A 69,530-nucleotide genomic window follows, 5' to 3' on the forward strand; every position below is an offset into this window, starting at 1 on the left:
CTCCCCGTGGGGGCTTTGCCCGGTGGCTGCCGGGACCCAGGTCCACACACGGCGACGTCAGAGGGGGAGGGAGAAAGGTCACGGGACACGCTCTGCTAGGCGGGGCGGGGAGACCTCCTCCCGCAGCCCCAGCTGACCACCGTCCTGAGCCATCGTCACCCCGTCTAGGGAAACGCCCACCGTGGACCCACAGTCAGAGCAAAGGTCAGTCACAAAACAGCACAGCCACCTGCCCACGGCGGGGCAACGGTGGGGCAGAGGACGCTGGGGACAGGGTCGCCAAGCCCACGTCGGCGTGACACGGGCCAAACGATGGCTCAGCCATACTCCGGCATCGCAAGTGTCCCGGACAGCTCCGCCCTGCCAGATCATGTTGCTTCCGACGTCCGGTCTCAACCCCCGGCCTCCTGCGCACAGACACCCTCCCGCCCCGGGCAAGGCGCCGTCCCTCTTTCCTCATTCCTGCTGTCCTCTTTCGCCGGTGGCTGCTCATCGTCTCGGGGTTGGCCTCCGCTCTTCTCTTCTCCACTCTGCCTCCCCCCAGGGCTCAGGGCCCTCCCCTGGGTCCCTCCACGGTTGCTGGCAGCTGACCGCGACATGCCACAGGCCCTTGCAGGCTCGGGGTGCTTGCAGGGAGCCTCCACACGTTGCCCTCAAACCTGATGTGAGCCGCCTCTGCTGCCCCGGCGGCCGAGGCCTCCTCCCGCCCCAGCGAGTCACCTCCCCGGCGTCCTGAGCACGTCTCTCCACTCCATGTCCAGGCACCAACTGCACAGTGACAGATGGCCGCTGACCCCGCCCCAGGCGAGACCCGCCTCTAGACCCCCGTTCCCTGCCCAGAACCCGCCCGTCAGAGCAGGACTGCCGGGAGACCTGAGCGGTGTGGGAAGCCGCCTTCCCGTCTGCAGCTGGACAGCCCCGGCCGGGGACCCCCTCAGGGACAGACAAGGACGTCCGCCGTCCACGCGTCTCCCCGGCTCCGGCTTGTGGGCTCGCCCTCTTTTTCTGTGCCCGTATCCTCCTCTCCTGGCTCACTGACATTGACTGGACGTTTTGTAAAACTCCTTTATTTCATCTATTTTGAGAATCATCGTCTTACAATTTTAGCACGCACTCCTAACTTGACGCATGAATGTCTCCCTGCTCCGGACTAACATGGAACTGGAACAGTAACACCGGGTCTCCTTCAAATCCCACCTGACCAGGCGTTTAGAGCCGCCTTTTGTTAGACCATCAGATGGGTGTGCTTTGGTGAGAGTCTGTCGTTGGTAAACTTTGGGTTTTGTGTATCTGAAATGTCTGTATTTTACTATCATCCTCATACAATAGTCTATCCGTGTACATATCGCTTAATGCGGGTTCTTCCTCCGCAGTTGGAAGACAGTATTCACCTGTCTTCTGGCTGCACAATTGACAAGGATTTTAGTTCAGCACGCGGAAGGTGTGCCTTCCATTCCAGAGGGTTTGCAAGCCCAAGGCGCTTATCGAGTTCCCCTGACGTGGTAGGACGTGAACCCCAAAGGCGGCCTTCCCGGCACTGGCCGGACGCTGGGGTCTCTGCTCGGATTCTCCGCCTTCCAACCGCTGCTTTTTCCTGGGCTTCCTGGAGTCCCGCCCTGCGCGTGTACACATCAGGGATCAGCCAGGGATTTCAGGCGAGTTTGCGCTGGATTTAGGGGTCCCCGTTCTCTGGCACCCTCTTGTTGGGATTTCTTGCTCAATTTTCAGACATGCTGGCAGCCCTGGCCTCTGGCCTCTGGCCTCTTAGCTGCTCTCTGCTTGGTCTCGGTCCCACATGTGTGGTCTGTAGAAGAGCCGGGTGAGCGTGCCTCCCTCTTCCTCCAGGGTCTGTGGCCTCTCTAGTGGTGGGGGATTTTTTCCTGCTTTATCTCACCTTCTAATGCCTTCAAATAATCGTTTCTATTTTGTGCACATTTATAATCTGCAGAAAGGTGGGTAAACAAGCATTTTTCTGGAAACCAGAGTGCGTGGTCACGTTTATCTAAGCTAACATGGTCCATGGTGCTTCCTGGGAGCAGGGGCAGCGCCCGTGGCGGCCCCACCTCCGGACTGGCGCGCTCCCCCGCTGCCCCTCCCCGCCCGCGCTCGGGAAGAACAGGCGGCTCTTCCAGGAACGGGGATGGGGCCAGAGGCACTTTATGTACAGAAAACATAGTGCATGGGGACGCAGACCCGCTAAACGCACTCGGTTTACTGAGGTCCTGCAGGTCTCTCGAGAGCAGGGGCACCACGTCCGCCCTGCGTGTGCAGAACTGTGGGGGTCGACGAGCGAGCCTGCCGGCACCCCCAAACCCCCTCCTCCCGCGCAAACGCGTCTGCTCTACAGAGAGTGGCTGCCTGTGGCCTTGCAGTGGGGGATTTTCGTTTCTCTGCGTCTGGCACCCACAGAGTCTTGGGGTCCAGCCTCCCCAGGTCCCACGTCCCCAGGCTGTGCATTGGAGCTGTGTGGGCGGCGGCCGACCTCCCCAGGTCCCAGGTCCCCAGGCTGTGCATTTGAGCTGTGTGGACGGCGGCCGACCTCCCCAGGTCCCACGTCCCCAGGCTGTGCATTGGAGCTGTGTGGACGGCGGCCGACCTCCCCACGTCTCATGTTCCCAGGTTGTGCATTTGAGCTGTGTGGACGGCGGCCGGCCTCCCCAGGTCCCCATGTCCCCAGGTTGTGCATTTGAGCTGTGTGGATGGTGGCCGACATCCCCAGGTCCCACGTCCCCAGGTTGTGCATTTGAGCTGTGTGGACGGCGGCCGACATCCCCAGGTCCCAGGTCCCCAGGCTGTGCATTTGAGCTGTGTGGACGGCGGCCGGCCTCCCCAGGTCCCTGGTCCCCAGGTTGTGCATTGGAGCTGTGTGGACGGCGGCCGGCCTCCCCAGGTCCCTGGTCCCCAGGTTGTGCATTGGAGCTGTGTGGACAGCGGCCGGCCTCCCCAGGTCCCCATGTCCCCAGGTTGTGCATTGGAGCTGTGTGGACGGCGGCCGGCCTCCCCAGGTCCCCATGTCCCCAGGTTGTGCATTGGAGCTGTGTGGACGGCGGCCGGCCTCCCCAGGTCTCATGTCCCCAGGTTGTGCATTGGAGCTGTGTGGACGGCGGCCGGCCTCCCCAGGTCCCCATGTCCCCAGGTTGTGCATTGGAGCTGTGTGGACGGCGGCCGGCCTCCCCAGGTCCCCATGTCCCCAGGTTGTGCATTGGAGCTGTGTGGATGGTGGACGACATCCCCAGGTCCCCATGTCCCCAGGTTGTGCATTTGAGCTGTGTGGACGGCGGCCGGCCTCCCCAGGTCCCCATGTCCCCAGGTTGTGCATTGGAGCTGTGTGGATGGTGGACGACATCCCCAGGTCCCCATGTCCCCAGGTTGTGCATTTGAGCTGTGTGGACGGCGGCCGGCCTCCCCAGGTCCCACGTCCCCAGATTGTGCATTTGAGCTGTGTGGACAGCGGCCGGCCTCCCCAGGTCCCCATGTCCCCAGGTTGTGCATTGGAGCTGTGTGGACGGCGGCCGGCCTCCCCAGGTCCCCATGTCCCCAGGTTGTGCATTGGAGCTGTGTGGATGGTGGACGACATCCCCAGGTCCCCATGTCCCCAGGTTGTGCATTTGAGCTGTGTGGACGGCGGCCGGCCTCCCCAGCCATGGCGCCACCACGGGGGACAATGCAGAGATGTGACGCCCTAAAGCTCCTCCCAGAGGGTCTTGTGTCCGCTGTCATCACTGCCGTTGTCATTGGAACGTCCCTTCATGTCCTACAGGACCACAGACACAGGAAACGATGGCGGTTGTTCTGTGTGCAGCTGCTCATTGGCTACATGCATTTGTGTGTGTGTGTGTGTGTGTGTGTGTGTGTGTGTGTGTGTGTGTGTGTGTGTGTGTCACTGTGTTGCCCGGGCTAGAGTGCTGTGGTGTCAGCCTAGCTCACAGCAACCTCAGACTCCAGGGTCATCCTCCTGCCTCAGCCTTCAGAGTAGCTGAGACTACAGGCATGCACCACCATGCCCGGCTATTTTTTTCTATTTTTAGTTGTCCAGGTAATGTTTTTCTATTTTTATTAGAGACAGGGTCTTGCTCTTGTTCAGGCTCGTCTCAGACTCCTGACCTTGAGCGATCCTCCCACCTGGGCCTCCCAGAGTGCTGAGACTACAGGCGTGAGCCGCCGCGCCCGGCCTGCGTGGATTTTTACGTGATTATTTTTCACCTTCAAGTTCTACCCCAGGAAAAAAGAGTTTCTTGGATTCGGCCCAACTCTCCACTAGCGAGACGGTTAACATCTCTGGCCCCCGCGGCCACAGGTGTGTCCCCGAGGGGACGCACAGAGAGCAGCTTGCTGGCACCTCCGGAAACAAGTGTGCACCGAGGAGCTCAGTCTGGTTCTAGGATCAGAGGGCAAAGGTGTCACGACACCAGGGTTGCCTTCCTGCCCCCGGTCGTTCAGGGAAAGCCCCGACGCCCCATCCAGGAGCCCCCGCTGCTCCCAGCAAGGTGGCCCCTCCCTCCAGACGCCCCGTGTGCACACAGACCTGAGAGCAAAGGGGAAGAGGGAAGTCCAAACTCTGGAAGGCTTAGAAAGCCCCTCCTTCTGACGGCAGAGTTAAAAATGTGCACTAAACACCAGGAGAGAAGGCGAGAGAAGGGCCACAGCAGTGCTGGGAGGGAAGCGCACCAGCTGTCCCAAGGAAGGCGGGAGGCCCCGGAGGGCAGGCAGCGTGGGAAGGCCCGGCCCCCTCCTGCTCCGAGTGACCACTGCCACGGCCACGGTTCCACTGGGTGCCCGGACCTGCCTCTGCCCCGACAGCCACCCACGGGACCCAGGCCGGCTGCAGGGTGAGGGTTAGGGTCAGCCGCAGAGGCCCGGTCCTGTTCCAGTGCCTGGCCTCGGTCCCCCTGGGTCTGCACTGGGGCCTCCCCTGGGCGGCCGGCACCCGGAGCACAGCCCGCTGGCGTTTGTATATTCGAGACGTCCCCGAGCACGGCACCCACATGCACGGAGAACAACGATCGCTCCGTCACCACCGTGACCACAGATTCAGGGCCTTGACCAGTCCCTCTCCAGCAAGTTTAGCCAAACCTGCCCACCACTCCCGGCCTAAAACACCGGGATTCTGTGTCCGAGTCTACGTTAACAGAAGGCTAAGGAACACCGCAGGACTCTTGGCACGAAAAAGTTGTCCAACTTCTGCCATCCAGTGTGGGCTGGGCCCCCGGCAGGGGAGCATCTTTCCTTGGCTTTTTTAGGCAGCCTTAGAACACTAGAAAATGTAGCTGAAATAATTCCCCCCTTTAAAACCCGTTCTCGCGGAGAGCCCGCGGTGTTGATCTGACTGCCTCGGTAATTAGTCAAACGGGGCGCGTGCTCCCCTCCCGCAGTCCTCACCTCCGCCCGTGTGCATGCTAATTTGCCAAGGAGCTCCGACTGCATTTGCATGTTTTTCCATCTAATTTACCCCGAGCACAATTTAGAGCAGGTGCAGCTCCAGCAGGAGACTTGAGCAATCAACCGGCCCGGTGGGCTCGTGGGAACACGCTCAGAGGGCCCTGCCCGCCTGGGGCGGCACGGCTCGCGCGGACCTGAGGAACAGGGCCGCCCGCTGCCTGGGCTGTCCGCGTCCTCGCCGGCCGTGGGCAGGGGCCACCCAGGAACCCCGAGGAGCTCCAAGGGCACCAGACCCTCCGTGAGCTCTGGCCAGGGTGCCTGGCCGCCCACAGGGCCGGCACCGTGTGCCACACACCGCTCTAGGCTCGCAGCGGCCCTCCTCGCTGCACAGGCTCTCCTGGCACGGTTCGGGGGAGCACACAGCCGCGTCTGGCCGCAGGGAGCCCTGAGGGGCAGCTGGGCCGGGCGTCGAGCTGAACCTGCCTCGAGGACCAAGCAGACCCCGCGTCTGCCCCTCTGCCGGCAGCAGCCCCCTGGGGACGCCCGTCCAGCTTCCTGTCTCGCCTTCCGGCTCCCGGCCCCTCTGGCCGCCTCCCCTCTGTCTTAAGCTCGGAATTCCCGACGGTGGCAATGGCCACCAGCTCCACCTGCCCGGCTCTGCCCAGGGCCTCATGGCACAGCTGCTCCTGCCGAGGACCCGGAGCAGGGCACCAGACACCTCCCAGGATCAGGGGTGGAGACAGCCAGTGCCCCATCCTCCCCAGCTGCCTCACCACCGTCTGCACCAGTCAGCTCTCACCCCGCAGGCTCAGCCTGGCACCCCAGCCCCGAAACACGCACTCTGCACAGAGACACACACATACCACATGGAGACACACACTATAAACACATGCACACAGCACACAGACACACATGAGTACACTCACATACCACAAACACATGCACACAGCACACAGAGAAACACACACATGCACAGAGCACACAGAGAGATACACATATATGTACATAAACACAAAAGGCCCACGGAAACACACACATGTACACACAAATGGAGACATATACACATGTACATATACACATTCTATAAGCACACGCACACAGCACACAGACAGCATACATATACTACACACCCACACACACAGATACACAGGCACATACATACACATATGCACACGCACACACACAAGGCCAGCTCCCCGTGCTCTGGGCCTGACCTCCTCTGAACTGAGACCTTCATCACCAAGGACTCTCGGCTCTTACCAATCCTCGCTCCCCGCCCCAAGGCCCCGGGCAGCCCGGCCTCTGGCCCTCGCCGACTCGCTGCGTTCCACCTGAGGGCAGCCCGACTCTGGGGGGCCACCCAGCACGACATGCTCAGCAGCCGCACTTCCCGAAGGCCCCACTGAGGCCTGCTGGTGACGAAATGCAGAACCCTCTCTATGCAGTGCCCCCATCCCTCCCCCACCCACCCACCCACCGCACGCGCCAATGCAGGATCAATCCTGGTCGGGTTTCAGAGAGAGGACCATTTGGCCCTCTTCCCTCCTCTGGGCCCTCCTTTCTGTGTCCTGGATTAGGTCACCAGTGAGCACTAAGCCTTGGAGTAGGCTGACCCCGCATTGATGGTGATGATAGTGATGGTGATGGTGGTGATGATGTGGTGGTGATGGTGGTGGTGGTGGTGGTGGTGGTGATGGTGGTGGTGGTGATGGTGGTGATGGTGATGGTGGTGATGGTGGTGGTGGTGATGGTGGTGGTAGTGGTGATGGTGGTGGTGGTGGTGATGGTGGTGATGGTGGTGATGGTGGTGGTGATGGTGGTGGTGGTGGTGGTGGTGACGGTGGTGGTGGTGACGATGGTGGTGGTGATGGTGGTGATGGTGGTGGTGGTGATGATGATGGTGATGATGGTGGTGGTGGTTGTGATGGTGGTGGTGATGGTGGTGGTGATGGTGGTGGTGATGGTGGTGATGGTGATGATGGTGGTGGTGATGGTGGTGGTGGTGGTGGTGGTGATGGTGGTGGTGGTGACGATGGTGGTGGTGATGGTGGTGATGGTGGTGATGGTGGTGGTGGTGATGATGATGGTGATGATGGTGGTGGTGGTTGTGATGGTGATGGTGGTGGTGATGGTGGTGGTGGTGGTGGTGATGGTGGTAGTGATGGTGGTTGTGATGGTGATGGTGGTGATGATGGTGGTGATGGTGGTGGTGGTTGTGATGGTGATGGTGGTGGTGGTGATGGTGGTGGTGGTGATGATGGTGGTGGTGGTGGTGGTGATGGTGGTGATGGTGGTGATGGTGGTGATGATGGTTGTGATGGTGATGGTGGTGGTGATGGTGGTGGTGATGATGGTGGTGGTGGTGGTGGTGATGGTGGTGGTGGTGGTGGTGGTGATGGTGGTGGTGATGGTGGTGGTGGTGATGGTGATGGTGGTGGTGGTGATGGTGGTGATGGTGGTGGTGATGGTGGTGGTGGTGGTGGTGATGGTGGTGATGATGGTGGTGGTGGTGGTGATGATGGTGGTGGTGATGGTGGTGGTGATGTTGATGGTGATGGTGGTGATGATGGTGGTGGTGGTGATGATGGTGGTGGTGGTGGTGATGATGGTGGTGGTGGTGATGGTGGTGGTGATGGTGGTGGTGGTGGTGATGGTGGTGATGGTGATGATGGTGATGATGGTGATAACGATTAAAAACTTATTCAGAAGTGGAGTCGTTTCCTTGGACGAGCACGGACGCGCTGCTCGTTGCGCCCTCTCTTCGCGCTCTCGATCCCCTGCTCCGCGGCGCGCCGGCAGGATGGCCCACAAGCAGATCTACTACTCGGACAAGTACTTCGACGAGCACTACGAGTACCGGCATGTCATGTTACCCAGAGAACTTTCCAAACAAGTACCCAAAACCCATCTGCTGTCTGAAGAAGAGTGGAGGAGACTCGGTGTCCAACAAAGTCTAGGCTGGGTTCATTACATGATTCATGAGCCAGAACCGCATATTCTTCTCTTTAGACGACCTCTTCCAAAAGATCAACAAAAATGAAGTATACCTGGGATCGTCAATTAAATCTTTTCCAAATTTAATGTATATGTGTATATAAGGTAGTATTCAGTGAATACTTGAAAAATGTACAAATCATTCATCCATACCTGTGCATGAGCTGTATTCTTCACAGCAACAGAACTCAGTTAAATGCAACTGCAAGTAGGTTAGTTACTATAGGGTTTTTAAGATAAAATTTCTTCTAGTCAGTTTTTCTCTTAATATAAGTAAGTGCCTGTTTGACATTACCTGTTACTTTTGTTAAATAAAGTTTGTATGTTGCATTTAAAAAAAAAAAAAAAGAACTTACTCAGAGCCAACTAGCATGTACGGTAAGTATTTTTCATCTTCTAATCGTCAGAACAGTTACATGAGATGGGCATCATTGGCCCCACTTTACCTAGCCCCAGCAACCTGCCCAGGGCCCCACAACTAGCAAGGCCAGGACCCAGGCCTGTCTGCCCCCAAAACACATGCGCATGCCCCACCTCTGCCCACCCCTGCCTGTGCCTAGCTGGGATGGAAAGAAGCCAGGATGCTGCCTACAGGGTCCAAAAGAGCATGCTCCCCGCGTTTCCATCAAACGCATTGCAAGGCACTCACTTTAATTCACACAAAAAAATCAACACATCTCAGAGTTTTCTCATGAAGGCCCTTAGGAACCTCTCGGCTCAGCATTGTAGAGTCTGACCCGGGTTTTCCCGGCCGGGGCTCCCACCCAGGCCTGCTGCCCTCGGGCCTGTGGATTGCTGGCCCAGGTCATCACCTTTAAAGTGGGCTGGCGTCTGTCCTGCCAACCCCGGAGCTTCCTGCGAGGAGCACGCACAGGGTGCTCAGCCTGCAAGGACAGGGTCGCTCAGGGCTGTCGCTAGTCCTTGTCCTGGGTGGAATAGTGTCCCCTAAAAAGATGTGTCTACGTTCTAGAGCCCGGACCCTGGAAACGTGACCTTATTTGGAAAAAGAGTCTTTGCAGACATAATCAGGGTGGCGGTGAGACCGGCTGCAGGGGGCGGTGACGGTGTCCTCACAAGCAGAAGACATGAACAGACGTGAAGACGGAGGCAGGGGAGAGGCGGGACTCAGACGCTCACTTCCTCCACGCAGGGGACACCCGGCCGGAGCTGGGAGAGGCTGGGAAGCTTCACCCCGAGAGCCCCGGGGCCCCGCAGACACCGGGCTTTGGGACACCTGGCCTCTGAGTGCATCTCTGTTTCAAGCCACCAGCTTGTGGCCATGTGTCACGGCAGCCCCCGGACACTCACAGAGCACCTCTGGCCCGTGCTGGCCCTCACGGAAGACACGCTTATAGCAGCCGCAGGGACGGCCACGCGAGCTTGGGCACTCACACAACGCCGGTGTTCCCCAGGGAACAGGAGAACTGTGGCCACCTGGAGGGCCCCGGGTGAGCCCACACACCACACAGCACAGCCCTGCTCCCCAACATCCCTGACCCTGGGCCGTATCGGCCAGTGACAGAAATGAGGAAGCCGCCAGCCCTTGAGGACGGCCACTTCCTTTTCCACCCTCCGAAAGCCACTGCCGGGGTCACTGCAGGGCCTCGGTGTTCCTGAGAACTGCAGCTGAATTTGGAGTGTCCGGCCCGTACCTTCCCACGAGGTGCCCGTCCCCGAAGCAGCCCCCAGCGGTCTGCAGACCCACGTGCCGCCCCGGGAGCCCCGCCCAGGGGAAGCTGTTTCCGAGCCAGGCTGCGTTGCAAATGGACTTCTCACTTCTGGGGGCAAAGGCCTCCCTGCAGCACCCTCCCCCCAGTGACCTTGGGTTGCCCTTGAGCACATCACACACACCCCCCTTGCAGGCTCCAGCTCTAGGAGGTAACCAGGGGAAGTGAGGAGCAGCGCAAAGACCGGCAGGTCCCCAAAGCACCTGACGGCCAAGCACCTGACCCGCACACGAGGCAGGGACTTTCCTCAAGGTGGAGATCCAGGCGCGCATGTCTGTGTGGTCCTGTCTTCCAAGTTCAAGCGCAGATCAGACTCAGAGTAAAGCCATTGCAACGAGAGGCAAGTGACAGAGCCCAGAGCTTGGCCATGACTATCACAGGTGTGTGCATGCGTGTGCATGTACATGTCTGTCCATATGTGTATGTGCATGTGCTCCTGTGTGCTATATGTGTGTATATTTTGTGTGTGGAGGGGTGTTTGTTCATGTGTGGGTACTCTGTTCTTCTGTATATGTTCATGTGGGCACATATGTGTTCATGTGTGTGCTGGGTGTGCTGTGCATCTGTGTTATATGTTTGTGCTGTGCATTTGTGTTCATGTGTGTGAATCATGTGTCCACACACGTGTTTTGTGTTGTGCGTGTGTGCATGCGCATGTGTGTTGTACACATGTGCACACTCTGTGATTGTTGTGCGTCTGTATTTGTGTGTTGCATTGTGTTTGTGTTGTGCAATTGTGTGCACGTGGCTGTGTTGTGCACGTGTGTGCATTAGTGCACACCTGCGTGTTCGTGTGTGATGCGTGTGTACCTTTCCTTCTGTCCTGTTCTGGCGGCAGCCTCCTGCACACACAGGTCCGGGGCCTGCCCGCCTTTCCTGCCCCTGCAGACGCAATCCTCGGTCCCGGGTCCGGGATTCAGTCCCCAGAGCAGCCTCCAGCCCGTCAGGACAGGAGCTGACACTGACGGAGGCCTGGTGGCGGCTGCGGCCCCTGCCCGGCCCCCCTGTGCGAGGCCCCCCGCCTGAGAGGGGCTCCCCTTCCCAGGAACCCCCACTCTGCAGGCCTGGGGAGTGCTGGGGGTGGTGCCCACCCTGCCGGCAGGACGCAGAGCCTGTCCCCAAGCTCCCTGCCGCCGTTCCCTCCCAAACGGGGACTGTCTCTGCGTCTCAGCCCTCCCAGGCGGCCACACGCGGCATCTGGCGGGCGGACTTCCGACCCTGTGACCCGGCACCTGTGTCAGCGGGGGCTGCCTGCCAGGCACGGTTCCCCGCCCTGCCCCCACAGGCGCGGACGTGGGCAGGACGGGCTGCTCTGACAGTGGCCGCAGGAGTCGACTCTCGGCAGGAGGAGGCCAGGCTGGCCCGGCGGGGAGCCAGGGGCTGACGTCACTCTGCACAGAGAGACACGCCAGAGCCCCGGGGCCCCAGCCAGCCCTGACCTGCCAGATGGTGACCTCTCCTTTTTCAGACAATTTTACAAATTGGGCAAATGAAGGAAAAATGCTTATTGTAAAGAAATGGCACTGTCTCCTCGTGTGGCTGTGACTTCCCTGGTCGGTGTCCGGGGGACAGCGGCTCCCCGGGGGCTGGCCGAGGGGTGGGTCTCCTCCAGCTCCACAGCACACAGCCGGGAGGCGCCCAGGAGCCAGGCCCGCTGCGGACGTCTGTCTGATGTTTGTGGGACGGATGAAGGTGACCCGGGAGGCGGAGGCTCTGCCAGTCCCACGGCCCAGCTCCGGCAGCCGAGCAAGGCCTCTGCTGCCACCTGGTGGTGCGTCTTAGAAACGCGGTGGTCAGCAGAAGGAGGGAATCGCGGGGCCCAAGCACGCCCAGGCCATTCAGCCCCCTCCTCCGGCTGACCCCTGAGGACGGGGTCTAGGACCCAGAGGGTCGATAAATCTGCCACTGTCACACAGCACCTGGCTTCCTCGGTGCCTCCCCACTTACAGGTCACACGTGAAATCACGAGGATCACCTGCCTAGGGCTCCCGAGCCGTGGCTGGAGGTGGCCAGCCCCCACCGGCTGGGCGTGCCGGCTGGGGACAGGTCTCCAAGCCCACCCACCCCAGTAACAGAACCCAGCCTCAGGCTGCGCCGGGGCCGCCAGTCACTGGTGCGGCCGGCACAGGCCCTGGCATACAGTAGGCGCTCACTAATGTTTCTCCTGCTGCTGCTGCTAATGATGGTGACAATGACAATACTGGTGATGATGACAATAATGACTAGTGGTGCTGATGACAACGATGCTGATGACAATGACGATGACGATGACAATGACATGACTACAATAATGACGATGTTGCTGCTGCTGATGATGACGATGATGATGATGCTGACGATGATGATAATGACGATGACAATGACATGACTACAATAATGACGATGTTGCTGCTGCTGCTGCTGATGATGATGATGATGCTGACGATGATGATGACAATGACGATGACAATGACATGACTACAATAATGATGATGCTGCTGCTGATGACAATGACGATGATGATGACAATGACATGACTACAATAATGACGATGATGCTGCTGCTGATGACGATGATGATGATGATGCTGACGATGATGACAATGACATGACTACAATAATGACAATGATTATGACAACAACGATGCTGCTGCTGCTGATGGCGATGATGATGACATGACTACAATGATGTTACTGTTGATGATGAAGATGATGATGACGGTGTTGTGATGACATGACTACAATAATGATGATGATGATGATGCTAATGCTGACGATTATGACGATGACAATGGGTGACTACAATAATGACGATGCTGCTGCTGCTGCTGATGATGATGATGGCGATGATGATGATGGCGATGATGATGATGGCGATGACAACAGTGACGATGACCACACTGCAGCTGGGGGTGACGGTGAGGCTCTGGAGGGTGCGGATAATGCCAGCTCGAGCGTCACACGTGGCGGGACCAGAGCGCGCCCACCTGGAGACCTACAGGCCCAGCCCCCGAGACCGCAGGCAGCTTCTAGCGAGACTCCTCGCCCCCGGCTGTCCCCCCCAGGAGGCCACCGCTGTTATGCCGGCGTCCCCACACTTGCCTGGTCCTAGGAGTCACCTGAAGATGACCGGAAGCCCAGACCCCTGGGCGCCGTCCCTCCAGACTCTCCTTCGGAGGTTCGGGGCAGGGCCGGGAACCCGTATTTGCAGAGGGCTCGCACGGACGGGCAGTTGGGGTGCCAGCACCCCCACCTTTATGCGAAGGCCACGGGACTCTCGAGGGCAGGGCTGGCTGGGAGCGCCCTTTGACCTGCACACGTGGGGGCAGACGCAGGGCCTTGGGAGCCCGGCCAGGCAACGGGGAGCAGAGGGGAGGCCAGTCGGTGCTTCACGCCTCACACGTCCGAGGCGAGGGGAGGCTGAGGGAGGGCAGCCGGCAGTGACAGTGACGTCATCGTCCGGGCCGCGGAGGAGGCTGTCGCCGTCGGGGTGAGGAGCTGCAGGCCTGGCCCCGCAGGCGGAGGGGCGCTTGGGAAGGAGGCGAGGGGAGCAGAGCCTCGTGTCTCCGACTCCCCGACAGCAGCGGTGGCCAGCGTGGGGCAGGGAGACTCTGGGGCCCGTCGGCCCCCAGCAGGCACCAGCCTTGCGTACTCTTTCCCCTACCAGGGTGGCGTCCGGCACATTCGCCCACAGCCCGAGGGGGCGCCCGCACCCTGCCCGGCGTGGGCAAGCCCTGAGCCTGGGCTCTCTGGGGTGGGTCCGGTGTGGGCCTGGGTGTTTGCCTGCTGGGGGCCTGGAAGGCGTGTGGACGCCGGACACGGTGGTGACGGTGTGGAGGCTGCCGTAGGGGGCCGTGGGGGCGGGGAGGCCAGGGCTGGGAGTGGCGCCCACCCCGCGTGCAGCGGACCACAGGCCCCAGCCGCCCTGCCGTGGCTCCGGGCTGCGCAGAGTGTCGTGCCGAGGGCCGGGAGCGTGAGACTGAGTTTCCAGATACCCAGCGCCGGCCCGAAGTGTAGTAGCCGGCTTTCGTCACCTGCCAGGGGCACCCCCTTCTGCAGAGGTGGGTTAAATGGCAGAGCAGCAGGGCAGGGTCCTGTAGGAAGGGGTGGGCAGGGGACGGGGAACCCCGCCAGGGGCCAGAGCGATTCTTCACGTGAGGCCGCCCAGAGCAGCTAAGAGACGCAAGTTGGGGGGTGCGTGACGTGAGTGTGGTGTGTGCATGTATGTGTGGTGTGCATGGTACGTGGGGGAGACGTGAGAGGTATAGTGTGTGAGTGTGGTGTGTGCATGTGTTCGTGATGTGTGTATATATATGTGTATATGGTGTGTGGTGTATTTGTAGTGTGTGCATGGTGTGGTGTGTGGGCTGTGGTGTGTGATGTGTGTATGCATGCATCTGCAGTGTGTGCGTGGTGTGTGGTGTGTGTGGTGTGTGATGGGTGTGTATGCATGCATCTGCACTGTGTGCATGGTGTGTGGTGTGTGTGGTGTGTGATGGGTGTGTATGTGTGCATCTGCAGTGTGTGCATGGTGTGTGGTGTGTGTGGTGTGTGATGTGTGTATGCATGTATCTGCAGTGTATGTGTGGTGTGTGATATGTATATGTGTGCATCTGCAGTGTGTGCGTGGTGTGTGGTGTGTGTGGTGTGTGATGTGTATATGTGTGCATCTGCAGTGTGTGCGTGGTGTGTGGTGTATGTGGTGTGTGATGGGTGTGTATGCATGTATCTGCAGTGTATGTGTGGTGTGTAATCTGTATATGTGTGCATCTGCAGTGTGTGCGTGGTGTGTGCATGTATGGTGTATAATGTGTGTATGTGTGCATCTGCAGTGTGTGCATGGTGTGTGCATGATGTATGCATGCATGGTGTATGATGTATATGTGTGCATCTGCAGTGTGTGTGGTGTGTGATGTGTGTGGTGTGTGATGTGTGTGTATGCGTGTATCTGCAATGTGTGCATGGTGTCTGGTGTGTGGTGTGTGATGTGTGTGTGTGCATCTGCAGTGTGTGTGGTGTGTGGTGTGTGGTGTGTGATGTGTGTGTGTGCATCTGCAGTGTGTGTGGTGTGTGATGTGTGTGTGTGCATCTGCAGTGTGCATGGTGTCTGGTGTGTGGTGTGTGATGTGTGTGTGTGCATCTGCAGTGTGTGTGGTGTGTGATGTGTGTGGTGTGTGATGTGTGTGTATGCGTGCATCTGCAGTGTGTGTGGTGTGTGGTGTGTGTGTATGCGTGCATCTGCAGTGTGTGTGGTGTGTGGTGTGTGTGTATGCGTGCATCTGCAGTGTGCGTGGTATGTGGTGTGTGGTGTGTGATGTGTGTATATGTGTGCATCTGCAGTGTGTGTGGTGTGTGGTGTGTGGTGTGTGTGTATGCGTGCATCTGCAGTGTGTGTGGTGTGTGATGTGTGTGTATGTGTGCATCTACAGTGTGTGTGGTGTGTGGTGTGTGATGTGTGTGTATGCGTGCATCTGCAGTGTGTGTGGTGTGTGGTGTGTGTGTATGCGTGCATCTGCAGTGTGTGTGGTGTGTGGTGTGTGGTGTGTGTGTATGCGTGCATCTGCAGTGTGTGTGGTGTGTGATGTGTGTGTATGTGTGCATCTGCAGTGTGTGTGGTGTGTGGTGTGTGGTGTGTGTGTATGCGTGCATCTGCAGTGTGTGTGGTGTGTGTGTATGCGTGCATCTGTAGTGTGTGTGGTGTGTGGTGTGTGGTGTGTGTGTATGCGTGCATCTGCAGTGTGCATGGTGTGGCTGTTTGGCACGTGCTGCTTGTCACTGGAGGTTCCGTGCTCTCTCACTGCCTGTTGAACTCTCAAAGTCCCCACCAGTCCACGTCCCCCAGGCGAGGACGCTGACTCCACCCCCTGGGCCGTCCTGCGGGCCCTGGCCTTTGCCTCCCGGCGAGGGCCCCTGACAGGACCCCCTGGGGTGGCATCTCTCACTCACTCCCCAAAGACCCTCTGGCTGCCCACCCCGCCCTTTGGAGGGGCATCAGGAAGCCACCACCTGCCACACAGACAGAGGCCACAGGCGCTCCAGGCCGAGTCTCCCGCACGGCAGGGCTGGGCAGGGCCCGAGGACGGCTGGCTCTGCCGGAGGTGTGTCTGGGCGCCCGCCCCGTCAGGGTCTGGGAGGGCGGGGCGGGCTGGGCCCCCCTCCAGCTCGGGCCGGGACGCACTGCCCGGTGGGAGTGGCGCGTTCGGGGCCCACCAGAGCAAGAGCGTCCTTGAAGCACCAGCCCGGGGGCCCAAGAGAGGCCAGGCCCCTCAGCCTCTCCCTCCGTGCTCTTGCCCCCCAAGCCCTCGGGCGTCCTCTCCTCTCTTTCCCTTCGGACGCTTCACCCCGAAAACCCCCTCCTTCCCGCAAAGCCAGGGTGGCGGGCCGGGTCAGCTGGGGAGAGGCCCGGTCACAGAGAGCCGCCCCTTCCCCCTCCCGGGGCCGCCCTGTGTCCCCGCCCTGTAGACCTCCACAGTGGAGACACAACCAGACAGCAAGTTGCTTGTGTCACCTGCTCTTTATTGACTGCCACGGGCTGCACTCTCATGGGTGACCGGTGTCCCCGAGAGTGGCGCTACACAGAGGGGTGGGGGAGGCGGTCTGAGAGAGGTGGGCAGCAGAGAGCCCAGGTGCACGGGCCTCGGCTCGGCCCCCCGGGCAGCGTGGGCAGCGCCGGCCGCGAGCAGAGGCCACCCGGGTGCTGAGTCGCGCCTGGCGGACCTGGCACCCAGAGCCCCCCAGGGTGCTCGGCGGGGTCCTCTCGGGCGTGGGCACCCCCAGACCTCTCAGCAGAGCCCAGGCTGCCCACGGAGGAGGTGCGAGACGGCCACGCCCCGGCCGGTGTTGGGGTCGGGGCGCCCCGAGGCCCTGAGCTCTCCCGGCCACTCTCTCAAACCCTGGTCCAAGGGAGGAGGCGGGGAGGGAACGCGAAGGGAAGCGGAGGGAGACAATCGCCACGCCGCGCCACGCCCCCGGGGCTGGGTGGGGGCTGCGGGGGGCGGCCGGGCCGGGGCCCGCTTAGGACGAGGGCGCGGAGCTGGGTTTCTCCTCCCGGGACACGGGGATGGCTCGCTCGCTGTGGCCGGCGTCCAGGCCGGACTGGACCTTGGGGCCGGAGAACGTCAGCATGCCGTCCGCGGACAGGGAGCAGGACAGCGCCGACTGGTCCACGTTGGAGGGCAGGCGGTAGCGGCGGTGGAACTCGCGGGAAATGTAGCCGTGGTCGTCCTGGGGCGGGGACCGGAAGGGGCGCGGTCAGAGGGGACAGGGTGCGCCCCGCCTGGATCCGCGGATTGGCGCAGGCTCTCCGGAGCCCTGGGTCAGCCTGGCCCGGCTGTCCGGGAGCGAGAACCTGCCCGGGGCCCGCCACGGCCACAGAGCTGGCTCTTTGCCCTGCCGGGTCCCCCTCTGATACCGGGGGGTCGATCCATCCCTACACCTGTCGGTTTTCCCTTCCTGGGACCTGCATGGGCTGCTCAAGCCCAGGGTCTCTGCTGTCCAACCTGCGTGGCAGAAAGCCACACGGGCAAAACGCTGCCACCTGTGTTCGCCCTGAGCCACGCCCAGCTCCCTGGGCCGACCCCCCCTTCCCCCAGGTGGGGACGGAGAGCTGAGCACTCCGGGAAGGATTTCCTGGGCTGTGCGGCTACAGCTGCTCGGTGGGGGAGCTTTACTCGGCCCACGCGACAGGGGACAGCAGACAGGAGGGTGGGTTTCACCCTCACCTTCAGCCATTCAGAGAAGACCCGGGCCAGGAGTCCCAGGCCCCAGCCCCTCTCTGCCTCGGCTGGCCCTTCCTGGCTGTGCCCGGGGCTCCCTCGTCACCATGGAGACCCGAGCGAGGAGAGCCGAGAGCCTGGGTGGGGGCGACTGCCAGGGAGGAGCCCCTGCTCCCCCACCCTGTGCTCACTGCGGGACCCGGGCAGCCCCAGGCCCGTCCCTTGCCTCAGCTCTGCCCGTGGGATGACCAGGGCACTGGTCCCAAAGGGCCGCTGAGAAGTTACCGTGCCAACGCACGAAAAGCGCTTGGACGCCAGTGAATGCAGCTACGCGGGCGTCAGGGGCCGGCCTTCAAGGTCAGGTTTTATGTGAAAACGTGTTGGCCCGGAGGTGGCCGCCTGCACGCTCCCATCTCCTGGGGTCCTGTCGAAGCCCACCCTGTCGCCCACTCGATCCAGGGGACCTGGTAACAGCTGGGCACGGTGGCCGAGTCGGGGCCCTAACCCGGGTCCCTAACCCGGGTCCCCGAGCCTCGTCCCGCCGTGCAGGGACGACAGTGAGCCGCGCGGTCGGCCGGGAGGAGGCGGCCGTGCTTAGCTGAGGCAGCTGCTGCCTCTGGGGGAAGCGGGGCCACATCTGGGACCCCAAGAGTTTTCTGCGCCCGTTTTCCCTGAACCCGCTCTCAGCTCACCTGCCTCTCGTTGTGTTTGCCGTGGATCTCCACGAAGTCCTCCTGCACCTTCACGGTCAGGTCCTCGGGGGAGAAGTGCTTCACGTCAAGGAAGATGACAAACTTGTCCCGGTCAGATCGGACCTGAAACCCAAGCATCTCGTGTGGCCCGTGTGGCCGTGGCCCAGGAAGGGAGCAGCCGCCCGCCAGCCTCTTCCTTCCCCTGCTGCGTGGGCGAGTCCCGGGGCCTGTCACCCGGGCGGGGGCCCCGCCTGACCCGTCCCACGCTCCCGGGCTCAGCAGAGCTGCAGACGCCCGCCGGCTGGTTTGGGTATGACCAGGTGGCCGGCTGCAGATGGCTCGGCTGGTTATGGGCTGGCTGTCGGCTGGTTACGGGTTAGTTGTTGGCTAGTTATGGGCTGGCTGTCAGCTGGCTGGGTGGACTCAGCCCTGGACTAAGGTCACTGCCCTAAGCACCGCCATGCCCACAGCGGCCCAGGAGCCTGTTTTTCATCTTTTCCATCCTGCAGCCTGCACGGTGCCCTCCCACCCCTGCCCGTGTCCCTGGCTCGGTTTGCTCCCCGCTGGATGTCCCTGCACCAGCTCTGGGGGTCTCCTGCTCTTCGGGTGGTGGGTGGGACTTGCACCTCCAGAACTGTGGCCCTTCCCTGACTGCCCGAGGCTCAGGAGGGGAGGCAGGGATGTCGCTTCCTCTCCTTTGGCCTTGGCGGGGCCACCTGGGTGAACCTGGTGACAGCCACCGTGTCTGCGGCTCCGGCCGTGCTGGGACAGCCGTCCTCTCTGGATCTCGGGGCAGCGGCCCCCACCCGCACCCGGGCTTCCTGGACTTGGGAGGGAGAGTGCGGAGAACAGCCAGACCCAGAGAGCTCCAGGTGGCCGTCACACTTGCCTTGCCGGGGTTGCTCTTGGGGTTTCCAGCATGTGGCTGGTGCATTACAAACCACATACGGGTCATGAGCTGACGGAGGAAAAGACAAGGGTGGGCTCGGGCTGACTCCTCCTGACCCCCCCGGGTGCGGGCGGCTGTGCCCCGAGGCCGTGTGGCCGCACGGCCGGTGCTCGGGCTCCCGCCGGCCTCTGCACAGTGGTGGTGGGGCCGAGGTGGGGGTGGGGGGAGGCAGGAGAGCGGCCCTGTGGCCGTGGCCACCTGCTGCATGGAGCAAGGCAAGAGCCAGGGCAGCCAGGTGCCCCCTCGGCCATCGCTAGCTCTCCCCCTCAGCCCAGCAAGGGGAGGCCGGCGGGGCCGCGCCTTACCTCGGAGACGCCGGAGTCCAGCACGGTGCGGAAGAGGGACTGGCGGTAGTAGGGGCTGATGGTGGACGACAGGAAGGGCAGCAGGTCGTACTCAAAGAGGCCCTCGCCGAAGAACTGGTCGAACAGCCGGCTGGGGTAGAAGGGGCCCAGCGGGCGCTTGAACCAGGGGTGCTGGATGGTGACGTCCATGTTCGGCTTCGGCACCGCGGGGACCCGGAGGCTGCAGGGGAGTCAGGAGGGGCCTCTGGGCAGCGCAGTGGGGAGCCGGGCCCGCGCCCTGCCTATATACGCCGCGGCAGAATGGAGGCATTAAGGGATTTCTCTGGAAAGGCATGAGCTCACGGGGAGGGCTGCCCCGTCAGCAGAAACGCGCGGGCCGGGCGCCACCCAGCCCCGGGAGGCGCTGCACTGGCGGGCACGGGCCTGGGCTCGGCTCAGGGCCGCCTGGAGGGCAGACGACCCCAGGAGGAGCCCTGCACCCGCTCTGGCCGGGGGACGGGAGCTTCTGGCCTCCCACGTGCTGGGCGGGGGCGCCAGTTCCTCCTGCACCTTGTCCCGTGTGGTCCTCACGGCCGCGCTGGGAGGGGCTCACGCCCGGTTCACATGTGAGGAAGCCGAGACACAGAGGTCAGACACGCCGTCCCCAAATCTTGCAGCTCCCAGGTGAGAGCACGTTGTCTCTCCAAAACAGGACCCTCCGCCCCGCTCACGATCGCGGCCACCAAGTTCCCAGGGAGGACAGAAAAGACGGAGGAGAGGCAGAAAGGCGGTGCTCGGCCTGGGGGTCTGTGTGCGCCCCACACGGTCGGAGACTGGCTTCCTTGACGCGCATGGGACCCCCGTGGAGGGCTGCCCTCTGCGCAGCTCCACTCATGCCTCCCCGGGGCGCCCCCGCCCACGGCGCTCAGCCGGCTGACACGTGTCCACCCGTCCACCACGTCCCGTTAAAGGCAGGCCTGGGGGTGACCTTGCCCCGACCTGCGGCCCTCGTCCGGTACTGCCAAGTGTCGGGGCACCCCCAGTTTAAAGGCTTTTGATATTTTTAGGTAAACTGGTCTTTGGGGAGCATCACGCCTCCCAACCGCAGCACGGGGAGAGCACACGGTCCAGACCTCGAGAGGCTCCTGCACCTCCTCTGCCTCCCCCGTCCTGCCTCCCCCATCCTGCCTCCCCCCCGTCCTGGCTCCCCCGTCCTGCCTCCCCCGGTCCTGCCTCCCCCCGTCCTGCCTCCCTCCGTCTTGCCTCCCCCCGTCCTGCCTCCCCCATCCAGCCTCCGCTCCTAACTGTCCAGTTCCCGTCTACAAGGAACACATGCGCCGGAGCACCCGGGGTCCCTGCAATGGGCCTTCGGTCTCAAGAGGACAGACCCCCGAGCATGAGGAGGGCTGAGCTGGCCCGTCCAGGGCCACTCGCCGTGCAGTGGGGGCTCGGAGCCCTCCCCACGCAGCTCCCGAGGACCCAGCCGTGTTCGGTGCCAGACCCTGCCCTCATTGGGACGTCGGCTGTGTACCCAGCACTGTCCAGGTGGGAAAGAGCCCCGAAAGATCTCGAAATGACAACCTCCGCCCTGCAAACGTGCAATGCCAAGAATTGACGCCCAGGTGTCAGGCAACGAGTGCCAGACCGGGGTACAGGCAGCAAACACAATGGCTGTGGGTTTTGGCACCCCCTGACATTGGGCACAGAGGGGACAGCCTTCCTGTCCTCCCTGCACCTGGCCCTACCCAGGGTCGGTCAGCAGGCGGGGGCTGCGGGCGGGGGCAGGGTGGCGTTTCAGGCTGGGGAGGGTTGCTGGGGAGGAGGGGGGCATCCTCCAAACACAGGGATGGGTGGTGCCCTGGTGTTCACACCCGTGTCCCTGCCCCCATGAGGGTGGGAACCCTGCAGGCTGAGGGACACCGAGCCACCTGCCTCAGAGCACACCCGAGCCATGAAGCCCGGGCGAGGGCAGTTCAGGGCTGTCTCCATCCTGAGTTGAGGGTGCTGCGTTAGTGTCCTGTTGCTGCTGTGCAAATCACAAATTTGGTAGCTTAAAACCACACAAATGGGCAGGGCGCAGTGGCTCACGCCTGTAATCCTTGCCCTCTGGGAGGCCAAGGTGGGAGGATTGCTCAAGGTTAGGAGTTCAAAACCAGCCTGAGCTAGAGTGAGACCCTGTCTCTACTAAACACAGAAATTAATTGGCCAACTAAAATATATAGAAAACATCAGCCGGGCATGGTGGCGCGTGCCTGTAGTCCCAGCTACTGGGAGGCTGAGGCTGGAGGATTGCTTGAGCCCAGGAGTCTGAGGTTGCTGTGAGCTAGGCTGACGCCACGGCACTCTAGCCCGGGCAACAGAGTGAGATTCTGTCTCAAAAAAAAAGAAAAAGAAAAAAAGAAAACGCACAAATGTGTTGTCGCAAAGTTCTGGCGGCTGAACCGTGTCTCACTAAACAAAAATCAGGTGCTGTCCAGGCTGGTTCCTCCTGGTGGCCCCGGGGAGGGTCCGCTTCCTGCCTCTGGGCGGAGTGGTGGTGGCGCCTCTCCCCCACCGCGCCCGTGTGCCGTGACGCTCCTGCCCTCTTACGAGGAGCCCGTGCGCTCGGCCACCTGGAGGGCGGGACCAGCTGGAGGCCGTCTGCACGCAGGAGCCCGAGCTCCCGGGTTCTGCGGGGGACATTCCCAGGCTGCCTGTCAGGAAAAGCCGCCCGGGGCGTTGCCCAGCCGTGGCCCCGCAGCTCAGAGAAGGAAAAGCGATAATGGTCAACCCGGCTCACGCCACGCAGACTCTGCGGCCAGCCACCTGTGACCTGCAACCTCTGTGACCTAATTGAACCTGAAGGGAGGCCGGTTCCTCACCTGCGCCCTTCCCCTCCTACCTCCGCGTCCGCCAGCCTCCCCCAGCGCCAAGGCGACACGAGGGGTGTATTCACTCATCAGCCAGCGCTGGCCAATACGACACGCGCGGGTGTGAGCAAAGCCCCTGCCTCTGTGGGGCCGATGCTCCAGCGGGTAAACAGCAAGGGGTAAATGTGTGCTCCAGGAGGCACCTCGAGACCCCCGCAGAGGGCAAGGCGGGAACAGGGAAGCGCGCGGTCTCTCCCGCAGCACGCGGGCGTCTGTCCCGGCAGCCCCGCCCCGCCCACCTGGGCTCTGGGGAACGGCCCCTCTGGCTTGTGCCGCCGGCGGGGATTCCCACTGCAGAGGCCGAGAGGAGCGGGCCGAGCCCGGCCGCTGCCCTGAGAGCCGCCGCATCTGTGCGGGCAAACAGGACCGGCGGAAGCCAGCACCGCGCCGCGACTCCTGGGCGCGTCAGCACAAACAGGCCCCCTTTTGTGGGCCGAGCTCTCGGTCATCGATCATCGCACAGCTGATCCGAGGAGTGGCGTTCTAGAAAGCTCCATCGGGCACCGACTGAGCGGCCGCCGTGAACGTGGAACTGTGTTCCTGGGGGTCCCGGGGCTGGGCCCCAGCGATCCGATCACGACATCCTCACCAGCGATCCGATCCGCAGGGACCCTGTGCCCCGTGTCTCTGTCCGCGACAGCCGGCCAGTGCGTTGCTGGCTTGCCGACGGAGCCCACACCCCCGCGCTGTGACGCCCGGCCTGAGCAGAAACCCCCCCCTGCGCCCGCGCTGTCTGCGGAAGACCCGTCATGGCCTCTCTCGCTCCGGGCGCCGCCGGCTCCGCCATCCTGTGCCTGGCGGCATCTGAAGTGCCAAAGCCACCAGCCAAACACACACAGAATGACACCGCATACACCCCGGGGGGGGGCACGTGTCTGCAGCACGAGAGCCGAAACAGGAGGCAGAGTGCTGCCTTGTGCCCCCGCCGGGGACGCGTGTGTCACGGCGCAAATTTTTCGGCGCCCCGCACACGTCTGTGAGTGGCCGTGCACATGTCCATGTCAGGGTTATAAGTGAGCGTGGCCGGGCCGGGTCTGCGCGCTGAGCTGCAACTCCCAAACCGCGGAGGACGGAGCCCTGGGCCCCCTGCCGCGGACGCCACTGTGCCTGAGGACAAGGTCTCAAGAGGAAACTAGGGTGAGACGAGGCGCAGGCGCCCTCAGCAGGAGATGTGGGCGCGCCACGGGACGCCAGGGAGGGACGGCAGAGGGAGTGAGGGCCCCGCAGGGAGGGGCCCGACCACAGCGCGCAGACAGGCTCAGAGGAGCCAGCCCTGCCGGCGCTGACCCCGCACGCCCAGCCTGCGGGGCCTGCGGGGCCGGCGCCTGCGGAGAGTCGTCACGGCAGCCGGGCAGACTGGCGCAGCCGGTGCGTTCACACACGTGTGCGAACACACACGTGATGAGGAGCGACTGCATTCGTATGACCTTCAAATAAGCGCAGTTCGTTTCTCAGCCTTTCCGGAAGGCTCACTTCTCGGAAACTGTGCAGAACTCCCGGGTGCGCGGTTGTTCCCAACACCGTGGACACAACTGCGTGCATTTGTGCGGAGCAGGTTTTTTGTTGTTGTTGTTTTTTTTTTTTTTTTGAGACAGAGTCTCACCCTGTTGCCCGGGCTAGAGTGAGTGCTGTGGCGTCAGTCTAGCTCACAGCAACCTCAAACTCCTGGGTTCAAGCAATCCTCCTGCCTCAGCCTCCCGAGTAGCTGGGACTATAGGCATGGGCCACCATGCCCGGCTAATTTTCTATATATTTTTAGTTGGCCAATTAATTTATTTCTATTTTTAGTACAGACAGAATCTCACTCTTGCTCAGGCCGGTTTCGAACTCCTGACCTTAAGAGATCCACCCACCTCGACCTCCTGGAGTGCTAGGATTACAGGCGGAGCAGGTTTTGGAGGTTGGGACAGCCAACTCAGACTCCTGGGGCAGGGAGAGGAAGGTTCTCATCTGCAGCCCCTGGGCTGGGGGTTCCAGAGCCCGGTGGATTTCTGTGCCTAAACAGGACAGTTCACATAAACCTCATGGAGAAAGAGACTGGGGTTACTTCAATTCTGTCATCCTATGTGACCTCTTGGTGCTTTAAATTCCTGTTTAAAATTTAAAACTGCGAAACCCAGTGCAAGCTGAGCAGTAGCATTTGAGTGCAAAGGTGCGCTCACACATGAAGTCAGTCCCTGATTAGAATAATGACTTTATAATTGAAATGTACCCTTCTTTCTGTTAATTGCTTTAAAGAACAATCAGGAAAAGCATGACTGTCCATGATGATGACATGATTATACAGAAAATATTTTTTTTTTATGAAGGATGGAGCGTTCAAAAATGTGATCTGCCCTGGGTGTCATGTGTGATGGGCCTGCCCCCAGCCTGGGGTCCTCGAGCTCCGTGCCGGCATCCCAGCAGCTTCTGGCAGCCCTGCAAGAGTCCACTGAACCCCAAGTTGCTCGGGCAGACCCAGAGCCCTTGGGCTCTGACCTCAGCCCTGCCTGAGCCCAAGGCTGCAACCTGCCCACCACTAGCAACTCTGGGGCCCCGGGTAGATGTTGGATCCAAGAGTCTGCTCCAGGTGTCAGATGGGTGGGAGCCATTCTTCCAGGGCCCCAGCCACCTCCTGGTGGTGCAGGGCCACCTGGGACCAGCCCCGGCCCCTACTGTAGCAGCATAGCCCTCCCCCGGAGCTGCACTCAGGCCACCGAGCTGGTCTGGTCCATGTCAGGGGAAGGGAACCCTTGTGAAAGAAGGGCCAACGGAGAGGTCCACCTGGCTGGCCCAAGGCCACCTCCAGGTGGAGGTCAGTACCCCCTGGAAGCCTGACTCGGAAGCCCAGGGATGTGTCTGTCTCCCGGGCCAGGTCTGGGCAGGGCAGCAGCAGGGACTGCCCTGCAACCTCCCACCCAGGGGGACCGGGAGGAGGTCGCCAGCCCAGGCACCACAGGCTGCCAAGTGAGGGGCCCAGGCCGCCACCGGGGCCTGTGAGAACACGGTGACCCTTGGCAAGGTGGCCACTCTTCACTGGATGTCCTTGGCCTTTTCCCAGCTGCCAACTCCGGCCTCCTACATAGTCACCGTCACCCTCGGCCTGTGGCCTGGACCGAGAGTCCGGGGAGAGTGTGACCAGCCCCGAGGGCAGCCCTGCCAACACTTGGGTTGAAGGTGGCTCTGGCAGGGGAGCCGCAAAGCCAGCAGCCTCCTGGGAAGGCCCAGGGTGGGTGGCCACTTCGAAGGACACAAGGTGACCCAGGTGCCACCCAGGGAGCCTGCGCCACCCTGGGTCCTGGCGACCCCGGGCTGAGCCATCCACCCCGAGTGCAGCCCACGGCAGCCCCGTGCAGCCCTCGATCCCCAGCCCTCCGGAGAGAGGCCACTGCTGTTAGGGCCACACACAGACGCGGTCACTGCTGACCCAGGGACAGGGCAGGCCTCGGGTGTGGGCTGCACAGGGGGTCCTGGGGTGGGCAACAGGGAGAGGCCGAAGGACCCAGCAGGACCCAGACTGGGCTTGGCAGTGTGCATGCGTGCATGTTTGTGGTATATGTGTGGTGCGTGGTGTGTGGTGTGTGGGTGTGTGTGTGTGTGTGTGTCGGGGGGAGCACCATCAGCACCATCAGCTACATCTCTGGGATCGCCTTTCCCTGATGTCCCTAAACCGGGCCCCGTGTGGATCTTGCTGTGCGGCCGCAGGCAGGAAACGGGGCCTCAGTGGCTGCTCCTCCACTCCCCGTCCCCTCTGTCCCCTCCGGATTGTCTCCCCCCACCCTAATCCCGCTCTCAGCGATTTGCGATGTGCTGTGATTTGCGATGTGCCGCGCCAGCACGGCCCGCGCCAGCCCCGCTCACAAAGGCCGCGCTGCCCGCCGCCCGGCCCGGCAGTCTGGGCGCACACAGCGGCGCTGGATTTTCCAGTCCAGGGCGCAGGGCGCACACAAATCCGCCTGTGCTGGCAGATGGGCTTTGTGGCGGCTCAGCGGGGAATGCGCCTGGCTAAGCCCCGGCTGTCCGGGTCGGGAGGTCAGGCCGGACGGTCCCTCAGAGCGCTGCCCCTCCCAGCAGCAGGAGGGCGTCTGCCCAGCCCCCGCCAGCCAGCGCAGGCCTCGGCGCCCTCCACGCACCCAGAGGTGCCGGGCTAAATCGGGAGGGATTCCTCGCCTCGGGATTGGAGGCCATTCTGCCCCACACACGCGCTGGGAGCTCACGACCCCCCGACGTGTGGGGTCCTGGACCTGGCAACAGCACAGGCCGCCTGGCCTGCCTCCCGACACTGCAGCAAAGAGCCATGTCATTGAGTTTATTTATTTATTTTTTTGAGACAGAGTCTCACTCTGTTGCCCAGGCTAGAGTGCCGTGGCGTCAGCCTTGCTCACAGCAACCTCAAACTCCTGGGCTCAGGCGACCCTCCTGCCTCAGCCTCCAAAATAGCTGGGACTACAGGCATGCACCACTATGCCCGGCTCATTTTTTCTATATATTTTTAGTTGGCCAGTTAATTTCTTTCTATTTTTAGTAGAGATGGGGTCTCGCTCTTGCTTAGGCTGGTCTCGAACTCCTGACCTTGAGTGATCCGCCCGCCTCAGCCTCCCAGAGTGCTGGGATTACAGGCCTGAGCCACCGCGCCCGGCCCATTGAGTTTATTTTTATGACAAAAACTTTTACACATTGTAAAAAGTAGAGAGAAGGGTACAATGGACCGCATGTGCTCCTCAGCCAGGTCCAGCAATATGAAGATTCCGCCCCATTTCCTGCTTCTCTTCGTTGTTTCTTCCCTGAACACCCCGGCACTGCACCCCACATTCTGCAGGTGCTTCTCTCGAAAACGTGACATTTCTTGACATCAGCACAAATTCCATTTGCACGCAACAGGATTGATAACGGTTTCTTAATATCATCTAAAACCCAGTCCCTCGCCCGGTATTCCTAATTGTCTCAAATGTGTCCTTTTATGGTTCATTCCTTAGAATCACGACCCCCAAAGAACCTGGTCGCTGCTCTGGTTGCTTCGTGGATGTGCGGTTTCTAGATGTTTTTCTGCATTATTGAAAAGGTCATGGGTGTCTTTCCCTTTCGCTCTGTTAAAAATAGTGAACATATGCCCTGGTTGTCTAATTCCAAGAACACCGAGCCTGGGGCAGGGCCGCTGTTAAGACTTTACTGGGAGGTGGGACCAGGGTGGGGGAGGGGACACTCTGCAGAGCTGGTCACAGCCGGGCACCTCGGGCAGCGACGCAGCTGCCGCCCTCCCTCCCTCGGGCCAGATCTGCCCCAAGGACGAGGCCCCGCCACCTTTCTGATGTGTCCTTCAGGGACCTTCTGGGCAGCCGCCGGGTGGCAGAGCCCTGGGGACACAGGCCGGTCAGCTCCTGGGGCGCGAGGTGGCCGTGGGTCCAGTTGCTGAGTTACGCTTGGGATTCTGCATGAATCCTGCTCGGAGCTCCACGGCCTGTCACTCTTCCTTCTCGTACGGCCCTTGCCTGGTTCGATATCAAGGCCGTGACTGCCTCAGAGAACGGGGGCGAGAGTGCGGTTTCTGTTTTTCTAGTCTTTGGAAGAGTGTCTATGAAACCGAAACTGTTCCTAAACATGTTGCTAAAACTCATCTGTAAACAGCTGGGCCTGTTGTTTTCTATTTGGGGACATTCTTTCCACTGGTTCCATTTTTTTTTTTTTAATGGTTATAGGACTTCTTATTTTCTATTTTTTTCCTAAGCCAATTTTGGCAAGTTGTAGTTTTCCTTTTGTGTTTTTTTTTTTAATTATTTTTAGGAAACACTACTTTGTGTGCACATTCCAAGTTGCCGGCACGCAGAGGCTCCCTGCACGCCGGTCCCGCTGCGGTCCCCGTGAGCGCGTCGGCACGCAGCTGGCTCTCTTCCCCACCCCTGCCGTCTCACCTCTGTCCTGGAGGGCTCTGGGGGGCTTCTCAGTTTTATCAGATTTGTCAAGAACTTTGGCTCTGTTGAGCCTCTCTACCAGTAGGTCGTTTCTAGATCATTCATTTCTGCTCATATCTTCACTGTTGTCTCTCCTCTGCGTATTCTGGGCTTGTTCTGATTCCCTGAGCTCGTACGCGGGCACTCGGCTACGAGCAGACGGGCGTTTCCCTCTTGCGACGGTGTGACGGGACGGGAGCAGCACGTGGAACCGACCACCACGTTCTAAGAGCGGAAGGAGACCCCGGTGCAGGTGGACCTGTGACTGTGCCCAAGCAGCCACCTAGCGATGGACACTTAGGGCGTCTCAGTTGGGGCTATTATAAATAACATCGCTGGCCGGGCGTGGTTGCTCACACCTGTAATCCTAGCACTCTGAGAAGCCGACGCAGGAGGATCGCTCAAGCTTAGGAGTTCGAGACCAGCCTGAGCAAGAGGGAGACCCCGTCTCTACTAAAAATAGAAAGAAATTAGCTGGACAACTAAAAAAGTATATAGAAAAAATCATCCGGGCATGGTGGCGCATGCCTATAGTCCCAGCTACTCGGGAGGCTGAGGCAGGAGGATCACTTGACCCCAGGAGTTTGAGGTTTCTGTGAGCTAGGCTGACGCCACGGCACTCACTCTAGCCTGGGCAACAGAGTGAGACTCTGTCTCAAAAAAAAAAATTATAAAAATTAAAAAATGAATGAATAACATCACACCTATCTTCTGTAAGTGTATTTCCACAAATCAAATTCCCAGAAGTGAAACTGCTGAATCCAATAATCAAATTTCAGTGGAAATGAGAACCACGGCTCCTTCCTAGCTCTCCCCACAGACTCATACACTTGGATGCAAAATGACCAAGCATAATGCTTCTATCCTTTCCTTCCCTCGGGGCAATTACACGAGTGAAGCTCTCTAAATGGAGTTAGATGAGCATGAAGAATCCTTCACACAGGTTGAAACAGATGAGATGATCAACATCTCTTTTTGTGGGTGTATCCAAGATGTCCCCTCCCTCTTGGAAGGGAAAAAGGAAAGCAACCCGCTGGTGGTCGTGGTGCAGAGAGGCACGCAGCCTTCATCCTGCCCCGGCGGCTGCCCTGGTGACACCGGGCCAGGCGGTGGGGCCTTCGACCCTCCTAGGACACAGATTAGGGATACGGGAGCAAACAGGGCATTTCACCACTGCAGCCTGAGTGTCTCAGAAGCCAAGGGCTGAGCTCCACGGTGGGGAGTGCCGGGGTTGCCCTGCTGGAGGAGCGTCCCACATTGGTGTCTGACCGTGAAGGAGTCCGGACACAGAAATTCGCCTGAGCACCATCTCACTTGTATTTCCGTCCCCGGGGACTGATGCACAGGCCATGTTGTGCTGTTTTGTTGAGATGGGGTCTCACTGTGTTGTCCAGGCTGGTCTCCAACTCCTGGCCTCAAGCGATCCTCCCGCCCCGGCCTTCCAGAGTGCGGGGATTTCAGGCGTGAGCCTCCGCACCCCGCCCAGACGGTTTCTGTAAATCCATTCGTGTGTGAATGGATTTTTTTTAATTTTCTTGTTTCGAGTCTACATTCAACACTGCCCTCCCATGAGGCCTGGACAAAAAGAAGGAGAAAGTTCTGGCCAGATGGACACCACCAGGCGGTCACTCGGTCTGCAATCCGGGACTGTCATTCTGTTTTTGCCCACCTGCCCCCTCACTCTTGGGGGTTGTTTGCCCAGGGCGGCCAGCACCTCCACCTGGCCAGCCAGAGGCTTCTGGAACCCCAGGCTCACAGCCCCTTCTGTGTGTCTAACCTGGAAATCGCCAGGTCCTGTCATTCCAGAATGGAATAGTCCTTTAAGTTTGTGTAGAGAACCTCAGAGCTGCAAGGAAGCAGGAGACCCTGACCAGATTTGACCAAGGTTCCGTTTCTTTTTTTTTCTTTCTGAGACAGTCTCACTCTGTCTAGAGTGTTATGGCATCATCGTAGTTCACTGCAGCCTCCAACTCCTGGGCTCAAGTGATCCTCCCGCCTCTGCCCCTGAGTAGCTGGGACTACAGGTATGCGCCATTACGCCTGGCTAATTTTTCTATTTTCAGTAGAGACAGGGTCTTGCTCTTGCTCAGGCTGGTCTTGAACTCCTGAGCTCAAGGGATCCTCCTGCCTCGGCCTCCCAAGTAGCTGGGACTGCAGGCATGCGCCACCATGCCCGGCTAATTTTTTCTATATATTTTTAGTTGGCCAATTAATTTCTTTCTATTTATAGTAGAGACGGGGTCTCGCTCTTGCTCAGGTGGTTTCGAACTTCTGACCTCTAGCGATCCGCCCGCCCGCCTGGGCCTCCCAGAGTGCTGGGATTACAGACGTGAGCCACCTCGCCCGGCCAGCCAAGGTTCCTGCCCACTGCCGTTCCCTGCTCCTTCCGTTCTCCCACACAGGTGGTTAAACTCTCTGAGCCTCAGTTTCCCCAACTAGAAAATGGCGATGAAAGCAATAACTCACCTAAGCGTCACTGCGGCTGCCTGAGGCAGAACGACTCATTCCGCCCTTTACAGAGGAGGAAGCTGAGGCAGAGAGGCAGAGGGGCTTGACCTCTGCGTGCTCAAGGTCGCGCCCCGACTGCAGGGGAGCAGGAGCTGGACGGAGGCAGCTCCTTCGTCCATCAAAGAAGAACTCGAAAGGTCTGCGACAGTCACACAAACGCACCACGATAAAGGGCAAGAGAGCGCCCGGCGAGCCCCGCACTCGCGGCTGCGTCTTCAGTGCGCGGCGGCAGGAGGCGCTACTGAGCTTTTGCTTTGCCACATCCACTCCCTGATTTCACCACCACCACTGTCGCTCACTGGTCCTCCGGAAAACGGGTAAGTCATTATCTTACTTGCTTTGATTAACCTTTCTTAAATATAGGTCCAGCTCACACTTACTTCGATGCTTAGTGTTACAAGTGTTTAGGGGCCGGGCGAGGTGGCTCACGCCCGTAATCCTAGCACTCTGGGAGGCCGAGGCAGGAGGATCGCTCAAGGTCAGGAGTTCAAGACCTTCCTCATGCTTGGCCTCAAGAAAATATTCCTGTCATCTGTTCTGGTGCTTTGAGTCTGTCTGAATTAATTTCTTTCTACTAAAGATAGAGATTAATTGGGCCGTCAAAAAAATATATAGAAAAAATTAGCCGGGCATGGTGGCGCATGCCTGTAGTCCCAGCTACCCAGGAGGCTGAGGCAGGAGGATCGCTTGAGCCCAGGAGTTTGAGGTTGCTGTGAGCGAGGCTGACGCCACAGCACTCACTCTAGCCTGGGCAACAGAGTGAGACTCTGTCTCAAAAAATAAAAGAAGAAGAAGAAGAAGTGTTTTGAGTCTTTATTTAGAAGCTGGGGCCAGGGCTGGCCTCAGGCCAGGACGTCACAAAGGAACCTCCACGTCCCCAGGTCGGTTTCCTCTCCAAGCTTGCTCCCTGTCCGGTGCTGCACCCCCAGGAAGCACCAATGTCCCCGCATCTCTGCGGTTGCAGAAGCAGAGCGGGACGGACCCTCCCCTCGGCCTGAGAGCGGGAGATTCGCGCCCCCTAGCGTCCGCCGTGGCAGCAAGCTCCGAGCTGCTGTTGCCCTGGTGGGAAGACAGTTCTTTCAAAGATTCAAAGGGAGGAAACCAAGTCTGAAATACGCAAGCTCCGTCCATGACGACTGCCTGATCAGTACGCCCGCAACCCTCCGCCGCTTGCAAGATTCGCCCCGTCAAGGTTCGCCAGCTTCTAACAGCTGCCAAACCAAAATGGCTTGAAGACAAAGGTCACCGAATTACAAAAGCACGTCCCATTCCACGCGGCAATTCCACTTTTAGAGACGTGCTCTACAGATACACAGCCGCACATGCGGAGTGACCTAGGCACAAGGCTCCTTGTCACAGCCATGTCTGTGTCAGAGAGACGTGGACGCTATCTACGTGTGTGTCCGTGGACAGCAGTCTAGCAGATTCTACCGCAGGAATATTCTGCAGCCTTCAAAAAAATAAGGCAGGCCGGGCGCGGTGGCTCACGCCTATGATCCTAGCACTCTGGGGGAGACCGAGGCGGGCGGATTGTTTGAGCTCAGGAGTTCGAGACCAGCCTGAGTAAGAGCAAGACCCCATCTCTACTAAAAATGGAAAGAAATTAGCTGGACAACTAAAAATATATAGAAAAAATTAGCCGGGCATGGTGGCGCATGCCTGTAGTCCCAGCTACTTGGGAGGCTGAGGCAGGAGGATCGCTTGAGCCCAGGAGTTTGAGGTTGCTGTGAGCTAGGCTGACGCCGCTGCACTCACTCTAGCCTGGGCAACAGAGTGAGACTCTGTCTCAAAAAAAAAAAAAGAGGAAATTTGTTATGTTGTAATATGGAAATATCTCCAAGTCATTACATAAAAGTAAGACAGAGAACAATGTATGGTACACTGACATTTATACCAACATAGGACACACACATGCAATTGCTTGTAACTGCATAAAATACCTCTAGGACCCACGTGTAACTGGTAACACACCTGTTCTTGGTGAGGTCTGGGCACAGAACCGTCAGAGGACTCCTCACTTTTTGATTTTGAACCTTTAGAATGGATGAACCACACATAAGGTAATTCAAGTAAAATTGCAAAGAATAAAGCCTTAGCCATGACATGGGTTGCCTGTGTGTGCAAAAAACCACCGTTGCTGGAAATAAAGGTGACCCACGGGCCCAGGTGGAGATCTCTTATAGACTGAATGTTTGCATCCTCCCAAATTCATATGTGGAAACCCCAACCTCCAGTGGGATGGTTTTAGGAGGTGAGGACCCTGGGAGGTGATGAGGTCATGAGGGTGAGGCCCTCAGGATGGGATCAGTGACCTCATGAGAACGGACACGGGAGCTTCCTCTCTCCCCCACCAGGTGCAGATGCAATGAGGAGGCAGCCGTCTGCAAACCAGGAAGTGAACCCTCACCAGGAACCGGACCTCCAGCACCTTGGGCTTGGGCTTGCAGCCCAGAACTCTGGGAAATAAGCTTCTGTCCTTCACGCCGCCTGTCCCCGGCATTTGCTCACTACAGCAGCCCACGCAGAATGCGATGAGACCTTAAGCCTTCGTAAGCCTCTAACCACATGGTCTCATTGATTGCAGCTGCTTATGAAAGAAAACACAAATTCTCTTTTACCGAGAATCACATGTTACATGATTGTCCGGAGAGGCCTCCCGGTGACCGATCGTGTGTGGTGACATCCGAGCTTGGCGGTTCCGCAGGCCGGGCGGGGTGGCTGCCTTCTTCGTCACAGAATCGCAGAATCACAGAATCGGAGTTTGAGAGAGGACCTCAGGAATCACCCGGCCCAACCCGACTTTGCGGGTCAGCAAACCAGGGCCCAGACTGAGGAGGTGACGCTGAAGTCCCCTGGCACAGGCACGTGGCCTGCGCCCAGCCCTTCACCAGCCTCCACGAACCCGGCCCCACGGCACCCAGCCGGGCAGGCACACTGATCATCTTAGTCTGTTTTCCGTTGCTTATAACAGAATGCCCGCAACTGGGCGAGCTGTAAAGAAAAGGAGTTTATTTCTCACAATGATGGGGGCTGAGCAGCCCACGGTCGAGGTCTGCACCTGGGGAGAGCCTTCTGGTGGGGCTGGGAGAGCCAGCGTGCCAGCTCAGGCCTCTCTCTGCTCATGAAGCCCCCAGGCCCCTCCCATGATGGCCCGTCAACCCAGTAACCCATGGACGGGGAGGCCCTTCTCAAGGACAGAGCCCCTGCAGCCCAGCCACCTCTCACAGGCCCCCTCTCAATACCGCCACTCGGGGACCCAGTTTCGGCATGAGTTTCCGGAGGGACATTCGAGCCGTAGCAAACTCACTGTCACTGTACAAATGGGGAACTGACCTTGAGAGATGAACGGTCTTGCCCGGAGTCTCAAGCTCTTTCCGCGGTGGAGCCAGGATGACGCCTGGGTCTGGAGGTTCCACAGACCAGGCCCTGAGCCACCGGGGCCTGCCGCTTCACACGGCGTCATCAGCCCATACGGCTGAGAAACGGGCAAACCCGACGTGCGCCGCTGACCACCCCACCCCATGACCCCCAGGCCCTGGGACCAAACGCCTCTGCCTCCCCCACCCTCCACCCCCGACCCCCCAGCAAGGCCCTGCACAGGCACCTCCAAGCACATCCGTCCTCCACACCGCTCCGCCCGGCCTCCGCCCGCCCGGCCACCCTCCTCCCCCATCCCGGATCACCCTCCCTGTCGCCCTCTGCTGCCTCACCCAGCACCCCAAACTCGACTCTTTGTAAGGCAGCTTTATTGAGATATGGTTCACAGGCCGCAGAATTCCCCCTCTTAAATAAAGTGCACGATTAAGCAAACTTTACCAATTCACAAAATCGTTCTTCCATCACCGCCATCAACTTCCGCGTAACGTTTTCATCACCCCAAAAGTCAACCAGACGCGTCAGCACCCCCGCCCTGGCCTCGCCCAGCGCCGGGCCGCCACGCGCCTCTCTGCCGCCGCTGTGGGGCTCGCCTGCCCTGGCAGATCGTGGGAATGCAGCCGCGCTCACGTGGTCTCGTGCGCGTGGTTTCCCTCGTGCGCCGTGCTGTTTTCCTGAAAGCTGCGGACGCCAAGGTGAAATCTCGCGTCAGACCCCACACGACAGGGCTGAGAAGGCAGGCCACGGCGGAGGTGGCTCGTGCTCACGTGTCGGGGCAAGAGCTGTGTCCAGGGACTTTCCAAACCCTGTCTCTCCTTATCATCTCCGGCTTTGACAAGGTTTGGCACCGGCATCCTCCGGGACGGCAGTAATCCAGAGATGGCCCGGGAGGAACGCCCGCCCGCCTGCGACGGCATCGCCACCGATCCTCTGCCTGCTGATAAAGCTGCCCTCCCCCTTCCCCAGGCCCCCTCCCCCTTCCCCAGGTGCCCTCCCCCTTCCCCAGCGAAGGCCCCAGCGGCTGGCCGTGTCTCCCACCCCAGATCATAGTCCTCCCGTCTATTCCTGAGTAAGCGCAGCGTGTTTAGAGACAATTTTCTCCAGTTTCTATTTCTTAGGTGCGTCCGTCCGTGTTGTAGCACGTGCCGGTGCTTCGTTTCCTTTCACGCCTGGTCTCTGATCACCGCAGGGGGCCACGGCCTGCCCGTCCATCTGCCGGTCGAGGAACCTGGGCTGTGTCCCCTGTTGGCTCCCGTGACTGACGCTGCTGTGAGTATTCCTGTGCACGTCTGCATGGGCGCCTGCCCCGCTCTCCTTCTGACTATCGAAAGCATGAATCAGAACTCAATTCTGCCAGGGCCCAAACTGCACGTGGCATCCTCAGAAAGGTCCTAGGGCGACATCCTTCTCCACGCCACGGCCCACCTGATCTGAGCCAGGAGCCCTCCCCTGACCTCCAGCACCCCCTCCCCACAGAGCTCCTCCCCACCCCAGCCCTTGCTCACCCCAGCCTTCACTCCTGTTCAGTGTCCGCTCCACCACCACAGCCTCAGACGCCTGAGCACCTGGGCCGCCCAGCCTTCCAGGTGCTCCTCCACCCTCCATCCCTCAGCTCCCTCTGAAGTTAGCTCACTCTGCTTCCTGTTTCTCTCCTCCCTCCCCCGAACCTGGGCCCTGTGCATGAGGACGGGACCTGGTCTTATTTGCCCTGGTAGCCCCAGTTGCCCAGGCAGCACCTGTTCCCAGGAGGAGCTCAAGAAACACGCCATGAACGAGTAACGAGAGGCAGTGGCCACTGAGTTGCATTTCATAAAGACCCCGCTGCTGAAATGACCCCTTCATTTCATAAAGCCCTTCACAAAACCCTACTGCTCCTCTGAGATGGTGCCTGGTGTGTGTGGGGTTCTGTGTGTTTGGCTGGTTGGTTGGTATTTTTTATTTTCTTTTTTTTGAGACAGAGTCTCACTCTGTTGTCCGGGCTAGAGTGCCGTGGCGTCAGCCTAGCTCACAGCAACCTCAGACTCCTGGGCTCAAGCAATCCTCCTGCCTCAGCCTCCCGAGTAGCTGGGACTACAGGCATGTGCCACCATGCCCGGCTAATTTTTTCTATATATTTTTAGTTGGCCAATTAATTTCTTTCTATTTTTAGTAGAGATGGGGTCTTGCTCTTGCTCAGGCTGGTTTTGAACTCCCGACCTTGAGCGATCCGCCCGCCTCGGCCTCCCAGAGTGCTAGGATTACAGGCGTGAGCCACCGAGCCTGGCCAGGTTGGTGGACATTGAGTTTTGGTTTTTATCCTGTCTCATCAGAGACAACTGCCCTTTCACAGAGGAAGATAACTTCTCCTTCCTTACGGCTGTAAGACTCTGCGACACTACAGGTTATGTGTGCTTACGCTCCTATAAACATAAGATGAGACAGAACAGGCACCCTGTGTTGGCTTTAGGATACAGAACAACTCTGGGCCAGGTGTGATGGCTCATGCCTTTAATCCAAGCACTTTGGGAGGCTGAGGCAGAAGGATAGCTTGAGGCCAGGAGTTTGAGACTCACTTGAGCAACATAGCAAGAGCCTGTCTCTACTAAAACTAGAAAAATTAGTCATGCATCACAGCTTGTGCCTGTAGCCTAGCTACTCGGGAGGCTGAGGCAGGAGGATCACTTGAGCCCAGGAGTCTGAGGTTGCTGTGAACTAGGCTGACAACACAGCACTCTACCCAGGGCAACACAGTGAGACTCTGTCTCAGAAAAAAAAAAAACCTTTAACCAGCAGAAGCTTCAGAGGCACCAGTTGACCTTTGGGTTCTGCCTGGAGGTTGTTCCTACCCAGGGAGCGCGAGCCCCCCTGAGCCGGCCCAGGTGCTCTCCCTGCTGGAACGCCGGCTCCTGCCAGCTCTCGGGGAGGTTCAGCTCCTGATCCACGGCTGCAGCATCTCCCTCCTGAAGCCCCAGCTGACACCCCGGCAGGAATCCCGTCACTGGGGGGTAACATTATTTCAATGATGGGGCGAGTCTTTAGTTCAGTCTGAAAACCCACCCTACTGGGTGCTTGTCTGCTTTCCACTGGGCACCCTTGGCACCTGTGGTCTGCAGCAGGTGCCCTGGCCTCCACACAGGTGGGCTCTGTGCACCAGCAGGCTGGCCTGGCACGGCACGGCACACAGGGGTTGGCTTTGCCTAAAGCAATGCTTCTAGCCCTGCCATGTGCAAGAAGAGGGAAACTAGAAACCATATATATATTTTTTTTTTTTTGCAGAGATGGGATCTTGCTGTGTTGTCCTGTCTAGACTCAAATTCCTCCTCCTGCCTCAGCCTCCCAAGTAGCTGGGACTACAGGTACAAGTCACCACACCCAGCTCTAATGTCTTAGAGGCATTGAAACAGTGAAGAGAAAATCGAGGCCAATTTTGCAAACAAATCATCCAGAGTTGGATAAATGAATAAGAGCAAATACTATATGTTGCACAAACCCATCAGGGGTCCGGGACCCTCAAAACCAGACACATTAATATTCCCACAGCCAAACTCACCACACTAAGTGGGACACGCACCCCCTAGTACTGCAGCTTGCTTCCAGCTGACTTGCATAGTAAGGAGGCAGTTCATGAAACAGCAAGGCAGCCACATATCATAGATTTTCTACTAATAGTACTTCTTACTCTCATGGAAAATGTGTTCAGTCGAGCATCAAACATATACCATTTTAAGTGAAGCTAAATGCGTGTGTAAAAGAAAGTAAAATTTCAGAACCCTCTAAATTTATTATGCCAAGAGATAAATTAAGCCCTGGAGACTGAGTGGTGTAACATGTTTGCAATTCTGCTGCTTAGATTATAGATTAACTGTCTTCCTCGCTGTTCTTGTTCTGTAAGTGACTAGCAAAGACCAGGGACCTCCCTCCCTCCTCCAATCGCTGATCTTTTTTATAAATTAACCACCCTCTTTATTGCCCTGCACCTAACTCGGACCAGATGGCACTAAAAGACCCCATGACCATTACATCTGCAGTGTGGAACGATAAATACACCTCTCCCGAAAGAAAAAGACCACCTCCACGGATCAGATCATTGTAACCATGTGTTAAGCCTTCTATAGAAATGTTGCTGTTAAGCTTCCTTTAGCTTTGTCTATATAAATGATCCCAAATGTCTACACCAGGGGTCCTCAAACTTTTTAAACAGGGGGCAAGTTCGCTGTCCCTCGGACCGTTGGAGAGTGAGCACTGTGGGCCCGGGACGAGTTGGTTGCTAAGCAGGACAGGCAGCGGCGGCAAAAACACCCAGCGGGTCGGATAAATGTCCTAGGCGGGCGGCATGTGGCCCGAGGACCGTAGTTTGAGGACGCCTGGTCTACACTTTATAACACCGACTTCCATTCTGTGGGCTCTGAGCTGCCCAGGTGGCCATCCTTAAACGTTGCACCTGAATAAATTCTCTTTAAACAAGATTCTGACCCTTCTGATTGCGTTAGGTTGACACCTGTATGTACGCGTGCAGTGAATCAGGTCTACACCTGGCTGCGTGGGGGTCCTGGCCCTGGGGGCACGGCAGTGCTGCGTCGCTATGGCCATGGGCCGGGGGATTCTCCAGTCCTGAGGCAGCCCCGTGCCACAGCGCTGCTCGGCACACCTTCCCAATCTCCAGTGCCATCACCAAGCCGTCACTCTAACTCCGGGTCCCCTGCTCACTGATAAACATCCTTAAAGCCGCAATGAGCAGGCCACACGCTGGGGAGCCCAGACGGCCCGTGGGGGCGCCCCAGTGTCCGCCACGTCTCCATCACCTTCCCCTCCTTTGTTCTCATTTGTATTTAGCTCATTCCGGCAATTTCTCCACGATGCAAGGAACAGCAGTGGCCTCACGTCAATCTTTGGCATTCCTTCTCTGACTTCTACCTGGCTGCTAAACTTTGGGGGTAAGCAAAGAGGTTTGCCACTACCTTCGGCTATGGGGTGAGCGTCATCTCCGGGTTCGGGTTCCAGAAGGGTTTAGGTCGACCAAGCGTGTGTTAGTGGAGCTCTGCACGCTGGCTGAGCCTTCACGGGACTGTGTGAACATGTGGCTGGACGTAGCCGAGCAGCCCTGCTTTCTGTTAATGGCAGGATCCCCCTCCCAAAAAAGCATTTATATTCACTCTTCATGGAGCGCAAAACTCCCTTCACAAGCCGGTGAAAAGTAAATGTCAGAAACATTCCATTTGAAAAGACATTCGGGGCGGGAATGTGTGGAACGCATGTGCAGAAATAACAAGACGTTCCTTTTCTCTCGGGCCAGCTCATCTGCGGTGAATTCGTGGCACCGACACAAAAGAATTGTTCTGCCAGGCAGAGAGCGCTGCTCAGGTTCCCGGGGCGTGCCGTTTGCATGCCGGGCGCCCACACCTGTGGCTCTCTCCAGCCGCCGCCCCGCCTCCTCCGGACACCTGGTGCGGCTCCTCCACCAGCCTGCCTCCCCGGAGAGGGCGCGGGACGGACCTGTCTCGGCGGTGCCATGAACTTGTCCAGACCAGCGCTTCCATCAGATACAAATCCGTCCGTGGAATCTTCAGCTGTTTCCTGATGGGAACTTCTTCCCCCACGGTTACTCAGATTGTTTTGCACCATGACGCTTCTTGAATATTCATGCTCACCTTTAAATTTCAGTCCCTCCTGCTGTATTCCAGCTTGTCTCACCACCAAAACCTCTCCGTGGCATATGGTGGCTTTTCCATTGCCAGCTCCACTCAACCCACTCCTGGGCAGGATCTCCCTCCACCCCCGACCACAGCCCCCCAGCCCCCGCCCGGTGTTTTCGGTTTCTTTTTTTTTTTTTTTTTTTTGAGACAGAGTGTCACTTTGTTGCCCAGGCTAGAATGAGTGCCATGGCATCAGCCTAGCTCACAGCAACCTCAAACTCCTGGGCTCAGGCGATCCTCCTGTCTCAGCCTCCCGAGAGTAGCTGGGACTACAGGCATGTGCCACCATGCCCGGCTAATTTTTTGTATATATATATTTTAGTTGTCCAATTAATTTCTTTCTATTTTTTTAGTAGAGACGGGGTCTTGCTCAGGCTGGTTTTGAACTCCTGACCTCGAGCAATCTGCCCACCTCGGCCTCCCAGAGTGCTAGTATTACAGGCGTGAGCCACCGCACCCGGCCTTCGGTTTCTTGATGGTTCCGGGTCTTCACCATCACCGTAAACCCTCAACTGCTTGTCTTTCCATTTTCCATGTCGGTGGTCTTCCCAACCTCACCGACAGACCCTTCCCGCACTATTGACAAAGACAGCTTTTCTGTGTCCTTCTCACAGTCAGCAATGGAGCACGTGTGACTCGCTTTTTACCTATTCATAGTGCACTTAAAGCCAAGGTCACAAAAGGACACATGCATTTTAAAAATTAAAACACATGCAATGTCAGAGACCAGCACAGGAACCTGTGCCGGAGGGGGTGTTGGTCAGCTTTTGCAGCAAATTGAATTGTGGCACTGAATTTATAGAAAAAAGCCTTTCCATTTTCAGAGCTTTTTGCATTGTGGAATTATAGATAAGGGACTGAGGATCTATCTGTTCCACCAGGGAATCAGAATGAAGAGATGGAACTGGAGTCCTCCATGTGCCCAGGGTCTAGGAGGAAAGAGATGGCAACATCCCATCAGAGCACTGTCCCACCAAGTCAGCAGCTGCTGCTTCAAGAGCAACTGCGAGCGCTGAGCTTCGCCCACTCTTCATGGCAGGTGCAGCTGATCCTATCAGCAACTGGAAACCCTGAGAATTTCATAACCGAGGTCACAGGGCAGGAAGGGGCAAAGCAGGGTGTCAGATCCAGGTCTGCTCCACCCTTACAGGTAGGAGGGGAAGCTGCGACAGCCCAAAATGAGCTGCCCACCTGGCAGGGAGATGACTCCCAAGGTCATCTCAAGGCCAAACTGGAGTGTTGGGAAGGAGGGAGGCGGTGCATGTGTGGGGGGCTCTGCAGGGCCAGGAGCTGAAAGAGCCCTGCGGGCACGGGGGTTGGGAGCCGCGGAGCTCTCCCGGCAGGAAGGAGTAGGATCAGATCTGTGCTGTCCACACTGAGGGAAGCCAAGGAGTCAGCATGGATGTGAGAGTCAGGAAACCAAGGGCGACCCAGGCTAGGGCTTATGGTACGGATGACTGGCATGCACCAAACACCGGGCAGGGAAAGGCCAGGAGGTAGAGGAGGAGAAAAGGAAACCAGCAGGAAACATGTTGAACTCAAGGTGTCTGGCAGACTTCTAAGTGGAGATCTGTCTTCCCAGTTAGTGTCTGTGCACCGGCCACAGTATCTGACACATCAGATGTGCCCCCTAAATATCAGGTGGAAGGACGGATGGATGGATGGGTAGGCAGATGAAAGGACAGATAGGCAGATGGATGGACAGATGGACAGATGGATGCATAGACGGATGGAGAGATGGATGAACATGTGGGTGGATGGCTGGGAAGATGAAAGGACAGATGACAGATGAATGGATGGATGGATGATGAACAAATAATGGGTGGACAGATGAATGCATGGACATACGGGCAGAAGGACAAATAGGATGCACAGATGAAGAGAAATGAATGGACAAATGGGTGGAGGCTGCATATATGGATGCATGGATGGATGGGTGGATGGAGGGATGGGTGGGAGGGTGGATGGATAGGTGGATGGTATTGGTAGCCCTGGTATGATCATCTACCCTGGTTCTAGTAACCACATTAATTCCTTGGGAATTGTTTTGTTTTTTGTTTTTTTTTTGAGACAGAGTCACGCTCTGTTGCTGGGCTAGAGTGCCGTGGCGTCAGCCTAGCTCACAGCAACCTCACACTCCTGGGCTCAAGCAATCCTCCTGCCTCAGCCTCCCGAGTAGCTGGGACTACAGGCATGCACCACCATGCCCGGCTAATTTTTTCTATTTTAGTAGAGACAGGGTCTGGCTCTTGCTCAGGCTGGTCTCGAACTCCTGACCTCAGGCGATTCTCCTGCCTCGGCCTCCCAGAGTGCTAGGATTACAGGCCTGAGCCACCGCACCCGGCCTTGAAGCTAATTTCAATAAAACCTTACAAACAAATCATCCCATCTCAGTCAGCTGTGACCATACAAGATAAGATTTCCAGAACCCTTTTATGACCTCTTACAAATTTCCATTAAAGAGCTCCAAGAAAACCATGGTGTTCTGACGCAGGGCCCGACTCTGGTCTTGCGTCAATGTGCTTTTGATATTAATGCTCAATTCTTAGGAAAAAAATTATAAATAATTCCCTTCTAATTTTAGCTAACCTGCTCGCACATAAAACGGCTTTCATGAGATTAATCTTCCAGAAACCTTCTACAACTTGCTCAAACACAGTGATCCTGTTGGACTTACAGTGTGACTCAGCTCTGTCCCGGGACATCGCAGGAGGACTCTGGGGCGTGTCTGTGACGGTCCCTTCGAGGGAGGAAAGACGGTGCCCCTGCAACAGGACGTTGATCTGCGTGGACGGCTCCCGCCTTGTCTGTTGTGTCTCTCCGGTGAGGCTGGGGGAGGCTGGCAAGGCTATTGCTGTAAACAGCAGCCCAAACCGCCAGCCCAGGAGGTGCTCTGTTTTGAGACATGTATGCAGAGCATTAGATTTTGCTTAGCGTTTCAAAAAACCAGTTCAGGCCGGGCGCGGTGGCTCACGCCTGTAATCCTAGCTCTCTGGGAGGCCTAGGCGGGCGATCGCTTGAGGTCAGGAGTTCAAAACCAACCTGAGCAAGAGCGAGACCCCGTCTCTACTATAAAAATAGAAAGAAATTAATTGGCCAACTAGTATATATAGAAAAAATTAGCCGGGCATGGTGGCGCAAGCCTGTAGTCCCAGCTACTCGGGAGGCTGAGGCAGCAGGATTGCTTGAGCCCAGGAGATTGAGGTTGCTGTGAGCCAGGCTGACTAGGTCACCGCACTCACTCTAGCCTGGGCAACAAAGGGAGACTCTGTCTCAAAAAAAAAAAAATCACTTCAGGTTCTTGGCCTTTTCTGTTATTTTCCTAGTCTCTATTTCATTTATTTCCACTCTAATCATTGTCATTTACTTCCTTCTGCTAACTTTGTGCTTTGTTTATTCTTTTTCCAATGTCTTTTTTTTGTTGTTCTTTTTTTTGAGACAGATTCTCACTCTGTTGCCGTGGTGTCAGCCTAGCTTACAGCAACCTCCAACTCCTGGGTTCAAGCCATCCTCCAGCTGGGACTACAGGCATGCGCCACCATGCCTGGCTAATTTTTTCTATATATTTTTAGTTGGCCAATTTCTTTCTATTTTTTAGAAGAGATGGTGTCTCGCTCTTGCTCAGGCTGGTTTCGAACTCCTGACCTTGAGCGATCCACCCACCTCGGCCTCCCAGAGTGTTAGGATTACAGGCCTGAGCCACCTTGCCCAGCCTCTTTTTCCAATTTCTTGATATATAAGGTTAGATTGTTTGGCCACTCCCACTGCTCCACTTGACCAGCCTTTAAAAAAAAAAAAAAGTTAGATTGTTTGAGACCTTTCTCTTTTTTTGACATAGGTTTTTAATGCTGTCAACTTTTCTCTTACAACTACAAAAAAAAAAAAAAAAACCTACAACTTGCTCAAATCTTCTGTTTTGTCCTACACTTTCTTTCATAGGGGCAATCTGCCTGAAGGCAAAATTTACTTTCCTTCCCCACCCCTGATAACGTGGGAAGGAAAGTAAGTTTCTGTTATCATTTTGACTGCACAAAATTCTCTCATGCAACAGAAAAAAATTACTCTCTTTTCACTTTATTTACCAAAAACACATCTTACTGACTTTACCACTGTGTGTACAGAATTCTCTCTGTTATATCTAGTAGTTTTAATGACATATATTAAATACAACTGTAACTCTTAGTAACCTTAATTTCCAGTGAAAATCCTAGGAAGTAATTTTGAACTGTTTTATGCCAGTATTTATAGATGAAATCCATTTCACAATTTTTTTAAAGAGATGGTTCTCAAGTTTGTGTTTATTAATATATCTAAATATATTTAACTTTTCTATACATATGACTCAGATGTTTTATGATTACCTATTACTTAACATACATGACTTTACAATAAAGTTAACGAAAAAGATTTTTGAACTATGAAAAATCCATTTATAAACTTTCATCCCACTTACATTCATTTACTTTATTAATTGTTTGGTTTTCTTTGAGACAGAGTCTCGCTCTGTTGCCCAGGCTAGAGTGCTGTGGCGTCAGCCTAGCTCACAGCAAACTCAAACTCCTGGGCTCAAGCTATCCTCCTGCCTCAACCTCCCGATTAGCTGGGACTATAGGCATGCGCCACCATGCCTGGCTCCCTTTTTCTATATATTTTTAGTTGTCCAGCTAATTTCTTTCTATTTTTAGTAGAGACGGGGTCTCGCTCTTGGTCAGGCTGGTCTTGAACTCCTGACCTCCAGCGATCCTCCCGCCTGGCCTCCCAGAGTGCTAGGATTACAGGTATGAGCCACCACCCTGGCCTAATTTATTCATTATTAACAATTATGCTTGACTAGTTCATTAAATAAGCTAGGCATAATCTCAAGTTATTTCTTTATTATTTTTGACTGCAAATGTCAAGCAATTGTCACTTAAGCAAAAACCCTAAAGTTAAATACATTGATATTTGGCTGATGAGAAGACTCAGTTGTTCTAATTAAACCAGCAAGATTAAATCAGTCTTATTTACCAAAGCTTTACCCCAGTCATGTGAAATAAAAGGCATTTGAGTTAGTTCCTATTTTTCTGATAAAATTTATTTTATTTAAGTGCTTACTTTTTTTTCTTTTTGAGACAGTCTTGCTCTGTCTGCCCTGGGTAGAATGAAGTGGTGTCATCATAGCTCACTGCAGCCTCAAACTCCTGGGCTCAAGCGATCCTCCTGCCTCAGACTCCTGATTAGCTGGGACTAAAGGGCGGGCCACAATACTCGGCTAATTTTTGAGTATTTTGTAGAGATGGGGCCTCACTATGTTCCCAGACTGCTCTCAAACTCCTGGCCTCAAGTGATCCTCCTGCCTTAGCCTTCCAAAGTGCTGGGGTTACATGCTTGAACTACCATGCCTGGCCAAGTGTTTACTTTTTCTGTAAGCCAATTAATTAGAGCTCTCTCCTATATTTTGGTTTTTTTGGTTTTTTTTGAGACAGAGTCTTGCTTTGTTGCCCAGGCTAGAGTGAGTGCCATGGTGTCAACCTAGCTCACAGCAACCTCAAACTCCTGGGCTCAAGCAATCCTGCTGCCTCTGCCTCCCGAGTAGCTGGAACTACAGGCATGCGCCACCATGCCCGGCTAATTTTTTCTATATATATTAGTTGGCCAATTAATTTCTTCCTATTTATAGTAGACACGGGGTCTCGCTCTTGCTCAGGCTGGTTTTGAACTCCTGACCTCGAGCAATCCACCCGCCTCGGGCTCTCAGAGTGCTAGGATCACAGGCGTGAGCCACCACGCCCAGTCTCTTTCCTATATTTTGGTAGTGAAATATTACATACACATAACACATATAAACATATAGACAGACAGAAGCAGATTTTATAGCTTTATAAGGTTCTTCATTTGCTAGTTTTCAAGTAGTTTCTCTCCCCTCTTTAGATGATCAAGCCCTAAACAACTATTAGCCAAGCAACCCTAAATTTGTACTTCCAAAGACATGACTTGTAGGTGAAAGTTTATATCCCAAAGGCATAGAACTTAGATCTAAACACCATTATTTGCTGGCATAGCTAAAGGCCAGGCACAGTGGCTCACGCCTGTAATCCTAGCACTCTGGGAGGCCGAGGTGGGTGGATCGATCGCTCAAGGTCTGGAGTTCCAGACTAGCCAAGAGTGAGACCCTGTCTCTACTAAAAATAGAAAGAAAATTAATTGGCCAACTAAAATATACAGAAAAAATTAGCCGGGCATGGTGGCTCATGCCTGTAGTACCAGCTACTCGGGAGGCTGAGGCAGAAAGATCGCTTGAGCCCAGGAGTTTGAGGTTGCTGTGAGCTAAGCTGATGCCACAGGACTCTAGCCTGGGCAACAGAGTGAGACTGTCTCAAGAAAAAAAAAAAAAGACCAGTTTGCCAGGAAAAGTATTAATATCTGAAAGGTAAGGTTTGCAGAGGATGTTGGTACTTTGACATGGGACTCTGCCAACTTTCTCATTTGCTGGCAAATTAATGAACTCTTCTTTCCTTCTCCTCAAAAAAAAAAAAAAAAAAGGTTATGTAAACTTTAAGCCAATGTCTGCCCCATCATAAAGTTTCTAGTGGTTTGGGTATAGCAAGGGAGATGCCCCTATAAATGGATTATATCCTTTACAGATGTAAATTTATGGTACAAAAAGTTTCAAAATAGCAGCTAAATGTTGGAAAGCTGTGTGTTGGAGACCAACCTAGTTAGACAGGTGATCCCTCTCACTTAGCTGGTTTCTGGATTAGATCAGTGATATTAGGGGAGAGCCCTTTAATGAGTGAGACAAAGAAAACATTCTCTGTGTTTGGACTCAGCTCGGATAACTCTGAAAAAGAAGTAGGCTTGTACTTTCATCTGAGGGCCTCTCTTTTTTAAACAGCTTTTTCTTTGTAAACCAAAGGTTTCAAGTGACTCACCAAAACCAATGAGCCTTAACCAGGAATGAACAAGGCACCTGCAAAAATATTCAATGCCATGCTCCCAAGACCCAGTACCACCCCCAATGAGAGTGAAGCCCCACAAATGGAGTGTGACCCACACTTCCATGTGGCCACATTCTCTGGATCTCAGCTTCTCAGCTGACCACCTCCACATAAAGGCTCAAAAGTCCCTTAGCCCCACAGATGGACAAAGAAGAAACTAAAAGCTGTCCATGACAAGAAATGGGTCAATAATAAATGGGTACCCCTGTGAACTAAAATAAAATCTTAAGCACCCCTAGCCGACTGAATGGACCCCTTCTAGGCCTCAGGGACCCTCCCCCCACAAAAAAAAAACAAACAAACCTTAAAGCCCAGTTGCAGGCCATGAGGAGAAGGGAGGTCAGACAGGCTTACCTATGCCCCTTCCCTTTGGGAGCTGCTCTTTGTAACAATAAGATACTAAACCATTTTTTATTCTATTTTTTCTCCTCCCTACCCCTAAGATACAAAATTATTAACAACTCTAAGGCATGTAAGATAACCCTTAAACCGCACCTGCAGGCCACCAGTTTGCTTAACGGATCCCTTGAGTCTTGATCTATGTCCAGTATATGTCCAGTGGCTAGTCTCTGATTAACAGAGTTCCTTATCTTAAAACATTCTAGGCCTCTAGACAAAGTTTCATTTCTTTAATGAACTACAAATCAAAGAATCTTTAAACCCACCCATATCCTGCCCCTGCTTCAAGATGTCCTACCATTTCGGACAAACCAATGTACGTCAATGCACGAGATCACTTGCTCAAGGATTCCTGGGTGTGGCTCTCCAGCCCACGGCTGCATATATTCAGCTCAGAATAAACCTCTTTAAATTATTTTACAGTTTGTTCCTTTTCACTGACACCACAAAAGGTCAAGAGTCACACAAGTAATTTAACAAACAAAACTGGTTTCCTGACTTGGATTTGAACCTGAGCTGCAGCTGTTAAGGCACAGAATCGCAGCCATTGGGTAGCGGGGTAGAGGACTTTTGTAAGCCCTGCAGAGGACCCAAAGCAGGCAGACTGAGCATTTGAAGCACTTTAATTTCAGACCTGATCTCAACTGGAATGCTGCTTAGCTAATTCCCTGGATATTAACGTTTCAAACACATGATAAGGTTTTTGTCTCCAAGAGACTGCAAAGTCCAGCAAGGCATTTTAAAGGGTATTATCTGATATTGGGTCAACAAATCACTGGTGTCAATCATTAGGCTTGGTTTAGAGAAAAATAAATTCTTGGATCTGTATTTTTATAGTTTCAGTAGTTTTATTCTTGTTCTGTAGTTGTTCCATTTATTTCAAACTTAAATATATGTTCCCCTTTTTAAGAGAAGGAAATGTGTGCATTGTGGAATTCCAAAAATCTCTGCCTAAGCGATAATGTGAGAGCCCAGGAAACAAGTGGAAAGGGACGAGTTCAGATTACAGGGGTAAATGGAAAAGGAGCAGTTGTGGGCAAAGTGGAGAAAGCCGCTGACGTCTTTTTAAAATTAGAAGTAGTTTTAGACAATCTTTTGTTTTCCTCTTGCCAAGAAATGACTTTATCAGAACCTCTTGTAGAAGCTTTTAAGTATCATTGAAAATAATCCAAGTTATTTGGTTTTATTTTAGAGCCAGCTTTTTCTAATTCAATGCACAGATAAACTGGTTTCAGTATTTCGAAGGTACCCCATTTTTAGCCATTGTAACTTGAGGTAATTGTGAGTTATGTGAGACCCATTTTTTTCTACACAGTTGCATGAACAGGTGTCATAAGTATTAAATATAAACCAAGGCCTCGCGAGGTGGCTCACGCCTATAACCCTAGCACTCTGGGAGGCTGAGGCGGGAGGATTGCTGAAGGTCAGGAGTTCGAAACCAGCCTGAGCAAGAGCGAGTCCCCGTCTCTACTATAAATAGAAAAAAATTAATTGGCCAACTAAAAATATATATAGAAAAAATTAGCTGGGCATGGCGGCACATGCCTGTAGTCCCAGCTACTCGGGAAGCTGAGGCAGAAGGATCGATTGAGCCCAGGAGTTTGAGGTTGCTGTGAGCTAGCAACCATGTGATACCATGTGATGCCATGGTACTCTAGCCCAGGAAACAGAGTAAGACTCTGTCTCAAAAAAAAACAAAAACCTAGCTGGTGTTTCTAATGGTGGATCTCTCCTTAAGGAGGAAGACTCAGTTATACAAGTACAATTGCCCACAATTTAGATTTTTCTTCCTGAATGACCAAAAACCTATTAGGCCTCATAAAGAGTCTGTTACTATATTGGTCACTCAAGAAAGTTTTGGATTTGTCAATGGAACTGAGCCTCAGAAAGTGGCCAGTTTTAAAAATTAAAATTTTTGCTAAAGCCACAAAGATTCACTTCTTCTTTTCAAAGAGAAACTGTTTTCTCCTTGACCAGATTTCAAATGAGAGGATCATGGTTGCAAACTCTGGGGTCAAAACAAGCAAAGTCTGAACCTCACAGAAAAGTGAAAATCACAAATCCGTGATCAGCAGAATGTCTCCAGAATAACAAACGTATTTATAACTCCCACCTTTCAGGAGAGCTTCCGTTCCGACCCCATTAGGAATGAGTGTAGCTTGCATAAAGTCTGAATCCTCAAGCTTGCCAGGAGGATTCACACCCAAGAGGGCCTTACCAGAGGGTCCAGACTCCAGTGTGGTCTAGTGAGCCAAAGCCGTTCATGCCAGTACAGAGTGTCCCATTGCAAAGTGGCAGGGATCGCTAGAGGCCCGTTTGGGGTACCTCCTGGATCGCCATAATGTCAACCTCAAATAATGAGAGTCACAAAATTTGATTAAGTATACAGTTTATTTGAGCCCAAAGCTTCTGCTCCTGGGTGCACAGATTCAAGTTGTCCCGAATGTGCACTCCACTCCCCTGGTAGCCATCCTCGAGCTTTAGGCTTGAATAAACTCTCCACTATACTAATTCCTATGTTCTGCATATCGCGATTTAAGGGTGACACCAGCTTTCAACTCTCCAGCAGTCTTCCTTCCTGGACTGTGTCTCGCAGCTGCACCCTCTGGACATGATGCCGCCTACTAGACTGGCATCTGTCCTGTCACTTCTCTAGCCTCACTTCTGAGGCCCTGCTCTTCCAAAGAGGCTTCCAGGTTGCTGATCCTGCTCTCTCCCAGGTGGGAGGATGCTCTGTTGCCAAGGTAAATGCTATTCTAACAGGCACATTCATCCAAACGCGGGGGGCACGGCCTTCAGGCTCTGCGCAGTCAAGATGACCCCATGGTCCTGCCCCACGGCCCCCAGGGGCTTTGCCTGCTGAAGATCCAACCATGGTAGTAGACAGCTTGATCAGAAATTGGGTAAATTGAAGGTGAGTTGAGGAACGAGGGGACCAGATGAAAATGACATCATGGGGCTAAACTAGAAGGAGGAATGAATAGAATCCTTCCAACAGAATGGTTCCAGCCTTGTGTCCCGAGGGGACTGAGAGCCTATCCCAGGAGCGGGTCACAGGCCTTCCAGCCCCACCTCGGGGTGGCGGGGCAGACAGGGTTGCTGGCAGGGGAGAGGGGGTCTGAGAACAGAAAACGGCTCCGGGCAGGGGGAGCGGTGAGAGGTCTGCAAAACCGGTCAGGCCCCGGACTGAGCACCGGACTTCCCTCGAGTCCCTGCCCGGGGCGGCTGTCCAGGGAGAGCCTCGCCCTCATCTCTCTTCCCGGAATCCGAGATACGGAGCGCACTGGGCGGCCACTCCGGAACCCGTGTTATTTTGATGTGAACTCGCTGTAAACAACGCAAGAAATGGCTCTTCTTTCCCTTTAACGAGCTACAGGTGGCTGCTCCACCGCGGACACTCAGGGCCGCCTGAGTCCGCGCCCCGGGGGCTGCGGACCTCAGACTTGCCCCGGTAAACTCCGCTAGTACTCGCTCCGCCTCAGGATTTCTCTTTTAAGGCGCCGGGGCCCAACCGGGGGCGGAAAGCCGGCACTCTCTAGTGCTCCGGCGGCGGGGCGAGCTGAGGCTCCTCAGCCCCCGGCGCCCCGCGGAGAGCCCTAGGCCGGCGTGGCGCCCGCGGCCGCCCAGGCCCGCCGAGAGCGCGGGCGGGAGGGCGCCGGCAGGGGGCGCCGGGCTCCCGCGCGCGCTACGCCCCGCCCCCGCGCACTGCGTCCCGCCCCCGCTCAGGGAGCGCCGCGCCGGATTGGGTAGCGCCGCCACGTCGGGGGCGGAGATCCGAGCGTCGTCGCGTCCGGGTGACGTCTCCCGCGGGCGTCGGCAGGGTCGGCGGCGTCGGCAGCTGTGGCGGCGGCGGCGGCGGCGGCGGCGGCGGCGGGTGGGAAATGGCGGAGTATTTGGCCTCCATCTTCGGCACCGAGAAAGACAAGTGAGTGAGGGCCGCCCGCCGGGGCTCTGGGCTAGGGCATGGCCGGGCGCGGGGCGGCTGGGCGGCGGCGGGACGCGCGGCGGGCCGGCGCGGGGCGGGGGAGGGGCGCGGCGGCGGGAAGCAGCGCGGGCCCTTCCGGCCCCTCGCGCGCCCGCCCGGGCCGCGCGCTGCCGCCTCGTGGGCCGCGCGGCGGGAGCAGGGAGCGGGGCGGCTGCAGCGCGCCGGCGGGCGGCAGGCCCTGGTTCTGGAGGCGCCACGGCCGCGCCCTCTCCCCCGGGTCCCGGCCGCCCGCCCTCCCGTCAGCGCCCGGAAGCCGCCTCGCGCGGTGCTGAAGTTGCCTGACGGATCCGGGCCTCTGCGCTGTTAACGCATTTCCTCCGAATTCAGCCTGCTAATGTCACGTCGGGCAGGCCGACGCTAAGTCGCCAGATAACTTAGGGTCCTCAGTGCTGGGGTTTTACCCCCTTAACAAGCTTCTTGCCTGTCCTAGAGATTATGGGGCCAGCAGTGAGGACATGATGTGAAAAAGCATCACGGAGACTCCTGGATTAACTAACCGTGAAAGACATAGTCTGCCCTTAAAAACACAGATGTTCCTCCACTTATGGCGGCATTGCGTCCTGATAGACCCATCGTAAATGCATGTGATGCCCCGAGTAAAGCCGTCGTCAAAGTCGACAGAGGTTAAGTCGGGAACTGTCTGTAATTGAATATGCAATTCCAATATAAGGAAAAGATGTTTGGGTAGTTTTTTTTTTTTTTTAAGGTTGCATGCCTTCCCTGATCAATTGTTAGGTTAAAAGTAAAAAATTTAATTTCACTTTCGTTTAATTGCCACCTTGGCACATAATAGTTTCCAGCGCATCCGCTGAAATTTAGACTCAGGGGAATGGCTCCAGACGTTTAAGGATAATTCTTACTTTGAGAACCTAAAGACTAGACGTCTGGCTTAATCTACTCTTTGAGTAAGTAGTTACCATCTTGGCACTTTTCAATGCCCTACAAAGCTTACATGAATATATGTTTTCAGTGAGAAACCCCTACGTTTGTCATAGATAATGTTTTTAATGTCACTTTTTTCATACAGTGTTTAAAATGTTTGTTTTCCAGGATGGAATCTATCTTGTAAAATGTCCTCTTTACACGTAATAAAATCTCCTGTGTTGTTTGGAAGAGGGGACTATATTTCTTTCTAGCAAAATCTTATGCCAGAATCACCAGTCATAGTCACTGTGAAAACATTTATTGGGGGTCAACTATAGACCAATCTCTGGGGACTCAAAGATGGATAAAATTTGGGTCTTGTCCTCAAGGAAGTCAAGAATGGCTCTCCTAAGGATAATTGAAGTAAAACTCGTTAAAATGTGTTAGGTGCTGTGGAAAAGTATGTATCCTAAATGCTGTGAGGTGACAGGAGGTGGGTTGGGAAGCTAGCCTTATGATCTTGGTGAATGAATAGAACAGCTTTTCTGAAATAAGGTTTCTCTGAGTTTAGGCTGAAGAATTTTTGCAGAATCAGGGCCATCATTAATTTCACCTTCTCATTTATGTTTGTATGTACCATACTCTTCTTTCCTGTTACTCTGCAAAACTCTAGAGGTTTACATTTTTATGGTTTCAGTTCTGAACATTTTTATGGTTTCAGTTCTGAAAAGTTGATTTTTTAAATCTAGGTTACTTACGTCTTCATTTCCAGGAGATGTGGGGATTTTAGCTTCTAGGAAACAAGATCAATTCGTAAAAAATGAAGATTATGGTGCCTATTAACTTTTTTTTTTTTTTTAAGCTAGTAGTAAAATGTAGGTCTCTACCAGTTAAATATTTAGCTTATGATGGAGTGCAGTGTCTCACGCCTGTAATCCCAAAACTTTGGGAGGCTGAGACAGGAGTATCACTTGAGGCCAGGAGTTCAGGCCATGAATGGATCACTTAACTCCAACCTGGACCACAGAGTGGAACACCCATCTCAAAAAAAACAAAAACAGTGTATTATACATTTGAAGTTATGGACATTTTGTAGATCCAAGCATAGCTTTTCTAATAGCTTTTATGTGGTAGTAAATCACATCCTTTATATATTTTCATTTTATTTCAGTAATTTAATTAAGTAGACCACTGAAGTTTATTGCTAGAAAAATTTTGATTAATTTACTGAACTGTAAGTAAGTGGGCATCGTGAAATGAAAACCATCACTGCAAGTACAGGAACAAGAATTGTTTTAATTGTATGAAATAATTGGGTATTAATTGTCTAAGGAAGGGGTTTTCCCATCCTGAGATTTTTTAAATAAGCTCTTTCTTCATTTTCAGGTGACTTCCTAAAGATATGTTGTTGTCCACTCAAGTTAGATAATCTAAAGTGAGGCTTCTAAGATAAACTTGCAAATATACATAATAATCATTTTCCTTTCCTGATAAATTCTGACAAGCCTATGTTTATTGCTACCTGGTAATAAATCAGTGGCCAGTCAGTATTCATGGTCTGTCACATTTCATCAAGGTTGAGGACCTTCTGTCTTAACTCTGGATTGACCATTTAAACAAATGGCACTTGCTGAAACATTGAATTTACAGGGTAGCCCTCCCACCTGTGCAACTTGAAATTTTAATGGAGTCCATCTAGTTCTAGTAAGAGTTCATAATTCATCACAGCTCTGCTAAACCACCTGGCGTTGCTGTCACACAGGCATAATTGCTGGTTTTAATTTGGTGTGGATCATCAAAGTATTTGAACAGTATTATGGGGGGCTTTGCAGTAGTGACAGAAGATGACATTTGGTATCTCTTAAGGCATGTTGGGCCAGTCCACTACTAGCTCATTTTCAGAATACTGAAACCAGGAGAGTTATTTACTTCAGACCTTTTTTTTTTTTTTTTTTTTTTTTTATTTACGCTTGGTTTGTTCTCATAGGTTTTGAGAGAACCAATTTTTTTCTGTTTTCCTTAGATGATGATAGCACTTGGTGAGCACGGTGTATGGAGCACACATACTTTCTCTCTAGTTCTTAGAACAATGCCAAAGCATGTTCCTCATTTTCCAGGTATCACCTAAGACCTGGGGCAACTTGCCCTGACCTAGGCAAGATCTTGACACACTATATTGTTTGGTGTTGTCAATAGAGGATTTCATAATGGAAAACTGGAGAGCAGATATGATTAAGTTAATTTTAGGTTTTTTTTTTTTTTTTTTTTTTTTGATGAGGAGGAATTGGGTTAGGATTAGAGTGGGCTTTATTGAAAGAGTAGCTTGTTTGTAGAAAGGGAAGTTGAAGTTAAAGCTGGCCTAAAATATTGCAAGGAAGAGAAAGGTGCTTACTTACCACAAAAAACTAGGCACCTATGTTTTTGTGAAATAAAAAAAAGTTTGATAGTGTATATCACGGTAATGACATTTCCATGTGTTTGATATTTTCCCAGCAAAATAATCAGCTCTTATTTTCCCTTACAGAGTCAACTGTTCATTTTATTTCAAAATTGGAGCATGTCGTCATGGAGACAGGTGCTCTCGGTTGCACAATAAACCGACCTTTAGCCAGGTTTGTTTGCTTTTTCTTTTCTTTTTTTTTTTTTCATGTAAATTATCAAAACTTCATGCACTTTTTAGAGGCAATTAATAATTTCCTCACATTGAACAAGTAATTTTTTTCTCTAGTTTTTTCATTTGTGTTCGTATGTTCTTTTGTTAAAATGACAAGGCAGGTAAACCACTCCCAGTGGAAGGTCTGAGAGCACCATTCCCTGTTTTTATCATTAGAGGAACTTGTTTAAAAATAAGTTCTAATGTTTGTTTGTTGGCTGTGCTTGGTATGCAGTGCCCTGCCATCCTCTCTATCCCTCTAATAGATAACATGTCCAGGGCTGGCAGTGCCCCTGTTCCACACACCAGTGGGTGCAGAGTGGGCTTTCTGGTCTTTGCTCCCTGCAGCCAGTAGAGGTGATGGAGCCACCTTACGAGCTAGAGTGATTGTCACCAGGTACACCATGCTTTGCTGCTGGAGTTTCTCTGGGTGTGTCCTTACTTTCAGACCCCGAGTTGAGGAGACAGCAAGTTGCACCATGTCATGCAGACATGAAGCAGAGCTTACTGGTAGAAGATGGCCATAAATGCCCATAAAGATGGGCCTGTCTGTTCAGTTAATCAAGAGGTAGTTGCCTGTTATCTTGGGCTTAGACCTGCTGAGTTCAGTTGAACCAAAAATTGTGGATTTTTTTGATAGTTTTCTTTTTGGTTAATTGAAGAAAAGGCAGGGCTTTGTACACTACAAGGAATCACTGATGGATTAAAGGGAGAAAGCTATCTCTAATAGCAGAAAACTTCTGCCCAAGTTTATGAGAAAATTTGAAAATCTATACTTGAGTCTTTCTAGACATAGGGCCGGTGAGCTCCTTCCAGCTCTGCTTTGCAATCTGAATGTGCAGCCTCTGAACCATCATGTAACTGTTTTGTGTGGCCCCTAGAAGCTGCTACCCTCTGCCTTTGAGCTCACATCTTTCTGTATGTCCTGTAAGCATTTAAAACCCACCGCTCGGTATAAGGGAGCTGGAAGGAAGGGACATGGGTGTTTTGCCATCAAAGCCCATGGAAAACCCCATAGCACAGTGTATTTGTAGAAGGGAAACAGGTGGCTTTCCCCCTTCATTATTCCTAATTACTAAGTGGTTAGTATAACAAGAATCTATCTTTTTTTTTTTTTTTAGACATTTTTGCCAAAGAAAAGAATCTATCTTTTAATACCTCTGGTTATATCTCTTTGTGAATTTCAGAATATTGGAGAACCTTGCTTTAAATTTCTGTATATATATTGTAATTGGTTTTTAAAACAAATGACTTGATTTATGAACTAAATCTCTGCAACTAAACCACCAGCCATAGATTTTACAGTAACTATGCACCTTAAGTGTGTGTCCACCCAGTCATGCGAGCTTTCTTTAAACTCCTATTTTGTTTTTTTCTGAATGGTTGAGTACCTCAGAGTACTAAATGTGAAGTTAATTGGGGTACTGCAGATCAGACAACATGGTGCATTAAACAGCACTAGCAGATTATCTGAGTGAGACCTGCAGTGACTTTTACTGTTGACAATTAAGGTTTAGTTGAACTTTGCCTCAGAGTTGTCATGCTGTAGTGACTCCAGTTGGAAACTAAGTCAAGTCAGTTTGGGGAAGTACCTGTGGCTTGGGAGGGTGCTGGACCCCGAGTGCAGGTGCCTCTTTGAGTCTAGTGGCTAAGCGTGTGCTCTCTGGCTGCTGGACATTCCTCCCAGGTAGGTTTCCCAGCTGCAGATCCTTGACTGGGGAGCTGGCGTATACCACTGCCCTTTAAATGTAGCTAGAAAGAGAACCGGCTGGTTTTATAAAACCACTTACAAAAATGCTTTACATACATACGTCTTGTTTAGACTGAATATTTATTTTTCTTAATCATGCAGTTACTGATCTAGCTTGTAAATCTCTAGCATAATTTAGGGTGGGTTTTTTTGTAAGCTTCTTACAGTGATATGGACATTAAGATTTATGTAATATATTAGCCTACTAACTTAAACATGGTTTGTTTTTTCAGACAACTTGATTTTAAGAAGAACGGTACAGTGTAAGGTTTCAAGTCTGCCTGATCCAGTTTAAAGCACAAGGGCTAAAAGGATTTTTTCCTTAAAAGAAGGATCGGAAAAGAACAAATGTTTTAAGCTATTGTATTATGTAAACAGAGATTCCACCAAGAAAGTGTAAATCAGAGTCACGTATCCATGACAGTTAAGAAACCTGTTTGGTGTGCCTGTTTTGCTAAGACTAGAGAATTTGATGTGCTGCATACAGTTGAGTTATGCATTTGGTTTCGAAAAATTATTTTGTGTGGGGAATACGATTATAATGTGAATTTTTCTACATCTTAGTGTCTGCTAGCTTGAAGTACAAGAAAATGTTAGTGTTCTATTTATTTTGTATTCAAACATTTAATAATGTGGGACTACTCAAAACAATTATAATTTCTTCTTGGTTGCTGGCTGACTTGACCCAAGTCACTGCTCAAACTCTGTTTTCATAATATGATGGTTTTGGTATACTCTTCAGAAGACAAGTGTCTGACTTGCGGGAAAAACAAACAAACGTTTAGCCATTTGCAAACAAATTGTCTCTTTGCAATTGTCTAATATATGCACAGCAGCCAGTAGAATTCCCCTTTTTATTTTTTTTTCCCCGCAGACCATCTTGATTCAAAACATCTATCGTAATCCCCAAAACAGTGCACAGACGGCTGACGGCTCACACTGTAAGTCCCACAGTTGGAGAAATTTTTTTAAAACAATGGTGTTAAAGAGCCCACTCTTAATTGAGACAAACAATGTTGGCTTCTGAGCTGCTGACATAGAGCTGTTGCAAACAGGACAAGGTGCTGGAACTCCTTGGCGCACACAGCAAGAACTTGACATTTGGCCACGTTCAGGAGGCTTTTCTAGGGAAGGCTGCAGGCCGGGCCTCTTCCATTGATTGACCTTTGTCATGAGAGTGGGTCCGTCCATGTGAAATTGGGTTTTAACATTATCAGCCGATCATTGGTCTTTACAGTGACTGAACCCCTGACCTTTGTTAAGTTCTTTCTGTAAAATTAAAAATCTTAGGAATATTGAGGAATCAATAAGGTAAGTTGCCCAATAAGTGTGGGTTTTATTTCACCATTATGATTTTTTCTCTAGGAAGGGAGATTTCATGATATATAATTACTGTATTTCTCTAATACAGTAATTTTTTCATCATTTTATTTAGGCACTTTTCTTTCTCAGTTCATTTAAAGTTTTCTGTAACATCTAAGAAAATGTCAGTAGTAGCCTCTCAAGTTCTTTGCACTTTCACCTGAACTGAAATTTTGAAATGAAGAGGTTTTTTTACATTCTGTAAACAGAAATACAGTATTAGTATATCATGAGATCTCTGTTACATTGCAGTGTTAGGGTGTTTCAAGACAGCCATCAACTAAGAGAAAACATCTCTGCTTCTGAAGAAAATAACTTGCTCTTTTTTCAGCATTGAATCTCGACTGAAGCGATTACCAAAGGCAACCGGTTAAGTGTTTACATTTAATTTTCCATAATATAAAGTTGTTGCGTTTTGTATTTCAGACCATTGCCCTCTTGAACATTTACCGTAACCCTCAAAACTCTTCCCAGTCTGCTGACGGTTTGCGCTGTAAGTTCATACAAGTTCCTTCCCTGGTTCCCTGGGCTTGCGTGTCAGAGCTCAGTGTCCACTCCATCTGGTCTGCCGTGGTAGTGTCAAGGACCGCGTTTCACTAGAGGTGGCAAGGAGCTTTTGTCCCACTGACCCCATGGAAACCTCTGTTGGAGATTTGAACTCCTGCCCACGTGTTAAGGGAAAAAGAGACTGGAAAGGGTGCCCTTTAAAACAGTCTGGAGCCGCTGCTGCTCTCTCGTTCCTTACTCTGACCGTCATCCTAGGGGGAATATACTGGAACATCGAGTTATGTTTTTCCCTCTAAGAGCAACAGTGTTTGAATGTTTCTCCCACTTTCTGGAACTTTAAAAAACAAATTGTTTTGAAATTATTTCTCAGATTTTATTTCTTATTATCCTTTTTTCCTTAAACTCTATCCTGGAGGTCACACTTTAGCTGTGAGAGCGTTCTGAGCATGCTTCCCGAATGGGGGTCTGCAGCTTGCATTGACCCCTGCGTTTTCTCACCTGCCAGCCCTGTGCCAATTAGTTACACTGGGTTGGGTGTGCTCAGTTCAGATAGGTCCTTGACAAGGTCCTTGACAAAAAAGACACTCAATTTTTACCAATGTACCTTGCATAGATACGATCTCCAGCTGTAGGAGTTGGAGTTTCTTTGCTTCATTTTGAAAAACAAAGGCTACCTGGTGGGGAAATAAGTCTAATCTGGGTATTCAGTAGACATTACCAATTTTTTCCTGTACTGAGAAATAAGAAATAGAGGTTGAATTTTATTTCTTTATAACTATCCAGCTACGGAATCACTGGAATTTAGTCATTCGTGGATAAATTGAAATGGACACCTGGACTCTTATTAAAACCAAGGAGTCCAAACCAAAGGGTAGATACATCTCTATTGCTAGATGTTTCAAGGCAGTAGAAATTGAGATATCCTTGGACAGCCACAAGCGTTAATCAGGTACACCTTTCACCTGGAGCCCCTCAGTTTAAGAGTGACCTGCACTGGGGGAATGATCCCAGAAGCCGGCCCCACATTGGGAGGCCTGGGCTATGCTCAAGAGGGGAGCACATTTCTGTGTGGGGTGGGGTTTTCTCGCAAATTTTCCTGCTGAGACACTGCTTTTCCATCCTAACACTGACCTGACAGTAGAGGTTTCTTTCCCTGAATCTGATGGTAGCAAAATTTACTTGGTAACCCTTGGTTTAAAATACCTGGTGTTTTGTTTTGTTTTGTTTTCTTTAATAAGATCAATAGGTAGAGGGAAATGTTTATATATGAACTTATTAATTTTTGTTAACCCCTCCCTGGGATAAAAGTGAATGACAAGTAGGTGACTGAGTAACAGTAATTATTCTTTGCCCTGATTGTCGACTTGGGGACTGTGTGTGCTTTATTGACAATAGAATGTTGTATTAGTTTTCTTTGTGTCTTTATTTGCAATTCACAGTACTCTTGTTTTGCGTATACTACAAATAAAAGTTTAGGTATTGCTAAATATTCCAATTCTGGGGTCCAGATTGTACAAATTAAATGAGATTTTAATTCTGCATTTTAAGAAGAAATTAATTACCTAAAATTACTGGTTCTTCCTAGCATACCCTTTGACATGTAGAAAAAAGGTTCATACACATGAATTAAAGTTAAATATGAATCCCACTTTAAGAATAATATTTCTGTGAGAAAACTGGTTTATTTTCCAAGTTGTATTATTTAAAATAGATTGAGTCATTTAAATAAATACATTTTTAGTAAATCAGTATATTATTGCTCTTATCTCTGCCTTTCAAGTCATGTTGATTGATTTGAAAATTTTAAGCAGAATGGATGTAGCCAGGTAGTTTAAAATAACCATCACAAAACCTTTTCTCAAAGCTGCTAAAACTTTAAGCATGTAAATATTATTTTTCCTCCTTACATTCTTTCTGATTTGGAAAAGGAAATGAGTTTTAAATACTAAAATCTGCCCTTTGGAATGGGCCTCTCAGCTAGTTTTCTGTTTATAACTTGATTTCTACTCAGGGAAGGAGAGTATGTTCTTGGTAGCTTTTAAGTTGGGAAATCCTGTGGTACCATTGGCAGGCTGTCAGAAGTAGCAGTTGTTGCATTTAATAAGTTTTGGGTTTGAAGGCAAACTGTATTCCTGGAAATTCAAAAATAACTGAAACATAGCCCCGGATAGGTTAGAAAGTGAACTTAAATCACTCTCAGAGTCAGAACATAAGTTAGTTTTTGTTTTTAAAGATAAAAAGGTCTTTGAGCAAGCTCAAAGTCAGCTGCCTTTGGTGGGATGCACCGGATGAGGCAGCCAGACTTGTCAGCTGACCAGTCACCCAGGAGTGTGGTCCCCAGGAGGTAACGATCCAAGACTGAGCTGGCCCAACCTGATGCCAGTCAGGCCTTTGCTGCCCCCCATCTGGCTCTCTGAAACATCAGTTTATTGACTTGCCAGCTTTTGATTTCTCAGGGTTTAGAGAGCTCTAGAATTTGAACATAAAATTTGGTAGAGAGAATGATAAATTTGCAAAATCTACCCATACAGTGGATGTGATTTCACTTAGTGCATGTGAATTATGAAGGATAAACTGATGGAAATAGTTCTGGAATGTAAGTGCTTCCTTCCACAAAGCATTGCACCTTTCTCTTTATTTAGGGGCATCCAAAATACGGTAATTGTGCCTGATAATCATCCTACTGAGTTCTTTATGGTTGCTTGGGTTTTAATCGCATCAGAAAAATTTATAGCATTCTATGGCTGACAGTCTGTGAAAGAAACTAGTTAGGAACATAAGCTCTTAATCACTTACCCTGATTTCCGTTTTCGTTTTAAACTAATAAAAGGGGGAACAAATCAGTGTACTTACTTGGCCTGCATTCTAAATCTTAAAAGGAAGAAAATTTTATTTAAAAGTTTATTAATTTGAGAGTCAACTTGTCCTCACACTTTCTGAAAATGTGGCCCTTTTGATGCTGATTAAAACTGGTTGTGGTTTTAATATTTTAATAACCAGAATTGAGACTGCCATAGGGGCATTTAAACCCTACTACACTTCACACCATTAACAAGTAGCTGTGTGCCGCAGCTGCTCAGTGCTGCAGAATGCAGCTCTGCCCGGTTTTCTCTAGATAATCTCTTGTGTTGTTGTAGCAGTTTGAGTTTAAGCGCAAGAGTTCACTCGCGGTTAACCCCTTCTAACCAGCAAGATTTCTGTTGTTTCCAGGTGCGGTGAGCGATGTTGAGATGCAGGAACACTATGATGAATTTTTTGAGGTAAGAAAATTGACTACTATGGTTGGTAGACCTCTTGACCTATGTCTGCTTGGAAGGAGTTAAAAATTTTTTTTTTTATTTTTTTTTTGAGACAGAGTCTCGCTTTGTTGCCCAGGCTAGAGTGAGTGCCGTGGCGTCAGCCTAGCTCACAGCAACCTCAAACTCCTGGGCTCAAGCAATCCTCCTGCCTCAGCCTCCCGAGTAGCTGGGACTACAGGCATGCGCCACCATGCCCGGCTAATTTTTTCTATATATATATTAGTTGGCCAGTTAATTTCTTTCTATTTATAGTAGAGACGGGGTCTTGCTCTTGCTCAGGCTGGTTTCGAACTCCTGACCTCGAGCAATCCGCCCGCCTCAGCCTCCCAGAGTGCTAGGATTACAGGCGTGAGCCACCGCACCCGGCCTGGAGTTAAAATTTTTCTCCACTAATAACCATACTTGTATGTGAGCTATATTTAATTACACTCTTAACATATATATAACTATCCTTAAGCCTCTGTGATCTCCCTTTAGGAGGTTTTTACAGAAATGGAGGAGAAGTACGGGGAAGTTGAGGAAATGAACGTCTGTGACAACCTGGGAGACCACCTGGTGGGGAACGTGTATGTCAAGGTAGGAACAGGATGGCGGCAGCCTTGTGTGCCAGCAGCTCAGGCCAACAAGCGAGGAGTGGGTACCCTGGTAGCAGTTAACCATGACCCTGTAGGCTCAGGCTCACAAAGGACTCGGAGGGTTGACTTGGCACTTTGCCAGCTATCAGGTATCTTGGGTGTCTGGCGGGCCCTGCTCCCCAGCAGCCACGGGTCCTTTCTGCAGTATTCTAGTGAAGGATATCTAATGTTGCTTAGATGCTGTTTGGACTAGGGAAAAGTTAATTTATTTATATTTTCCTTTAAAAAAAAAAAAAAACTTCATTTGCCATACAATCATTACATTTGCTCCTTCAACCAATTGGATTTGAAAAGGATGGCAAGTTTCCATAATCATAAAGGGTTGGCTGGTTTTTCAAATTGTCCTGCAACATGATTCCACTGTATTATATCTAAGTAAGCACATAATATCTGTTTGGATCAGTGATTGAAAATGTGATACTAAGGTGTGAGCTCCAAGCCATTTTTGTTTTCTCTTTTCAGTTTCGCCGTGAAGAAGATGCGGAAAAGGCTGTGATTGACTTGAATAACCGTTGGTTTAACGGACAGCCGATCCATGCTGAGCTCTCGCCTGTGACTGACTTCAGAGAAGCCTGCTGCCGCCAGTATGAGATGGGGTGAGTGTGGGGCAGGCTGACACAGCCACCTCCACCGTGACAGAGCACAGCCTGGGGGGAGTGTGCACGAGGTAATAAGCTCTGTTTCCGACCCACAGAGAATGTACACGAGGCGGCTTCTGTAACTTCATGCATTTGAAGCCCATTTCTAGAGAACTGCGGCGTGAGCTGTATGGGCGCCGGCGCAAGAAGTAAGTAGTCCCATGTGGCCATTGTAATGCTTGATGGCTTTTTTGCCCTTAAGAAAACAAAAAATGGCATAAGTGTCCTTTCTATTTAAAAAGTGCTGCTTAGATCTTAGTATATATGTTAAGATGGAAAAGTGTACATTTTGGAGAAAACTGTTTACCTGCACACAGAAAACAGTTTCTTTATCCTACTTCTCCAGTAGAGATCAAACCAAACCTTAGTACTTAAACAAGAGAGTGGTTATATGGTAACCACTAAAATGAAGTTTGTGAAGAATTGAGTGTACCGTAGTTTATTCTCCCAGATAGATACTGTAACTTCCTTTAAATAGTGTGTGTGCCTACCGGGGTTTCTGTTGATTTGGGGGCGGATTAGTGATGTCCTCCCTTCAAGACACTGGCAGTATGGCTGGGCGAGGTGGGTCACGCCTGTGATCCTAGCACTCTGGGAGGCTGAGGTGGGCGGATTGCTTGAGCTCAGGAGTTCAAGACTAGCCTGAGCAAGAGTAAGACCCCATTTTTACAAAAAAAATAGAAAAATTAGCAGTGTGTAGTAGCATGTGCCTATAGAGGGTTGAAGGTAATGTGTATTCAGTTCATGTTTTGTCAGGATTCCCATGATCATGTGAGTTGGTTTAGAAGATGGAAGATGTCAAACATACTCAGTTATAAAATGTGTTTTGTTTCCTGAAACTTTAACATCTGAAATCACAGTTATGGCTTGCAATTTAGTTGTCAGCATTTTGTTCTTTATTAGTGCCATCAGTTTGATGAGGTAGGGTGATTTAATATGTTAGTAATTGCGGTTTTGTTTTGTATTGATGCTACAATTTCCTTGTTTTCCTTGGTTGCAGGCATAGATCGAGGTCCCGGTCCCGGGAGCGTCGTTCTCGGTCCAGAGACCGTGGTCGTGGTGGTGGTGGCGGCGGCGGCGGTGGCGGTGGGGGACGGGAGCGGGACAGGAGGCGATCGCGAGACCGGGAAAGATCTGGGCGATTCTGAGCCGAGCCATTTTTACCTTATGTCTGCTAGAAAGTGTTGTAGTTGATTGACCAAACCAGTTCATAATGGGAATTTTTTTTAAAAAACAAACAAAAAAAAAACCACAAAGATGGGTTTCTGAATAAAATTTGTAGTGATACAGTATTCTTGGTGTGACTTATTTCTTGTGGAGATTTCTTTATTTTGGATTTATTTTGCTTTATAAACCTGCCAGTAATCAGTCCTCAAGGTAAAGATTAATATCTGTTGGGCTGGGTGCGGTGGCTCACGCCTGTAATCCTAGCACTCTGGGAGGCCGAGGCGGGAGGATTGCTTGAGGTCAGGAGTTCAAAACCAGCCTGATCAAGAGCGAGACCCCGTCTCTACTATAAATAGAAAGATATTAATTGGCCAACTAATAATATATAGAAAAATTAGCCAGGCATGGTGGCACATGCCTATAGTCCCAGCTACTCCGGAGGCTGAGGCAGGAAGATCGCTAGAGCCCAAGAGTTTGAGGTTGCTGTGAGCTAGGCTGATGCCATGGCACTCACTCTAGCCTGGGCAACAAAGTGAGACTGTGTCTCAAAAAAAACCCATTAATATCCATCGATCACTTTGGATATAAATGAAATCCTATTGTTTATTTAACCTTAGGGTATGAAATTAAAACACCAGGTAAGGGAAAATTCATATGGGAAAAAATCTCGTTTTCTATGTATTACTGAGGAATCCACAGCCTGTTGGAGTCTCTTTCCTTACTATTTAATAAATAAATGCTGAGGTATAACTCCTTTTAATATACAACATTTCTTACCTGCGAGCTTTCTAGTTTTCCTTCAAGAGCTACGATGCATCCTGAAACAGGAGTGGTGGTAACCAAGGTGGGCTCAGCGCAGCGGGCTGAGAGCCGGCGTGCTCGTTTAGGGTTGCATCGCTGATCGCCATCTACACCACGCTCGGTGGCACACGCGGAGCCCCATAGCGCAGGTCCACCTTTCTTTAAAACCTTTCTGTCTGCTGTTACTTCCCCATAGCCACTAATGTTGTTGGTGACTCGGGTGGTCTGTGCCGGCGGCACAGCACGTGACACCCAGCTGTTGACTTGTTCCGTGTCTGTCCCGCAGCTCCGTGCTGGGGGCTGTGTGTTTCACATCCAAAACCAACATAGTTCCAAGTGACCAATTACTTAGGTGCTCACGTGTCTCACTCTGAGGAATCTGCAAGCTCTGGGTGAGAACGAGGGTTTTCTACTGACCCGCCCTGGGGCGCAGGCGCCGCTCCCAGGAGCTCTATGGGTGTTGGAAATGCTGCCCTTGGTCTAGGAGAAAACGGGTCTTTGCCACAACTGCACATTACTATTTGGGAGGAAGTACTACTTGGCCACTGTTTCATGAAAGTTTTTACATGATTCTGTGGATTCAACATTGGTTTTGTTTAGGTTTGGGCTGCTGAAATTAAGTTTTGTTTTTATGATGTGGACAGATAATTTTGGATGGAAGTGGCAGTTTTTAGTGATGTAGGTAGTTTTGTTTAAATCTTGAAAACTCTGCACCTTAAGAAGTCAGAAATATTTCATTTCTTCCACCTTTACTTTGGTCACAGCTGTGGCCATTTGTTGGGTCATTGCTACTCAGTCTGCAGGAGGGAAGGCGGCAAGAGTCGCACTTTGTATTCAGCATTGATGAGAATCGGCTTTTCCTCTGAAAGTCTTTAAAATGTGAACGAAAGTGCCATAAAAATGTCTTCGAAGCTTCCCTCCGCCCTCCCGCGGTGCCCCTGTGCAGGTGTGAAGCAGGAAGTTGAGGCAGGCTTGTCCCAGAGGTGTCCCCGCTCTCTAGGCGTAGGAACAGCTTTTACATAGGTCCTAGGTCCACACGGATTTTTGCAAAAAGGAAGAATACAAAAGCCACTTGACATAATTTCGTAATGAATTCAGGCTCAAATACCACTGTAAATTGGTTTTCTCCTGAATGTTACATGATGTATGTGAAGACATAACACCAAATGGTGAGCAGCTGCAGCAATAAAGGGGTAAGGTATCAGCACTTCAACAGTTGTGTTGAATTATCTCAACTTTTTGCTCCTTTGCAGCTTTTTTTTTTTTTGCTTGTTTAGTCAATGGGCCTAAGTTCACTGTACATGTGTGTATAGTAGATAAGAATCATTTTAAATATTTCTATTAATAAAACGTTGATTGATGGGGTTGCCATTGCCCTGCTAATTGGAGAAAATTCACTACCTTGAACTGCAAGTGGGGAAGGGATGGGCCGTCAGAAGTGGTGGTTGGCAGTCACTGCCTCACTTGGTTTAGGACTGCTTGTCTACCAAAAGGGATAAAACTGGGAATGATTTCTTTGGAAAAAACCGTCTCTGGTGGGGTGCGGTGGCTGATGACTATAATCCTAGCAGTCTGGGAGGCTGCAGTGGGAGGACTGCTTCAGGTCAGGAGTTCAAGACCAGCCTGAGTAAGAGCAGGACCCTGTCTCTACTAAAAGTAGAAAACTTAGCTAGGCGTAGTGGCACACCTGTAGTCCCAGCAACTCAGGAGGCTGAGGCAGGAGGATCGCTTGAACCATCCCAGGAGTTTGAGGTTGTTGTGAGCTTCAACTACACCACTGTACTCTGGGGGGGGGGGGGAGTGCAACAGAGCAAGACTAAAAAAAAAAGTCTCAGACCTTGGGTCTTGTTACACTATGTCACATTGGACTTCATTGTCTAGCTAGTCTGGAGGCCTAGGTGGGAGGATCACTTTGAGCCCAGGAGTGCAAGACCAGCCTGAGCAAGAGCAAGACCTGGTGGAAGGATAAAAGAGAAAAAAAGGATTTGATTATGTCCGGCCCTAAGAAAGCTTCCCTTTGTTTAGTCCAGTAGTTCACAGATAGATTTCACAATCCGTGTAAGTTTCCCCAAAGAAACGTGATCAACATGATTTCCCAACTTTTAATTTGCCAAGTGGGACTTTTTTAACTCGTTCTGATCAAATGTCACCATCATTTCATGAAACAGCATTGTGCTTCTTTCCTGTCAGCCAGCAAGAACATCCTGGTGTTGCCATAGGCCGCCACCCCACTGTGTCACCTGTATTGTTAGGAACACGCCATCCCTGGCCTTACTTCTGCCAGGGCTTTTGATGCCAAGATTCGCATCTCTGACCTGGGGCGTAAGAGGCGAAAGTGGGTGAGTTCCCACTCTGTGGCCTCGTGGTGTCAGGGGAACATCAGCCGCTCTCCTCCGAGGCCCTGGATCTGCCCCACCTGTGTCAACGAGCACATGGTAGAAGGTGGTAAAGGTGGCTTTCAAGTCCAGGTGCAGCTGCAGCCCTGCAGAGTGCCTGCACCACCCCGCTCCAGACAGGTCCGCGCGGTGCCTCCGGCGAGCCAGGCGCCGTGGCCACTGTTCACCCTTCGAAGTCTCGCGTCCTTCCGCACCAAGCTGCAGAACGAGCTTGTGACGGGCGCCCTGTGGGGGCCAAGTCCAGGTGCCCTGGCCGCCAGAAGACGCACATCGCAAGGAAGTGGGGCTTTCCCATGTTTAATGCGGGTGCATTTGGAGACATGGTGGCTGAGAAGCGGCCTGTCCCAGGTGGCTATGGGGGCACATGCAGCCCCAAGCACGGTCCCCTGGACAAGGGCGGACCCTGTGCTGGTGTGAGGGTTTCCACTCCGTTGCCCCTTCTCACACCCAATACGTCCTGCTTCCTGTCCACAAAGAAAAGCACTTTAAGTTTTCATTGGGAAATACGTAAACATACGTAAAAGTGGAGAATGTTGCAATGAAGCCCTGACCCTTTGACCCTGCACACCTAAGTTTGCATCCCTCCCTCGAGGACATTTGTGCACTCAGAGGGAAGGACAGATGCGTACGTCCAGCTTTATGGCCGGCTGCCTGCAGGGCCGCCTCCTACATGTCCTTGGCTCGGGGGTGTAGCAGCCACAGCAGGCTGGCGCCAGTACGTGCCTGCCACACGCCTAGCCAGCACCTGACTGTTCCGGCTGGCGCCCTAGGGCGGAGCCAGAGGGGCCGCTGCCTCCAGAAGTGGGGCTTGGATAGAAATGGCTCTTCCCAGACGGCTGCTGCTCCCAGGGCTCCCTTAGCTCAGACCAGCACCATGGGAGGGACCTCGGGAGACTGGAAGTAGCAAAACTGGATGGTGGCCGTGGGGGCGTAAAGTTTGGATTCAGTCAAAAGGCTGAGCTCAAGGATCCAGAAGGCCACATATGTCTCCCCAAAAAACTGCAAGTGATAGACAATCTTAGAACTACCTTCAACGACAAGACGTGTTAGCACCTATATGTAGAAGAGCCTGGTGGCGTCATGGCCACCTGACCCCATCTGGCTCAGTGGTCTTGCTCTCTGGGCTCTGGGCTCTGCCCTCAGTGGGCCTTCACATCACATCACATCTGGCCAACAGTGAAATACCTGCGGCAGGCCCACCAAGAGCAAATGCGTGCACCCAGCGGCTCATTGCAAGTTGATGCTACTTATTTTTCCGGTCACAAAAAAGGGACAACATCCAAAGTTTTCCCCTGAAATGTGTATGATACTGATAAAAACCTCACCAAAGTGGCCCACAAAACTACAAGTGAGTTCCAATTCTGAATATAGACGCAAAAACCCTACATACAATATCGGCAAACAGAATCTAGCAGCATACTAAAGTAAATGGGTCGCTAGTATGTGGGACTTATTTTAAGAATTCAAGGATGAATTATATCAAATATTCAATCTGTTCTAAGTTTTCTTAGGAGACTCCAAATTATGCTTGTGTTGTGTCTCCTAGCTGGCTTCCATGTTTGTCGTGTTTTCAATGAGATGAATGATACATACAGATGCAGAGTACCCAAAACCTAAGTCTGGTTTAAGGACAGTCACAAGGTGATCATCTGGGAAGTCCATCCCAAGGCAAGAAGTAGCACACTGCCAGCATCCCAGGCCAGCCCTCCCCGGCCACAAAACTCTTCCTTTCTCCTAAACGAAACAGTTATCTTGACCTTTGTGATAATGGTTTTGTTTTTATTATTTCACAATCTACATAGGCTTCACTAAAGATTATAGCTTTGCCAGTTTTTGAACATTATACAAATGGAATCTGCCAGATGCGGTAGCTCACACGTAATCCCAGCACTTTGGGAGGCTGAAGTGGGAGGATCGTGTGATCCCAGGAGTTGGAGGCTGCAGTGAGCTGTGATGATGCCACTGCACTCCAGCCTGGGTGACAGAGG

At 53.1% G+C, this 69,530-nt stretch overlaps 2 protein-coding genes and 1 pseudogene across 4 annotated transcripts; 2 read left to right on the top strand and 1 right to left on the bottom strand.

Moving 5' to 3' along the window:
- The first annotated feature begins 8,092 nt into the window (after positions 1 to 8,092).
- Positions 8,093 to 8,710, top strand: LOC109730170 (cyclin-dependent kinases regulatory subunit 2 pseudogene; annotated as a pseudogene).
- An 8,382-nt stretch (positions 8,711 to 17,092) lies between these two features.
- Positions 17,093 to 19,928, bottom strand: CRYAA (crystallin alpha A). The gene is made up of 3 exons (XM_012779105.2): positions 19,740 to 19,928; positions 18,486 to 18,608; positions 17,093 to 17,302 (listed from the first exon to the last, which is right to left on the bottom strand). The coding sequence occupies exons 1-3, from the start codon at positions 19,926 to 19,928 to the stop codon at positions 17,093 to 17,095; spliced, it is 522 nt and encodes a 173-aa protein (XP_012634559.1).
- A 31,344-nt stretch (positions 19,929 to 51,272) lies between these two features.
- Positions 51,273 to 64,470, top strand: U2AF1 (U2 small nuclear RNA auxiliary factor 1). 3 transcript variants are annotated; one of them, XM_075999862.1, is made up of 9 exons: positions 51,274 to 51,410; positions 54,859 to 54,946; positions 57,612 to 57,678; positions 58,526 to 58,592; positions 61,817 to 61,866; positions 62,383 to 62,481; positions 63,003 to 63,136; positions 63,235 to 63,327; positions 64,179 to 64,470. In XM_075999862.1, exons 5-9 carry the CDS (start codon positions 61,837 to 61,839, stop codon positions 64,324 to 64,326), a joined length of 504 nt encoding a protein of 167 aa, XP_075855977.1. In that variant the 5' UTR covers positions 51,274 to 51,410; positions 54,859 to 54,946; positions 57,612 to 57,678; positions 58,526 to 58,592; positions 61,817 to 61,836; the 3' UTR covers positions 64,327 to 64,470. The 3 variants fall into 3 exon arrangements, with proteins under 3 accessions (XP_020140269.1, XP_075855977.1, XP_020140268.1); XM_020284680.2 differs by lacking the exon at positions 58,526 to 58,592 and having other exon boundaries at positions 51,273 to 51,410; XM_020284679.2 differs by lacking the exon at positions 57,612 to 57,678.
- The last annotated feature ends 5,060 nt before the right edge of the window (positions 64,471 to 69,530 follow it).

This window comes from Microcebus murinus, chromosome 1 (assembly GCF_040939455.1).
Source record: "Microcebus murinus isolate Inina chromosome 1, M.murinus_Inina_mat1.0, whole genome shotgun sequence".
Lineage (NCBI taxonomy): Eukaryota > Metazoa > Chordata > Mammalia > Primates > Cheirogaleidae > Microcebus > Microcebus murinus.

What these genes read in the sequence shown, in the direction of transcription:
- CRYAA (XM_012779105.2), bottom strand. Translation starts at nt 19,928, where the DNA reads ATGGACGTCACCATCCAGCACCCCTGGTTCAAGCGCCCGCTGGGCCCC. An exon ending in TGGACTCCGGCGTCTCCGAG is followed by an intron (nt 18,609 to 19,739) that starts GTAAGGCGCGGC and finishes CTTGGGTTTCAG; the next exon opens with GTCCGATCTGACCGGGACAA. An exon ending in GCAAACACAACGAGAGGCAG is followed by an intron (nt 17,303 to 18,485) that starts GTGAGCTGAGAG and finishes TCCCCGCCCCAG; the next exon opens with GACGACCACGGCTACATTTC.
- U2AF1 (XM_020284680.2), top strand. Translation starts at nt 51,367, where the DNA reads ATGGCGGAGTATTTGGCCTCCATCTTCGGCACCGAGAAAGACAA. An exon ending in ACTATGATGAATTTTTTGAG is followed by an intron (nt 61,867 to 62,382) that starts GTAAGAAAATTG and finishes ATCTCCCTTTAG; the next exon opens with GAGGTTTTTACAGAAATGGA. An exon ending in TGGGGAACGTGTATGTCAAG is followed by an intron (nt 62,482 to 63,002) that starts GTAGGAACAGGA and finishes TTCTCTTTTCAG; the next exon opens with TTTCGCCGTGAAGAAGATGC.